Source organism: Eschrichtius robustus, chromosome 3 (genome assembly GCF_028021215.1).
Source record: "Eschrichtius robustus isolate mEscRob2 chromosome 3, mEscRob2.pri, whole genome shotgun sequence".
NCBI classification, from domain to species: domain Eukaryota; kingdom Metazoa; phylum Chordata; class Mammalia; order Artiodactyla; family Eschrichtiidae; genus Eschrichtius; species Eschrichtius robustus.
This window is the reverse complement of record NC_090826.1, coordinates 156,513,445-156,575,929: the sequence shown is the minus strand read 5'-3', so window position 1 is coordinate 156,575,929 and position 62,485 is coordinate 156,513,445. Positions and strand designations below refer to the sequence as shown.

At 53.3% G+C, this 62,485-nt stretch overlaps 1 protein-coding gene and 1 long non-coding RNA gene across 6 annotated transcripts; one reads left to right on the top strand and one right to left on the bottom strand.

Annotated features, from left to right (window-relative positions):
- Positions 1-2,248: 2,248 nt before the first annotated feature.
- CDK18 (cyclin dependent kinase 18) lies at positions 2,249-27,690 on the bottom strand. Of its 5 annotated transcripts, XM_068541581.1 has the most exons (17): positions 27,408-27,690; positions 18,146-18,261; positions 11,340-11,490; positions 10,999-11,138; positions 10,307-10,432; positions 9,418-9,474; positions 8,476-8,590; positions 8,194-8,288; positions 7,905-7,967; positions 7,306-7,429; positions 7,070-7,190; positions 5,988-6,085; positions 5,658-5,763; positions 5,486-5,528; positions 4,722-4,812; positions 4,402-4,479; positions 2,249-3,723 (listed from the first exon to the last, which is right to left on the bottom strand). In XM_068541581.1, exons 3-17 carry the CDS (start codon positions 11,461-11,463, stop codon positions 3,689-3,691), a joined length of 1,416 nt encoding a protein of 471 aa, XP_068397682.1. In that variant the 5' UTR covers positions 11,464-11,490; positions 18,146-18,261; positions 27,408-27,690; the 3' UTR covers positions 2,249-3,688. The 5 variants fall into 5 exon arrangements, with proteins under 5 accessions (XP_068397682.1, XP_068397684.1, XP_068397681.1 ...); XM_068541583.1 differs by lacking the exon at positions 18,146-18,261 and having other exon boundaries at positions 27,408-27,572; XM_068541580.1 differs by lacking the exon at positions 18,146-18,261 and having other exon boundaries at positions 10,999-11,075; positions 27,408-27,491.
- Positions 27,413-28,914, top strand: LOC137762975 (uncharacterized). The gene is made up of 3 exons (XR_011073657.1): positions 27,413-27,542; positions 28,221-28,339; positions 28,696-28,914. It is a non-coding gene; the product is annotated as an uncharacterized lncRNA (long non-coding RNA).
- The last annotated feature ends 33,571 nt before the right edge of the window (positions 28,915-62,485 follow it).

The following is a 62,485-nucleotide window of genomic DNA, read 5'->3' as shown; positions in this document are numbered from 1 at the left end:
ACTGGAAGCAGGGGTCTGAGCAAAGATGAAGGTGGAAAGGTGGCCTAAAAGGAGCTGAGCTGCTTTGAGGAGGAAGGAAAGGAGGTCTGGCAAGTGTCTCACACCTGGCTGGCCCACGTAGCCTAGCAGGGCAAAGAGAGCGGTGGCTTGTGGGGCATCAGCCCTGACCACTGGGCCCAGACCAGAGGGAGAGGGTGACTGAGAGCCCACAGGAGGGGTGGGGCAGGGGAGAGCCAGCCCCAGGTCCCACCAGGGTGGGAGAGGACTGGGGCAGAGCCCAGCATGAGAGCTGCTGTCACCCTCAAATAGGACCTTTTGTCCGGCAGCTGCAGAGCTGCGGCAAAGCACAAACGACCCCGCCGAGTGGGCATGGTAAAGAGAGAGACCGGTCGGGGGCCCCAGGCACTCCTGACCCATCCCAGGAGCCCATGGCAAAAGTGAGGCCAGAGGGGGAAATGACTGGCTGGGGGGTTTGGCCAGGGACTCCAGCATATGGGGCAGGCTGCTGTTTGTGAGAGCCAGCCATAAGGCATGTGGGAATGAAGCTGGGGGTGCCCAGGAAACAGAGGGCTCCAGGACACGTGCCCCGTGTGGCAGCAGTCTGGCCACCAGAGAGCCCAACGGCGACCCTCGAAGCCCTTCTGCCCCAGCAGCTCATAACCAATTACTCCGCCCCTCCAGCTTCCTTCTCCAGAAACATCATTTTTCCTTGAGCACTAACTACCTACAAGGGCTGGTAGGAGCCTGTCCAGCTGAACACCCCCAAGCTTTCTAGAGCAGAAGCTCAGCGTGCCTTAATGTCTCCACAGAGACCTCCAAAGTACCCCCCACCAAGTGTCTTCTCCCTGACAGAAGCTGAGCAAGATCTGCTGCCCTGCGCCCCCAGACTCTTAAAGGGGCAGAAGCCTCTGTAAACTGGTGGGTGCTGCTGTCTGTGATACAGCGGTGGTCTCTGGTGTCAAGAGGCACTCCAGCAAAGCAGTGTCTGCTCTGGGGCCTTCCCTGCTGTGTGTTTCTCTGGCTCCTGGGGCTCTGCCTGGTCTACACCTCCCCTCCTCACTCCTTCTCCTCTTTGAAGACCATGGGCTGGAGTGGCAGACAGACCTGGGATTCTAATTTGCTACGTGACCGCAGGCAAGTCCTCTAACCCCTGAGACTCTTACTGTCCTCACCTGCAAAGTGGGGAGAAACGGGGTTGTTGTGAGGATTAAATGAGAGGCATAGTGCCTGGCACACAGTAGGGAGCTTAGCAAACCTTAGGTCTTGGCTAGCCTCCTCCCAAATTCAACTAAAAGTCCGGACTCAGGTGCCCACCAATGTGTCTCCTGGCCCCTGCCCTCACTGTCCTCCAGTTTAGTGACCGGCTGCCTTTGAGAGGTGAGGAGGTCTAGGCTGGCAGAATCCATGCTGAGAATCAGGCCCTGATCCACTCTTTACTTCCATGATCTTGGGGGACATCACCCAACCTCTCAGCATAAGCTTCCTCAAGTGTGCCAGCAAACTGGAAAGTTCTTATGGCCAGACATAAGGCCACTGGTCAGGTAAGGCCAGGAGGTTTGGGGCCTGACATTCTCAGGGTGGTCTTGGGGAGAACAAACCTGGACACTGAAACGGAAAACAGAGCAGGATGCTGAGAACTCCGGGAGATGTGTGTGAAAGGAGGTATGGACAGACCCAAGGTAAGAGGCCATCTGGGCAGCGGGAAGGGGAGTCAGGTCTGTGCAGTTACTGCTGGGCCAGAATTATAGGGAGGTTTGTATTCTAGTTCTGCTGCCCTGGCCTTGACCGTCCCCCATGTCAACCCTCTCTTGAACTTTCCTCCTTGCCCCCCTAATAAGTCAGAGAGCCACTTGGTTGGGAGAGCACAAGGGTCAGCTACAGCAGCCAGAACCCCAGACCCTTCCCCAGGACTCCTGGCTGGCCCCACCCCTCAGGCACCAGCTTGGGCCACGGCTGGGACCCCGAGCACAGAGCCCCAGGCCTCCTCTGCTCCCACCCCAGGTCACCCAGAGCTGACTTCCAGCCCTGAACGCAGCAGCATCCGGAATACAGCAGGGAGGGTGCAGGGCACCATGCCCATAGCCCAGGGTGGGTTCAGGGACACACACAAACCAAACTCTCTCTCCACTTTATGTACACATACAAGCAAGCCCCACCTGCACTCAGAAGGCCCACAGAGGGCCTTCTGTCCTCCCTTTTTGGCATCAATCTGTCAAAATCAGCTTTTCAGCATGAGACTGCTCACTCCTTTCTGTACAACATGAATTAAATATATTATCTGTCTTTGCGCTGAGTCACAGGACATTCACAGTACAGCGGGGGAGGAGTGGAGGGACTTGTGGGGAGGCCAAGACCCTCCAGGGCTGCTCCTCAGGCTGAGGAGGGTGTGCAGGGGACCTGGCCTCCCCTTGGCCTCGCCATCCAAGATTCAGCCAAGTGTTGAGGAGACTTTGGGAACAGAACAGGTGTGCTCCATAGGGGTGGTGGGGGGTGCCTTCTCGCGGGGCCACGGCCCTAACACTCCCAGTCCCCTGGGGCTCGGGACTCGGGATCAAAGTCTATCCTGTCCTGTCCCACCTTCCCGCACCTCAGACTGCGGTGCTGATTCTCTCTCTGGTGACTGCCCTCTGGGGAGGCCAGGGGCACGGGGAGGCTGGTGCCCAGATAGGGTGGAGCAAGGACAGAGCCACGGGGGCTGGGAAGGAGGGGACGAGGGAGGCTGTGCCAGCCCCAGGGAGCTGGCACCAGTGTCAGGGTGACCCTGCATATCTGGGTACCGTCCTCGGGACCCTGGCCCAGGGCTGGCTTACCAGCGCTCAGGGATGATAAGCAGGAGCCACTCTCGGGAAAGGGTGGAAGGTAGGAGCTTGGGTCAGAGCTCCAAGGGCAGTGCGTGCTCTACCGCCTGCCAATTTAAGGCAATCCCATGCAGACTGGGGAGACGGGCGGGCCCGGCTGAGCTGGCAGGAGTGCAGCTGGCGGGACCAGGCCACCGCTGGACTCAACTGGGCGTCCAGCAGCATACGGGGCCTCTGGCGAGGAGTGGGGAATGGGAACAAGTGGGGGATGATGAGAAGAGGGGGTGGGGCTACGACTCTCTCTGTTGCTCTGGGGACACCCGCCCTTCAGGTGGGGGTGGGCTTTGGCACACACGTTGGCACCCAGGATTCCAGGGTCCCAGACAAGGTGCCATGTTGCTTCCTGCTCTCAGGGGGGAAGAAGGGGAAAGACGTGTGGGCTCCAAGGGGCCTGAAAGGGACTCGACCAAACCTGAGGCAGGCAGGTACCCTGGGTGGGGAGGCATGGTGGTGCCCATGTTCAAGGCATAGCGCTCTGCCCAGCCTCTAGACTCTTCTGTCCATGTGGGTTCCATGCTGGTGTCTGAGCACTTTAGAGTGGGAAAGTGTCTGAGATCGCTCCCTGTCCCCTCACCTCCTCCCAGGGAAGCAGCTCATGCCCAGCCCCAGGGAAGGTGATGGAGGGCTTGGTGTCCAGGCCAAGGCCACTGGGGAGGCATGTGGGAAGAAGGGAGAGGAAACAGCCGTGGCCAGCAGGGCTGCCGAGAGGTCTTCTGGACCGGCCGTTAGCCCTCACTCCTCAGTCCTCCGAGGCCACACGGGCCCCATCCTGCCGCAGTTGTGCTCAGTGTGACCTCTCGTCCCTTGGGCCACAGCAGGGTGGGCACAGCTCAGAAGATGCTCTGCCGCCGGCTCTTCCCTCGCCCTGGAGAATGGAAGGAAAGATGTGGGACTGCAGGGAGAAGGCTGGGCCGAAGGTCACCTGAGATCAGGAGGGACGGGCATCCTCCAGAGCTACTCTGATAGAGCCAGCAAGAGCATGTGCTTGGGAGCTGGTCAGCCCTGGGTTCAAATCCCATCTCTGCTTACTAGCTATGTGAAATTGCACCTTAGCCTCCCAGAGCCTCAGTCTCATTGCCTGTGAAATGGGGAGCATTAACTAATAGTACCAATTTCAAGGGGTATTTTAGGATTAAATGAGATACTGCATGGAAAGCACTTATCATGTCTGAGGCCATCAGCTAGTCTAGAAACAAAGTGCAGTTCTCCCAGGATGGAGGCCAGAGAGCTCAGAATTTGCAGAGAGAATGCACCAGGAAAAGCGTGCACCTTCATCAGGGCTACTGTCAGATGCAGCGTTCTGTCTAGGGTGGGGGTTGAGGAGGGAAACGCAGGAGGAGGAAGCCTGGCAAGGAGATAGGGAAACCAGCCCCTTCCCTGCTCCCCACGGGCCCCCGGAAGACAGGCCAGTGTCAGGGAGGCCACGCCGATTCCCACGGCAGGAGGGGCTGCTGGGCCCTATCTCTGCTCCTCAAGAGGGTGGAGCCGCCTGCCCTGGCCTCCTCTAATAAGAGGAGGAGGTGGGGGAGGCACGAGCCCCTACCTGGCTGCTGAAAGGCCAGGCCCCGGTAGCCTGGGTCCTTCTGGAGCTGGATCTCCTTCAGGGAGAAGATGGAAGCAGCTGGGGTGAGAGAGGGAAAAGGCCGGGAGAGAGCTGAGTGGAGCTGGCCCTGCTCCTGGAGCCTGAGGCCCCCACACCCATCGAGCACCCCCTTAGTTAGGACTGGCCCAGGAGCACCTAACTGGGCCTTTCAGGCAGCACCTTGGATCCACAGGGTTTCCTCCCCTTGTACACCAGCTGCTCCCGTTCTCTGGTTCTGGGGTGGCCCTGCCCCCTTCCCCCAACCTCCCCTACACACTCACTGTCTTCGAGCTGGTGCACACGCTCCCCCAGAGACCGGAAGTAGGGGTGCCTCAGGGCCGCCTCTGCTGACACGCGACTCTTGGATTCGTACTGAAAAGCAGAGGGTGGGGGACTGCAGGGACCCCTCTGGGCAATGCTATTCCCATGCTAAGTTATACGACCAAGAAGGGAAGGGCCAGAGTCTAACCTGAGAAGCCCCTGGGGTCAGCTGCCCGCTCAAGCCAAGGCAGTCTCAGAACTCAGGGTCTCAGGTCTCCAGCCACCAGGAGAAAACCAGAAATGGGGCTTTCGGAGAATGACCTCCTCTTGGGATGGAAATACAGATGCTGAGGCATCTAAGATCATAGCTTTAATAGTAATATTAACATGTAATGCTAACAACTACCCTTTATCGTATGCTTATTCAAGACAGGCACCATTTTAAGTGTATTACATAACCTCAGTTTATCCTCAAGACCATCTTACAAAATGTGAATGATTCATTCTACTTTGCAGTTGAGGAAACTGAGCCACAGAAAAGCTCTGTAACTTGCCCACAGCTACACAGCTAGGGTCTGAGTTGGGGTTTGAGTTGGGAGTGCACCTACTCTGAAGTCTGTGGAAGCCAGCACTCCCCTCGGGCCTGGTGGGTGGAGGGTACGTGAGGGAGCCGGTTCAGGCTCCTGAGCCCACCAGCATGCAGGTGGGACGGAGGGCTGGGCTGGGATCTTGGGGCTTCAGCTCTCTGACTGCCTGGCCCTGGTCGGCGTGGGGGCACACTCACCAGGAGGAGGCCGGTCAGGAGGTTGATGCCATCAGTGTCCAACCTGCGGGAGGAAGGAGCTGGCACAGGTCTGGTCTATGCGGGTGGGGTGGGACGGGTGGGGCTCACAGCCACCTCTGGGAGGGACGGCCAGGCCCACAGGCAGAGAGGAGGAGTGGGGAGGAGGGGCTACCTGGGAGCATGACTGATGAGCGGCTGGGGCAGGTATCGGGGGAAGTTGTAGGCTCGGAACTCGGACAGGGCCATCACACCAGGCCACGTCTCTTCCGTGGGGGTCCCTGGGGAGATGAGAAGGGGTGGGGAGGGGTGAGAGACCAGAGCCGAGGGCGACTTGGAGGGGTGCAAGGTAGGAGGTGGGGTCATAGAATGACTGAGTCCACCGGGGGCCCCGCCCTGTAGAGATCCGGTGGGAGCTGCTCTTCCCAGTCCAGATATGCGCCCGGGCTGGACAGAGTTCCGGCGCCCCCTAGCGGTGAGAGGGAGGGAGCGGCAGGAGACTGACCAAGGAGTCGGAAGATGAGGTGCAGCTCCTCCTTGACCGTGGAGCCGGGGAATAGGGGCCTCCCTGTGGCCATCTCGTAATGGATGCAGCCAACGCCCCTGCAGGGAGCAATGGGCAGGGGCGGCGTTAGGCTGGACCTCCTTGCACCAGCGCTTCCTAGCGCTGCTCCACCACGATGCCCTGCCACAGTGACTCAAATGGGTCATGGCACCGGGGTGGGTGGCCCAGGGCTGCAGAGGCTCCTAGCACAGCACAGCCACCCACTCCAGCCTCCCTCTGGGGGCTTCTCAGGGCTCTAGGATGCTTTGATCTCTCCCCTTTCACTCTATAGGATTTGGGTCTGCATAGCCAGCACCCATGAGGGAGCTCTTCAAGCAGTGTTGTCTCAAACTTTCCATCATGTGCCCCTCTGGAAGAGAGAAGTCCACAAATCCACTCTCCAAGGAAACCCCTGCTGTAGGGCACAGCAGCCATTCATCAGAAAACTGTGTTTTACCTTTAAAGTTCGGCCATCTTTTCCTTCTACACTGAATCATACGTGCATTAATTTTAAGAAAAAAAGTATCCCTTCTAAATTTTTCAGTAGAACTGATGCTTGGGTAAGATTCATCATATTTACTGTGGGGCCCCTCCTGTACCCTCTGGTAACCCCCTATGTACCCCTGGGCGAATATTTCAGAAGCACAGCCTAGGAGAGTCTATTTAGAGCCAGGGAAACCCCAATGTAGCTCTGACTTAATTCTATTTTCTTTTTTAATGCATCTTCCCCCCCCCCCCCGTAAACTTGCTTCTCTTTATTTTATTTTTTGGCCATGCAATGTAGCATGTGGGGTCTTAGTTTGCCGACCAGGGATCGAACCCACGTCCCCTGCATTGGAAGCACAGAGTCTTAACCACTGGACCACCAGGGAAGCCCTCAATTCTTTAACATCCAGTTCAACAGGATGCCACATGGCTTTTATTCAAAAGAGGTTAGACAGTCCTTCGCAGAGGCCCTTGGGGCAGCAAAAGCGAGTCGCAGGTGCAGAAGCCCCTGCCCCACCTCCCCACCCCCCCCGCCCAGTCCCACAGCGCTTGCTTACCACATATCGATGGGGGTGGAGTACTCCGTGGACCCCAGCAGCACGTCGGGGGGCCTGTACCACAGGGTCACCACCTCATTGGAGTAGGTCTTCGTGGGCACTGACTTGGCCCGGGCCAGTCCTAGGGACAGACCCGTCACTGAACCGCCCCCACCCCGGACAGTGCCCACATCCTGAGGAGACTGCGTCAGATTCCTCCACCACCCTGCCCCAGCCCTGTGGGCTCTGGCGCTCACCGAAGTCGGCCAGCTTCAGCTCCCCTCTCTCGTTGATGAGCAGGTTCTGGGGTTTCAGGTCCCGGTGCAGGATCTTGCGGCGGTGGCAGTAGGCGAGGCCCCGGAGCAGCTGGAACATGAAAATCTTGGGGAGGGAAAAGAAAGGAAGCAGTGCAAGGTGGGAGCATGGCCCACGGAGGGGAGGGGGGAAGGGAGGAACCCTGCGCCTCTTCCCCGTGGCTGGGACGGCGATGGGGACAAGACTGGGTGGAGGTGAGGTACTTGGAGAGCTACCTGGTTCTCCTGCCCGCGTGGAAGCCGCATCCCGTGCCCCATCCACCCCAGGGAATCCCATCCAGAGGGCAGGGCACCAGGTGCACAGAGGAGGCAGGAGGGTGGGGGAGGAGAGAGTACCCCAGCCGGGGAGCTGAGAGGCGCCACACTGGGCCAGGAAGCCTGCCTGTGTGGGGATGTACGCACACAGAAGAGGTCATTCATCCCTCTGAGTTTCCCCGGAAGCCTCTCTTCACCCTGGCAGGTAACTCATGCTCCCATTTGACAGATAGGGAACCTAACGCTCAGCGTTAGAGCGCGGAGGTCCATGACACGGAGGCTCTTACCTTGACGTTGTGCATGCTCATGAGGTTTCCACAGTGGTCCAGATACTGCTTCAGGTCACTGTCCTGGAACACAGGGCCTGGCTCAGCGCTCGCCCTGACCTGACGCCTGGCCAGGAGCCCTTCCCTGGGCAGGGCCCAAGCTGAGGAGTGGGACAGGTCCCTGGCTCTGAGCTGCCCCTAAGCCTGGGCCCTTGGGCCATTCCTGCACGGGAGCATCTGAGAACCTGATTCCAGAACAAGGTCTGGGCCACCCCCACCCTCTCCCCCCGTCACCCCTACCCCAACTCACCAGGTACTCAAACACCAGGGTGAGGGAGCGCTCCGTGTGGATGAGGTCATGCAGGGTCACAATATTGGCATGTTTCAGGTTCCTCAGTAAAGACACTATGGGGAGACAGGCCTGCCTGGGTCCCTTAGGCCCCATATGCCCCTCATACCCTCTCCTCCTGGGATCAGCCTCAGGAGTCCCCATTCCAGCAATGACTCTTGGCCCCCAGGCTGCCACCAGGGCTCAGGCCAAGAACCCCTCCTGCCAGGAGCCCCAAGACTACAGGACCCTAGGATGCTGTACCCTCTCGGATGGCAGTGCAGGGCGCGCCTTCCTCATGCTCCAGCCGGATCTCCTTCAGGGCCACGAGGTTCTCTGTCAGTTTGCTGCGCCCTTTGAAGACTGTGGCATAGGTTCCCTGGGAACAAGAACCCCAGCAGCCCAGCCACATTCAGGCCCCGCTCTCCTCTGTCCAATGTCCTCCTCTTTGTGCCTCTGCTTGGGCCATGACTTTGGCAGGACCGCCCTTCCCTACCCCCCCTTCACTGAAATTCTGTTTCTTCCAAAGCCCACTTCTCTGTGAAGCTGTCCCTAACCCCTTCCCGTTCAGAAGGAACTGTCCTTCCTGTAAGCCCCCAGCAGGCAAGGTGTCCCTCTATTATAACACCAGTTTTGTTCTTCCTTATGTTCTGTTGATGTTTACATATAGGTCTCCTCTGCGTTCCTGGAAGGAAAGGGCCACATCCTCCTCCTCTCTGTAAACCACTGCCCACCCCCAGCCTGGAACACAAAGCCCAGCACAGTGTTTACGGAAATAGCTAATAATTACACAGCACAAAAGCTTATAGTGACCTACTCAGTCCTCACAACACCCTATGAGGTAGAACAATTAGGGATCTCCATTTGACAGAGGAAGAAACCAAGGCACAGAGGGAGGTCACATAGCTCACACCAGGCCACGGAGCTGGTAAAAGGAGGAGTTGGGATTTGATCACAGACAAGAAATATTTGCAGGAAAAAAAAGACTGGATTCTGCCCCAGAGCCCATCAGCCACTCCATCCTCATGCCCTCCTCCAGGACCTGGGCCCACCTTAACACCTGCCAAAGGCTGGGCCAGACTGCATGGCAAGATCTGTGGGACAGGGGTAGCGTGACCGCAGATTGGGGAAGGCTGGGGAAGACCCTGTTCCTCCTCCTAGCCATCCCGCCTGGCGGCCTGGAGAACACCCAACCCAGCCTCTTACCTCCCCCAGTTTGTCCAGTTTCACGTATGTTTCCAGTTTCCCAAAGCCGATATCTGACTGAGAGGGAGAGACATAGGGTCCTGTGAGCTTGAAGGCCCCAGCAGTCCCACATAGAGTACACCTCCCCACCCCCAGCCTCCAGGTGGAAAGGGAATGAGACCCCCAGGGGGTCTGAGGCTAGCAGGGTGAGGGCAGCCCCAAATCCTCCCTCTCTGCTTCTCTCTGTCCCTGTGATACAGGAGGGAGGCCTTGGAAGTGTGAGTTTCTTTCTCCCGTGGCAGTGGCGGGTGCAGAGCCCAGGGCTGTAGTCCTGGGATTGCCACAGGCCTTTATCACCTGTCTGTCTACATCCTGCTCAGAAGTCCCTCAAGGGCAGGAACTGTGCCTTTTTCTCCACTGTACCTTGGGGGTCCAGTTCAGAACCCACCTCCCTACAGCCTCTCTCATCAGCACACTTGCTCCAGCTCAGTAGTACCCAACCCTTAACAATACAGATTCCTGGGCCCCACCACCCAGAGTTTGATTCTGTAGGTATCTGGACTGGGGACCAGAATCTGTGTTTTGTAAGATGCTCCCAGGGAAATCTGATAGGCAGCCAAGACTTGGAAACACGGGCCAGCTGGTTTATTGACCTCACCCTGGTGAAGACTCTGGAACCCAGAGGGGGCTTGGAGCTCAGCTCCAGCACTGGTGGGGCTCAACTAGGGAATGGAGGTTGACCAAGAGCACCAGCTATGGGAATCCTCTCGGCCAGCAGGTGGCGCCAGAGGCCCAGAAACCTCCTTGGAAACTGCTACAGGCCTCAGCTAGGACATGCAAAACCAGGACTGATGTCTTGCAGGGGAGAGGGTGTTCCACCCAGGCGACCTCTGACCCTCTTGGGACTCACCAGGGAGGCACGGCGGGACATTCGGGTGAGAGGTTTGGGCAGGTCTGGGCTCTCCAGCTGCAGCTTCTGGAGGAATTCCTGGGGCAGACGGATGTCCATGGGCAGAGAGAGCCTCTTACTGATGTCCTGCAGTGGCCAGGATGAGACAGGGGTGCCAGTGTTTGCTCCAGGGTAGCTAGGGCTGTGGGACCCTCGCCTCTGGCCCTGGGCCTGGCTTTCCCTGTGAACAACCCCAGCAGGACTGAACTGTGAGGCTGTGAGGCTTCAAAGATGTGCTGAGACATACATGGACATCCAGGGGTTGCTGTGTGACCTTAGGAGGTCCCTTTCCCTCTCTGGACCTCAGAGTCACCATCTGTAGAATGAGATTCCTGCAGACACTGCGATTCTGTAAGCATATTTTTCACACACTTGGGCACATGTATGTGGGTCATAAGACCAATAGTCAAATTGTCTCGCCCTTGCTATGTACCAGGAATGTCCTGAGCACGTGGCATATATTCTCATTTAATCTTCTCGATGACCATTTTAACACAAGGAGACTGTGGTACACAGAGGTTGCGTAGCCTGCTCAAGGTCACAGAGCTAATCAATGGCAGAGCCGGGATTTGAACCCATGAAGTCTGGCTCCAAGGCGACCACCTTCCTGGGCATACATTTGTGGATGTGTCGTAGAGCCTGGAGCCCCTCACCTCCATGGAGAAGCGGCGCTGGTTCTGCCGCCGGTACTGCATGCCAGGGGACAGCTGCCCGGGGTCCTCCCCTCTGTCTGCGGGGGAGAAGGTGCTGGACTCTGGCTGGGGGTCTCTGTCCAGAGGACGGAGCTGCAGGCCTGAGAGGGAGAGGCATCAGCCACCCTCCCTGCCTCTGCCCCGGCACAGGGGTGGGGAGGAGACTTCACTCTGCCCTTCCCGGACCAAGGCCAGCCCCAAGGCCAGCCGTGCTGTGTGTCATGTTGTGTCAGGGAGGGTGGGGAGGGGCGGGGGGGGATGCCGGGTGGGGAGGGGCGGGGGAAGGGCCCCAGACCCCTCACCCTCATTGCGCCGGTTGTGGAGCTGGTTGAACTGCTCTGTGAACTCGGCCAAGGACTCCTCGATGGTCTCGGTGCGGGGCACTGACAGGGAGAAGCGACGCTTAAAGTTCTTCATTTTGTTCATGATCAGCAGGCAGCAGGCCGCAGGGTCCTGGGACAGAAGTGAGAAGAGCGGTGAGAACACGGCAATGGGTCCAGTCGACACCAAATGTGAATTCTGGGTCTTCCCATCAAGCTCTGTCGCCCCGCACTCAGGGGCCAGGGTTGCATCTTCCTAACCCTCTTCCTCCTTGGGAATCTCATCCCCCCAGGATTCCCTGTCCCTGGGGAGATATTCACAGGGAATATTAAGGAAGCACAGCAAAGTACTGCTCATAATAGCAGCTTGACGTGCCAATAGGATCCTGAAGGCCTCCCCAGGGCCAGATGGTAACCTTTGAGCTGCTGGAGGTCTAGAGAGTTCTGGAAGGAGGCCAGGGGTGGCAGGGAAGACACCAGAACCGGGTGGCCCTAGGGCCAGCAGCTCTTTATCAACTTGCATGGAGGAGGCTGAATATGTCAACAGCCAGTAAGCCTTACTGATTGATGCCCATAAGCTGAACATAGCTTAGCCTACACCCTTGTAACGCAGTCTGGTCCAAACCCCATTTCATCCTAATATTGACACCTGGGAGTCCCTCTCCGGCTTGTCCTGGATCCCCAGGAGACAGGAAAAGAGAGGAAAGGGACAAGGGAGAGGATGTATGCATCTGAGCTGGCCCAGCCCCATCCCTCCTGCTGAAATATGGGAGGTCAGGAGCAGTTGAATGTCTCAAGGGAAAGACAGAAATTTACCGGAAACAGGGCCCCCAGGGAGGGGAGGCTGAGCACTGCCGGCCCCTTCCGCACCAGAACCCCAGCAGGCAGGGTGTCTACTGCAGAGAACATGATGAAGGAGAGGGGTGGGCTGCTCTGCTCACCCCAGGGCCCCTTCCCCAGCGAGAAGAGGTTCCCTCCCTGCGGCTCCTCAGCCCTCTTGCCCCCTGAGTGAGGGGACACCCGCTGGCCTCCCAATGAGACTTGTGCAACTGCTTCTTCCCATAGACCCTTCCTTCTCTGTTCTGCCCTTAAAACTCAGAGTGGGGCTGTCATGCCTTCCCTTCCCTTTCCCCCCTTCCCCTCCCCTCCCCTCCATGGTTTCATAAGCTCCCAGTGTGGCCACCCCCTCATTTCTACGCTGCCTCCTTCTCCCTCAGCTACAGTCGGGCTGGGATCAAGAGGCCTCACAAGGGCCCCCACCCACGCCTGCCATGAAGCCATCAGGGCTAGCCCTGTGATGGGAGGGGGCCACCCTGCACCCTCTCCCAGCTTTTACCCAGGCACCAAGCACAGCCCATTTCCAGAGGATGCTCTCAGCACTGTCACTGGCCAGTAACCAGTTGCCAAGGCAACCAGGCCCCGCCTGAATCCTGGTTTAAGGGATTATGGGTCAGTAACATGTTTACTTTGTTTATGGATCACATCCTTCTGTACTCAGCCAGCCTGGAAAGGGTCCTTTCCCTGGCTGCCCCCAAATGCAGCTAAGTTGTGGCCCTCCAGCTCCTCTGAGCCCAGAGACTGGGTATTGCCAGGCACTCCTTCGTCAGGCTGGCACCTCTCAAGAGTACAGGCGTTGGGTCTGCACTGCCAGCCGAGCCTATCTCTGTCAGTGGGCTATGAAGTCTCACTCAGTTCGGCTCAACAAACGAAGTGCCAAGCATTACACTAGGCACTGGGGTTAGCAGTGAGTAAAGCCTGGTCCCTCTTCTCAAGGAACCTGGGGGCTGTGAGGCCTCCTTTGATGAGAAGGTAGCTGAAAGCTCTTCTTCTTCCAGCTTCCTTGCAAAGCCCACCAGCCTGGAACTTTCTTACTTCTCCATCTCCAAGCTCATTCCTGCCAGCCAACCTCAGCCACTCCTCCTGGCTCTGTGCGGTGTCCGGGCCTGTCGTCTGCAGGATTCTCATGGACAGGAAGCTCCCAGAGGCTTCCACCCACCTCACTCCTGTGCGCAGCCAGCCAGGGATGGGGGGGCATAGGGGGGCTTCATGATGGTGGCAGCGTGTAGGCTCCAGTGACAAGAGGACCTCGACACGCCCCGCCTGTTGACTCATATTTCCCACACGACAGGAGAGTGGAGATGTCCCCATCGCACAGATCAACTGTTTACAAGTTGGCTGAACATCAGCATCAGCAGGGAGTATTGGGAAACGTTCAGATGCCTGGGCTTTGCCCTCAGATTCTGGAACTGAGGCTCTGAGGATGGTGCCTGGGAAAATTCATTTTTTAAAATCATCCCCCATCCCACAAGTTGCATGGGGTGGCCAAAAAACAAACAAACAAATGAATAAAACCCATGCCCAATGATCTGAACACTGGAGCCACGGTTGGGAAGCACCTGAGGTCTAGGTAAGGGATGGTAATCTGCCCAGGTTTCCAGATCGCACTAATGTGCTGAGATGAGGAATCCTCGAAGCTGCGGAGGCACAGGAAGGTGGAGGAATGCTGAGTGGAGCAGGAGACCCACCAGAAGGGGAGAAAATATCTGCCCTGCACAAACCGATGCCCCAAGCTCAGTCATGGTCATCCTAGGGGGTGGGGCGACTGGGCACTTGGCTCCCTGAGGTCTGGGCTCTGCCAAGAGGGGCCAGTCACGCCCTCTTCTAAAAAGAGGCCTCCCCATAAAGCCATCCAACAGTCTGGGATTTATGGGATGGCACATTGGGTTTGTGGCTCAGGAATCCACCAGTAGCTGCCATATATCTCATGCCCTTGCATTTGCCTGTAGGGGAGGGAGAGGGGAGCTCATCAAAAGCCTTCTGTGAGGGAGGCCCCCAATCTCTACAAGACAAAGGAGAAGCAGCCTGAACTGCACCTGCCCTCCTTGTTAGCAGCAAGGAGACACCAGTGGGACCAGGAAGCATGTGGACGGTGAAACTGGGGACAGCTCACTTGAGCAGGAATGTGGAGCCAAGCAATGCGGACGATGGGAACCAGCTGCTCTGCACCCGGCCTGAGAAGAGACTGAGAGGAAGTGGCTGTCACTGTAGCAGGAGCGATGGCGGTCAGATGTAGGGATGGACTTCCTGAGGGTGGCAGGGGAGCAGGCGGCAGGGGTGGTGACCATGCAGAGTGGACGCTGCCCTCGGATGGGGACAATTGGGGCCTTGAACCCGGCAGGGTCTGGGTGTGACAGGGCAGGCTGGGCAGTGAATGGTCTGTTGTTCCCTACCTCAGGACACAAGATGCCTCTGTGACTTCTTTCTTTGGAGAGTCAGTTCCTCAGATTTGAGGGTCAGGGGGGAAGGGCGACAGGAAAAAGGCCTGTTACCTTCGTGCCGTCTGCCCCTCACCCCCATCTGGGAATAGAAGGGCTCAGTGTGACCCAGCCTGAAACCAGCCCAGGGCTGGGCACAGTGTGGCCTTTGTCCCCAGGGCCAGGGAGCCATCTGGGGCTGTCCCCGGGCAACTGGTGCCAGGGGAAGAGGGAGATGGGCGTCCAAGGACGCTGGCCTGGCCGGGTGGGGTGGGGGGATGCTGAAGGAGAAGTCCCCCTCAGGAGCTGCAGGGGTGGGCAGGCGGACCCCCAACCAGGCCTTCCCTCCTGCCCAGGTGAGTCCATAAAGTTCTCGGCCTACCGCCCATCGCCTCCTCCTGGGCACATACCAGCCAACCCAGCACTTCCTGCTGGTGCCAGAGAAGCAGGTAGCACAGGAGGAAGGAGGAGCCAGGCCGAGAGGAAACTGACACTTGCCCAGAGGCCGCTATGTGCCCCGCGAGAAAGGGCTGGACTCCTGGAGTGTCAGCAGGAGCGGGCACTCACAGAGCCCCCCCATTCTAACCCTCCCTGGCTCGCCCGTGGAGGACAACGCGGCTCCCAGAGGGGAACTGACTTGCTCAAAATCATGCAGCAATTTCCTGGCTGTTGCCAAGTACACAGACTCAGTGACCACATTGCTCCTTTCTTCTCCTAACTGGAACTCCCCCACTCTGCCCCTCCCTGTGGCCTAGGCTGTAAGTGCGATTTTCTACCTTGCAGGTCTCCTCCACCGCCACCCTGAATTAAAGTCAGACAACCCCAGCTTCCAATCCCGTGCTACCACTAGCAGGCTGATGACGGCAATTCAGTGACACCACCGCTCATAGCTTTGGCTCTAGTCTTTCATTCAACAATTATTTATTGAACATCTACTACGTGTCAGGCACTGTTGTTGACCCTGAGAATCCACTTGTGAACAAAACAGACATTAATTCTGCCCTCATTAATCCTGACACTCTAATGGGGGTGGGGCGAGGCAACAAAGAAAATAAGTAAATAAAATATACGGCATGTTACATGGTGACAAGTGCAACAGAGAAAAATAAAACAGGAAAGAGGGATGGGGTGTGAGAGGTGGGATGTTGCAGTTTCAAATAGGGTGGTCAGGAAGTCTTCCCTGAGAAGGTGACATCTTCTGGGAAAAATTCTGAGTAGGCACTGGGGAGGGAGCTAGTCATACAGAATCTGGGGGAAGCAGGTCAGCAAGGGAACAGTAGGTGCAAAGGTCCTGAGGCAGAACTGAGTTTGGTACGGTCTGGGAACAGCAGTGTGACTGGAGAAGAGAGCTGATCATGTTGGGGCCCCTCGGGATTTGGGAGGGTTTGCAGGGATGAGTGATTTGATCCCATTTAGGTTTTAATAGGCTCCCTCTGGCTGCAGCAGGGAGCTTGGTCAGGGGGTGATGGCTGGGGGAAGTGTAGAGCAGTGGAGGTGGGGAGAAGTGGCTGGATTCTGGGTATATTTTGAAAGTGGAGCCAGAGGGATTTGCGGACAGATTGTATATGGCGTGTGAGAAAGGAGTCAAGCAGGACTCTGAAGGGTTTGGCCTGAGCAACTGGAAGGATGGGCGGCCATTGTGGGGATGAGGGATGGTGGGATTGGAGGTCTGGGTGGGGTTTTAGGCACGTGTTTCATGTCCAGTGGTTGTCTGAGTGGGGATGCTGAGTGAGCTGACACAAGGAAGACACCCAGAAAATGTTAGCTCTCTTTTCTCCTTTTCTTTTTCTCTCAACTTCCTGCACAGGTGTAAAAATGTACCAGAAAAGAGGCCCATATAAAGCTCATCAAACACATCCCTCACAGACGTTCTTATAGGCCATAAGGCACTTTGAAGCCTTGGGACGGAAGAGGAACAGGGAACAGGGAACATGGTTGGCCATCGGCAGGCCTGAGCCACCAGATGGAGAGGGAAAGGCCAGGTAGGAGGGGTCCCCCCAATTATTGACGCAACTTGGCAGGGCCACGTCGGGCAGGGGACCTGGGCCTCCTAGCTGACTGCTCTCATCCACGGGGCAGGCCAGGCCGGCCCACGGGCCCATCATCCAGGTAGTGCAGAGGTGGCCTGCTGCTCCCCACCCCTTGGACAACCTCTGCCAGGCCCAAGAACTAACACCTGCCTCTAGGCTGTGACCCAGACTGGGAGACCATGGAGGCAGAAAAGGAGATGGACAGAGCATCCAGGGAAGCTGGGCCACAGCCTCCCTCTCACAGAAGTTTGGCTGCAGACTGGGGCAGAGGGCGGAGGTCAGCTTCACTTCCTAACCTCCAGGAAGCCAGGCTCTGAGATTCCTCAGAGAACTCTTTGAGAAGCCCCTTTGCCCTCCTCCTGAATAAAGTCCCATTCACAATAAAGCCTGCAACCCAAGGTCCTTCAAGACCTGCCCTCCCGTTCCTCTCGGGCTCTGCTCTCCCCACTCCCCAACACAGCATGCAGTTCAGGTCCTGGGTCTTCAGAAGCTTCCCAGACCCCCTAGGACCGCAGGGTGCCCATCTGATGGTGAAAGTACATCATCCACAGGATCACAGTGAGGACTTTCCTCGTGCCTCCCTCACCAGGGGTGCTTTGATTCCTGTGCCTAGTGCTGGTCACATACAGCAGGCCTGGCTGGCTGTTGCACCAGCACATGGAGCACCTACTGCATTCCAGGCACGTTAGATACTTTTTCAAGTCCCTCTTTTTGCTTTGTTTTCTTTTCTTTAAGCGCTCAGTCTCTGTGAGTTCAGGGACAGGGGAGGAAGGATGTAACTTCCAACTGCCCACTTTCTGAAGCCCAGAGGGTCTGACCCTTGGTCCCAAAGGCTGACCACCAGCTAGGATCCTTATGACATTCTCTGCTGCCCACTTCCTGCCCCCACCTCAGCCACTCAGCCACTCTGGGCCTTTGGGCAGGTTTCAAAACAACTAGAGGCCACGGCTGACCAAGTCTGCAGACGTCATGAACTGAGACTTCAGAGACACTCCCTCCTTCCAGTAGAACTGTGCCTGCAGGGAGCCAGCAGATACCATCTCTTCCTTCATCCTCTAACTGACCCTGCCTTGCACAGCTTGAGGCTTTAGTTTCCCTAGTTTGCGACAAACCTCAGGAGAAGCCAGTCACCGCATGACTGCCTGGAGCTGAGAGGCAGTGGCAGAAGCAGAAGCAGAAGCCCTGGAGCCCTCATCACTCACCTCATTCCGCGAGCTCCGGCCTGGATGAGAGCGGCTGTCAGCCTGGGGCCTTCTGAGTGGCCAGAATCAAGGGGACAGATAGGCCTGCGGCCACTCTGCCAGTGAACAGATGCTCTGGACACAGGGACAGAGCTCAGAGAAGATTCTCACAGCCCCTGTTGGAATGCAGGAAGCAGGCAGGGAAGGCCTTCCAGGAGCAAGCAGGACTAACCTGCAAGAAGCCGGTCAGGAGGCGAAGCGTCTGGGGCTCAGGGTGGCCCCTGCCCTGGACAAATGCACCGCTAGACTCCACGGCATCCTACCTGATGCAAAAGTCCCGCAGTGAGGGCCACGTGCTGCCCAGGCCTGCTCTCCAAAATCCTCTGCAGTTTGGAGTCATGGAAGATGTCCCAGCTCTCCCACGTACTAGCACTATGACCTGGGAAGACACCCATGCCTCAGTTTCCTTGTCTGCTAAATGGGGATAATGCCTAACCTCCTATCCAACTGCCACTGGCTGCGAGACCTAACTTTCCCAGTTGCTTTCTGATGATGTCACTTCCCTATTTTGAATCCTTCAATATTAACACCACCCTCAGGAAAAACTCCAAACTCCAGTGGCCAGAAGATTAGGCCTCCTGTGTTTTGACCCCTGTCTCCTCCTTATCTCAGCTCTCACCCCTCCCTGGGGGGTCCAGCTTTATGAAATGTACTTGGCATTCTCAGGGTAAACCACACTCACGGCCCACATGAACCTCCACTTGGCCTGGGATGCCCTTCCTCATTTTTCCCTAGGTAAAACCGCTGCCAAACTCAACTCAAGTGTTGCTTCCCCTGGGAAGCCGCACGTGGCCACCGCTCCTCCCTCAAGGTAAAATGAGATGCTTCCAGAGCAGCCTGTGCACATTCGTGACTAGATGGTGATGTCTTCATGGCAAGAGCGTGGTCTCAGGCAGCTCTGCTTCCCCAGTGCCTCATGGTGGAAGGAACCTACCAGGTGCTCAGCCAGTGTTTGTGGAATGAATGAACACACGGCTGAATTAGACCATAGCCAGTGCACCATAATGACTTGTTCAAGCCTCTTTCCTCTGTAGACATTTAAACCTTAGGGTCATTGAAGACAAAGACCTTTTGGCACCTTGAACCCCCAGAACACTCTGTCTGTGTGCAGACCCTTCCACTCTCAGGCAGGCCAGGGACCTGTTTCTACGTTTATCTTCTCCTTGTCAGGCCAGTCCCACTCTTAGCAGGTGGGACTTGAGCCCACGGGGATGGCCTGACCCTGCCCTCTTTCTGGGCACACTAGAGCAAGCCCGGGGGTCCGTCAACCAGCCCTGGACTCCCTAGGACATCTTTCCTCCTCGGTTCTCCTGGCTCTCAGTGGGAACTGGAACCCAGGGACCTGTGGGCCAGGGACAAGGGGAAAGCCAGCAAAGTGTTCCCATCTTCAAGGCTCAAGTCAGGCATGACCTCTTCCTGGATGCCTTCTACGATGCCCCTCATGTCCTCTCTAGCCTGAAACCCTGCTGGCCCAGCCAGGTGGGGGCCCCTTGTCTGTGCTCCCACGGCATTCTGGATGTCCCCAAGTAGCACCCTTGGCTCCCTGTACTGTAACTGCTTGCTTGTCTGTTTCCCTAGTTTGCCTGCGGGCTTGTTAAGGGCAAAAACTGGGTCTGACTCATCATTACACCCCCATGTGCCTGACATGGGGCCTGGCACCAAGCAAACCCTCAAATGATCAGTGAGCAAATCTATGAAAGCTGAAAATTCCTGGTTCTGGGAGCTATTTGGAGGTAAGAGGGCTGCCAGGAGACTGTCAGTTGCCCACTGGACTCCAAGCCTCATCTGTAACCTAGCCCTCCTTCTCCAGCCAACTCTTCCCCATGGCAGTGGGGGGAGCGTGGGCTGGGGCAGAGGGGGCAGCTTCCTGCCCAGCAGCTACTCCCCCAGTGAGGTCTGTGGAGGCCTCAGGGTTGGCAGGTGCCACAGCACAGTGAGGGATGGACAGGGGATGGAAACAATCCTAAAGAGAGGTACCAACTGAACATGCACCGAGTTGGGGCCTCCAGGGCTTGTGGAGAGGGGGCTTGGCAGACCTTGGGGCCCTCCTCATGGGCTCCCATCCCCTAGGGGCAGACTTCCAGGGCCTCACAGGTCAGGTGCACTACCCAGGCTCAGACCTTGGCCTCAACCCCTACAGATGACCCCTCCTGACCAACCCCCCCCCCCCCCGCCCCATTGGTGTGGGCCCCACATCAGCCCTGCTGATACTCTGCTCTTTTTGGCTTCCTGAGGCTCAAGGAATGAAGTCACGTATATCATCTTCTGGTATTTTCTTTTCAGCCTTTTCTGGAGACCCAGCTAAGGCTGGCCTGTAATCTTTGTGGAGGCTCTGGATTTCTAAGTGATAAGATGGGACAAGGTGCCCTTCTGTCAACTCTGGTCCTGGCCGTGCATAACATCCCAGACCAGAGGCTGGAGCAAGGAGCCAGCACAGGCAAGATCTCTGTCTCCCATGTCTGCTTCCAGACCAGGCCTGCCTCACCTCCCAGACAGAGAAGACCCTTTTCCACTCCTCTTAGCAGCATCCATTAAAGACCCTCAAGGAAGGTCCCTCACCTAGTACCCAGTGTTTTTAAAATTCCAGAGTCTGGAACCTCTTCTTAGGTCTTTCTTCCTAAATCCTAATGGAAATAGCTCACAACTGTTTCCTCTCTGTTTCCTTAAGGACAGATGCTGATGCCCACCATCCTCTATTCCATCAATAGGAGGAGAAATAAAGGCATCCAGGTCACCTCTCCTTCAGCCTTCCCTTGTCCAGATTGAAGAACCTGTCATGGGATCTTTGTTAACATCTCTTTGGTTTTCTCGCCATGTCCAACTTTAGCAACAGAACGGCAGGGGCCTTCAAGCTCTGGCATCCCGGGGGACTGCTCAGTCTCATGAGCAGGGAGGGCAGGAGGGGAGGGTTTCCCAGCACCTCCAGACCACATTTCTATTTATACTCCACTCCCAGCCCTCCACCGCCACTAGTTTGGCCCAACAACGCCAGGCCCACATTCTGAAGGACCCTGGCCAACATTCTCCATCCTTTAGGGCAAGCTGGATTCCTCACACTCAGCATGGCCTCCCTCTCACCAAGCTGGGCCCAGGCGGCCGCCTCGGCCTGGACCACCTCCCTGCCCCTCTCTGTCTCCAAGGCCCCCTCTGGGATGCCTCTGAACATCCTGCAGTTGTTCACCTGTTCTTTAAACGTCCCATCAGCGGCACCCACCACCCAGAGCTCAGGGGTGGCGCTGGTTTCTCCTAGACCCTCTCTCACTTCACAAGTACCCACTCAGCACCAGGCACTGTCCCAGGCTCTTGGCTTGTCTTCCCCTCCCCCAGCCTTCTGGTTCTCCTGCTTCTTTCTCCCTCCCTTGTCTGGTGGACTTACTTCCTCTACCTGTCCCTGAATGTCGGCGCTCCTGAGAGTTCCCTCTTTGGCCCTTTGTTCCTCCCCATCTACACTCATCCTGGTGACCTCATGCTCTCCTGTGGTGGAAACCACCACCCATGTGCTGATGACTCCCAGATCCACAGCTCTGGCCCCAGCAAGCCCCTGAGCCTCACACACACAGGCCCAACTGCCTGCTGGGCATTTCGGTCTAGATGTTCCCCTGGGGTCTGAGATCCTAGAATTACCCACTGGGCCTAGGACAGTCCCCGAGACAGCAAATAGTTTGAGATGTGTATTTAAATGAAAAGGGCATTTGTGTACAACTTGTAAAAGCTGTACATGTGCTAGATATACATGTGTCATACCTGTACACTATATAAATACATGTAAATACACTGTATATAATCCAGAAGGATATAAATATATATATATGTGTGTGTGTGTGTGTGTGTATATATATACCCACACAGACAAACATATATATATTCCAGAAGGATGTAAGTTAAAATGCTAACAGTAGTTATATAACAGGGTAGCAGAATTATGGGTGATTTTAATACCTTCTTTTTGCTTATTTGCATCTTCTAATATTTCCATAATGAACATTCACTGCTAATGTTAAAAGAAGAAGTAACGCTTCTTTTTAAATGAAAAAAAAAGTATTTTTAGGTAGATTCCAGAACGATTTAGTGCAAACTTTGGGAGAACTATGGTTTTCTTGAGAAGGGTCGGCAAACTTTCCTGTAAAAGGCCAGACTGTCAGTATTTTAGGCTTTGTGGCCATATGGTCTCTGCCATTATACAGCTCTATCCCCATAAAGGACCCACAGACAAGATGTAAATGAATGTGTGGCTATGTTCCAGTAAACCTTCACTGTGGACACGAAAATTCGCATTTTATGTAATTTTCAAGTGTCACAAAATATTACTTTCAACTTTTGAATTTTTCCCAACTACTTAAAACTATAAAAATCATTCTTAGCTCATGGGTCAGAGTAATATAGGCTGGATTTGGCCAAGAGCCATGGTTCGCCAAGCCTTGCCCTTGGGCATCAGTGCCTGCATGGCGTTAGAATCTGGCACCCACTCCTTTGGGAAGTACTTATTTTCCTCCTATCTAACAAGGAGGAGGTTTTCCAGGCCTTTCTCGCCCGCTGAAGCTGTGGCAAGGACCAGCGGCCCTGGCCTCAGCTGGGGGAAGGCCCTGTGCTGCAGAGTTTGGGGGATCAGAGGCACAGTCCCTCCTGGGGTCTCTGAGCACAGCTCACCTTGCCAGCAGGATTGGCAAAAGCTGGAACCACAAACCAGCCGTCCTGGAGAGAGCTCTAGAAATCCCCTAGTCTGTGTCCTCGTTTTTCGGGTGAAGAACGGAAGACTCAGAAAGGGGAGCGAGCTGCCCAAGGCCACTGGGTTGACGGGGCAGAGCCGAGACTAGAACTGAGGGCTTGTGACTTTGAGTTCCATGCCCTTTCTGCTCCCCCAGGGTTGGAAGGGATGGCAGGGACCTGGCCGGAGACGGCATTCCCCACACCGGGCACCATTATCAGGGAAATCAGCAGCCCACTGGAGGGCTGCCTTGCACAGGGAAGGAGTCAGGCAGGTCTGGCGTCAGCCCAGAATGTGGCACCCAGCCCAGCCGTGGCAAGGGGTGCTGCCAGCTGGGCTCCGTGCCAGGAACAGGGAGGGGCTCAGGGCCCCCTTTCCTGGCCTCAGCCTATGCCCTGCTGGCAGAGGGGGTCTAGAGACCCAGCACCGCTGATGTCATGAGTGTGATGCCCTCCAGTGCAGGACCTACCACCTACCTGCTTCCAGGCAGTGGATCCTGCCAGGATGTGGGGAAGGATAGCCACGTCCCCTCCTGGGCCTGGTCACCCAGCAAGAATCTCCTTTGCTGGGTGGCTAGGGCCAGAGGAGAGAAGGAGCCCCAGTTCCTGAGGGGATCCCCAAAGGCAGGAAAGGGGAGGCTCCTTTAGGGAAGCAAGGTGTGAGGACAAAAATCATTCTGGAGATTTGCCAGAGCTTCCTACAATAATGATAAAATGGAGAGGGCGCTCAGGGTAAGGGAGGGTAGAAATGCTTTAAGAACAGAGTTTCCTGCCCGACTGGGGGCCTGAACCCTGGTTTCTACAGGGATCAAGGAGCGGCCAGGGTCCTGAGAACTGCCAAATGTGGCCACTAACTCCGTCTGCCACCACCCTCGATAATGACACCAGGCAGGGCAAAATTCAAGGAATACTGTGGACATTATCTCACTGGAATTCTCACAACCACATGAGGTAATACTATTACTCTCTCCATTTTCTAAATGAGGAAACTGAAACTTGGGTGAGCAAGTTCCTTCACCTAAGGCAACCACTTACTGAGCGACAGCGGCAGGATTTGCACTGACCCTGGAGTCCATACACTGCCCCCACCCACGGTGAGCAGGAGACACTCCACACACAAAAATGATGAACGCACCAGCTGGCCATTGTCGGGTCATGCTGTCTACACTGACCCCTCTATTTCCAGGGAAGACTTTATTTAATGTTGGAAGGGTGGGGTGGGAGCACAGGGTGAAACCATTATCCAGAGTTCCAAGGAAGAGGGTCTCACCACTGTCCCTGCAAAAGTTCAGGCCAATGTCTCCAAGACCAGGGTGTCCTGTCTCACCAGGGTCATTCATGCTGTCCGGAAGCCTCAAGACCCTTTTCAGTTCAAAGGCAATTCTCACACCCGCCTCCTCATTGCTCCTCCTCTGCAGACAGAACCGTGGAGATTTCAGGAGCAGATGCGCTCTCCTTCAGACAGGAGGTCTGGCTGAGATGCGCCTACAGATTTCCCTCTTCCTGGTCTGCTGCTGCGCCACTGGCCAGCTCCTGCCAGGCCCAGCCACTGGCTCTGTCATGATCCTGGGTCCCAGACCCTCTGCCTGAGCTGCTGGGAGTCCAGCCTCAGAGCTGGGTTCCGTGTGTGCACACACATGCGCTGTGGGGACCAGGACAAGACCTTGGTTTGCTCCCACCCCCTGGAGATGGGAAAATGCCTACTCAGCAGCTAATGCCAGGAGGGCAAAGGGTCCAGGGTGGATGGGGGAAGAGAAATGTGACTCACACCCAACGGGGTGAAGCTAATCAGGTGAGTCTAGATCCAGGCCAGCCACTCCCTCCCGGACAACAGAGCAGAACAGGGACTGCAATTAATTAAGTACTGGAGGAGGGTCTTCTTACCCCAGGGAAAGGAGGCCCTGCCAGAGGCCCTCAGAGAAGGGAGCTGTTGGGTTTCCAGGTCCCAGTGCCTACCTCACTCATCCTAGAAACTGGGATAGAGGGGAAGGTACAGTCCCACAGCACAGGCTCCTGGTCCCCTCCAGGCAGGTTCTCATCCAATTGGTACCCCACCCCACCCGCCATTCTCTTACACAGAGCCCTCCTCCCCAACCTGGAGGAACAGGAAAGATACTGTCTAAGGGCCCGGCCTGATGGCATTAGGAAAGCCTGCCTCCGTCTCTACTGAAAGGCAGGCACAGTGCGATAACTAGGAATTCCCTTCCAAATAACAAACACAGCTACCGGTTATTTAGCGTTTGCCGTGTGCCAATGCATTAATTCATTTAATTCATGCAACAACCCTCCTTATTATGATCCCCATCTCACAGATGAGGAAACTGAGGCTGGGAGAAGCTCAAGAGTTTGCTGGGGAGAGAGAAGTCACACAGCTGGTGTTGATACTTGCAGGAGCTGGGCTGGCCCTCTCCTTTAGGCCTCAAACTCAGGGAAGGAAAGAAGAAATCTGCAGAGGGATGGATGGAGATGCTGGACAAAAGTCCAAAACAGGGTGACCCCAGAAAGTAGAGGCACAGTTGGAGTAGGAGCTGGGAGAAGCCAAGCCAGGCTCTGCCCTATAGTATGGGGCTTGTTTGCCTGGGCACAGGAAGGCCAACTTGGCAGAGGACAGTCTGGGTCTGTCGAGAAAACAAATGCAGCCATAAAGGCAGCTTATCTCCTCAAGGCCCGGTGGGGAGGCTTCCAAGGCAGGCAGCTCGATCAGTCCCATGAGATCTTAGACCAAAAACCTACTTGTTCCTCAGACCGGGTACCCTCTCTCCTGCAATCCATGGAGAAGCTTGGTCCTGCCTGGCACAGGATAAGAGGGAGCCTCCTTACTGACAGCACCAGCCCCATCCTTCCTTCTCCAAGGACGGCTACAGAACCAGACAACTCCAGAGTAGGCTGGCATCTCCCTTGACGGGGCAGGAACTAAGAGACAGGGGCCTTGAGGTCAGATGAAGTGGGCTGGGTCCCACCTTTGTGGATTTGGGGAAGGTTGGTATCTCAGAGTCTTTGTTTCCTCACCATAAAATGAAGATAATAATACCTACTTCATAAAGCTGTCTGACACACTACTTGGCACCCAATCAATAATAAATACCCAGGCAAAAATAAAATCAATAAACGGCAGACACTGAGGCATTCAGAAATCGGATGTAACTTACTGAAGTCTACTCTGGCTCTGGAAACCCCAGTAACTCTGGGAAGAATGAAGGCTCCTGGTGGGCGTGCGCGGCCAGCGGGGAGAGTCCCAGTGGGCAGTGAGGTTGCAGGGCTGGGGGAGGTCAGCCTCACAGGCTCCTCAGGGGCACAGGAGGTTGACTGGGGCAGGGTAACCTGAGACAGTAGCTCTGCTGTGGCAAGGTGACCCTCTCTCCAGAACACCTTCAAGATGCAGACCCAAACCCAGGAGCCAGTGTTGCCTGGGGCCATCTTCGCCTTCCCCCAACCCTAAGCAAGCTGGTCCCAGCCCCCTGCCCAAGGCAGAGGAAAGGTAGGGGATCTCTGAGGACACGTCTGTCAGCCAGACATTCCAGGCATCCTCGTCCTCGAGGATTCTACTCCCTCAGGCCAGTGTCGGGGGGAATGTGCTGTGTGCCCATGCCCAGTGGAAAACGCCACACGAACATGCCGAATCTCACAGGGCGCTGACACAGGAGGGGCAGGCTGGTGGTGTCAGTGAGTCACAGGGCCCAGGACACAGTTGGGGAACTGCTGAGGGCCGGGCTGGTGGTGGGACTGAGGTTCTGGGAAGCTGACCCCCACTCCTCACAGCCCCAACTCTCCCACCCTTGCTGTTGGGAAGGGGTTCAGAGAGAATCAGAAAGACGTCACTGGTGCCTAGCAGGGCGTTGACCCCAAGCACAGAAGATCAGTTACTGTCTCAACAACCGGCCTCCCACCACAAGGCCTGCAGACAGCTCCAGAAACCCCCGCCCCTAACAGGGAGAGAACAGAGGCTTCCAGCCAGAGCGGACCTCAGATTTCTGATTCCTGATTGTCTCCCCCGAGACAGGAGAATCCTCAAGCCACATCTCCCAACAGGCCACCCACCCTTTCCCACCGCTGCGTTAACCCTTTGCCCGCTGCTGCTGGGTGGGGAGGTGGCACTGCCCCTTTGGGCTCCCGGGTGGGCAGGGAGAGAAGAGGCGCAGTAACCCCCAGAGGCCCCCACTCAGCCCCCCCCCACACACACCCCTCAGCGCTGGAACCTGCAGGGCTTCACGTGTCCTGTCCTTCCACCTTCACCCCAGGGCCCTGGGCTCCCACCCAGCCCCAGCCTGCCTCTCTGGAAAGTTCACCGGAGCCCAGAAAGCCCTTCAAGGCGGGATCTGGTCCCACACTGGCGGATTCTCCCGTTACCGGAGACTCCTGACCCTTGCCCTTCCCAGAAGGAAGGGAAGTGAGAAAGCGCCTGGTGCCCGATGGGGTGGAAAACTTTGCTTCCTAGGAGCCCGGGGGCCAAAGTGAGTACCGGTGGAGACTCCCGGGAGTGGGGGGGGGGGGGGTGGGGGGGTGGGCGGAGGATCTGAGAAGGCAAAACAGTCCTCCCTCCTAAGCACCTGGAACCTGGGACTGGCCTTCGCAGGGCATCGCCCACCCCCCAACACTCTTGTCCACTCGCCTCGTGATCTCGGACCTCCCCATGTCGCTCCGGTATTTCCCTCCAACCTCTCGCCCCAGGGCAAAAGCAGAACGGCGCCTTTAAGAGCCGCTCCGCTTACCTTTGCTCCGTTCACCCGGCGCCGCGGTGCCCCCTCCTCCGACCTCCCCTTCCTCCCCCGGCGCGCCGCCCGCCCAGCCGTCCGGACACAGCGCGCCGTCCGCGGGACTCACCGCGGGTGTCCTGGGGTCCGCGGCGCGCCGGCTCCAGCCCGCGACGGCCGGGGTGCCGCGGGTCTGGGCGCCGTACCCTGAGCCCTGCTGGGGGTCCCTGCCCGGGCTCGGGGCGTCTTCCCCAGCTCCGGAAAGGTGAGCGGCTCCCCAGAGAAGCTGCAACCTGAGCTAGAAGAGGAGGAGGAGGAGGGAGAAGGGGAGGGGAAGGGAAGGGGTGGAGGAAGGTGGGGAAGAGCAGGGAGGGGGAGGAGGAGGAGGAAGGGAAGAGCCCGGCCCCCGCCAGAGTTTTTCACACGTATAAGTTGACTCCTCCCCCGTCCCTTCCGCCCTGCCCACAGCCGCTGCCAATCCCCAGGGCTCCCTCTGCCCGGGTGCCCACCCCTTTCTCCCACTCTGGGAACCAGGGTCCAAGTGCCTCTTCCGGTTTCGTTCTTAGGCCTGGCTTCTACCAGCCCTCTGGGACTGGCCCTGAGAGCCTTCACTAGGGGATGAGGCCCTCCGGATTCACCCAGGACTGGGGCCAGGTCACGGGGTGATTTGCTGAGTGTCCACCCCTAGGTGTAGCCCTTCCAACCTTCTGAGTCTGAACCTGGATCCCAGCACCTGGCACCCCAGGAGCTAATGTGCATGGCCAGGTCCTGTTGGTCATTTTCGCCCTTAGAGTTCTTGACAACAGTATTCCTGGCAGGGCTGTCCCTCTGTCCTGTCCAGTGGAACTTGTCACTTACCTTTAGGTAAGTAAAGGTATTCATCACTCCCACTTCCTACCCTGATGAGTAATGCAGTTTGTCCTTTTGGAATTAAACCCCGCAGGCCAACTGAGAATCATCCAAGAAGCCTTACAGAATAGCTAGTGCTAGTCCAGCTTTCATTTTAGAGAAGGAGAAACTGAGACCCAGAAAGGATGTTGGATTGGCCCAAAGTCTCACAAGGTTAGTGGCAAGCCATGATTAGGATCCAGGCCAGTGGCCTCTCCTCCTCCCCCTCCACCATCGGACTTAAGGGATCAAAGGAAAACTGGGATGGAATGAAGTGGCCCCATCTAGGCCCCTCCCAGCCCTGCTTCCTCCTGAAGAAGAGACGGGCACCAAATCAGGGAGGTCTGTGGCCTCTGCCCTGCCAGTGGACATGGCCTCTGCAGTCTGGGGGCCCTGTCAGGGGTCTCTTGAGGAACGGTAGTCTACAGTGGGGATGTGTTTCTGTTGAACCCTTTCTGACGATTGATCAAAAGTGAATGCTGGGGGCTTCCCTGGTGGCGCAGTGGTTGAGAATCTGCCTGCTAATGCAGGGGACACGGCTTCGAGCCCTGGTCTGGGAAGATCCCACATGCCGCGGAGCAACTAGGCCCATGAGCCACAACTACTGAGCCTGCGCGTCTGGAGCCTGTGCTCCGCAACAAGAGAGGCCACGATAGTGAGAGGCCTGTGCACTGCGATGAAGAGTGGCCCCCGCTTGCTGCAACTAGAGAAAGCCCTCGCACAGAAAACAAAGACCCAACACAGCCAAAAATAAATAAATAAATAAATAAATTAAAAAAAAAAAAGTGAATGCCACTTCTTAAGTCCTAGGCTTGGAGCCTGAGGCCTTTCCCTAGAGAGAGAGACTGAGTTGTTGAGAATAGGAAAATTTTCTTTCTGGAAGACATGGGCCTGAGGTTTGCCCTTCAACATCAGCCTGCATCCAACCTGTAGCACAAGATCTCTCGCAACTCCACAGGGCTTGGACTTGGGAGGGAGAAGGAAGACACTGGGCCCATCAGGAGAGTGACTTGTGGGTAGTCTGCAGGGCCACCTGGCAAAGGGCCTCCCAACTCTTTGCTACCTATGTTTTCCCTGCCAGGGCATGCAGATTTCCTAGGCACATGCACTTTAAGAATAAAACTGCTGAGTGTTGAAGGGTTGCAGAGAGCGGATGGATCCAGAGCCTCCAGGCTTTCAGGAAAGGAAGCAACCTTCTTGGCTCCATAATCCACATGTGTGATAAGAATACTAGGGGTGCAGGGAGGAGTCCATGTAGAGGCAGGGAAGGAGCTATGCTAAGCAACTGTATTTTAGAGGATTAGAGAGAATGAAGCCAAAGGAACCAGGGGGATGGATGAGGTCAAGAGGTTTCAACAAAAGTTTTCTGAACATCTCTTATATGCCAAACAACGGCCAATTTATTGGGCACGAGGGAAGAATGAAATACAGTCCTCCCCCTCAGAAAGCTCTTTGTCTCATGGGGCAGTAAGTGACCAGTTCCGGGGCTGGAGGGCCAAGGTTAGAGCTGTGGCTGCCTGGAGGTGTGGTTCTGCTGCTTGAACTGAGGGTTACAGGATGAGAGGACAATGGAGGGGAGGAAGGGCTTTTCTGTTTTTCCAGCAAGGATAACATGTACGCAGTGCAGGGGTGAGAAAATATGGCTACACAGCTCTGTGAGGTCAGAGCTTAGAGTTGGTGGGGCTGGAGGTGACTTCGTAAAGGGAGGCAGGTGCTGGATTTTGAAGACCCTTCTACGTACACCATGGCTAACGAGCCAGGACCCTCTCCTGACAATACAAGGCAACCTGGAGCATTTCAGAGGAAAGCGGTATCACCAGGTCTGTGATTTAGGACAATCCTTCTGGCAGTCAAGTGGAGGATTGATGGTGGGGTCAAATCTAGACATGCGAACCCCAATTTCTAGGCTGAATCTGGTGAAACATCATGCAAGCTTAGACTAGTGCAGTGGCAGCAGGGAGGAGAGGAGGAGAGATAGTTAGGAGACAGGGTCACGGAACTTCGCACCTAGAAGTTAAGGGAGTGGAGAGTGTCAAGGTTGGAACCACTGGTGTGATAGGCCAAGCTGGGAGCTCCTTAGGGATGCCTTGATTCCCAGAACTTCCTTGTATTGGCTGTGTGCTCTTGGGCAAGTGACTTAAACTTTCTGAGCCAAGTTTTGCAATCTGTAAACAAAGGTACTAAAATTGATGTGTGTGCTTGTTGTGCATATTAAAGATAATGTATGCCAAGGCACAGGGCTTGGCTTGTAACAGGAACTCAATAAATAGTAGATGTAATTACTGTTGTTTATCCATTCAACAAACATTTATTGAGCACCTGCTATGTGCCAGGGTCTGTACCGGATGGATCCTTGGGATTTCAATCAGTCCCCATTCTTATGCAGGTCAGCATCCCAGGGAGAGAGATGTGTAGAGGAAGAGCTACCTAGCAAGGCAAAGGTAACTCCAAGAGGAATCCCTTAACTGTGCCCAAGAGAATCAGGGACAACTTCACAGAGGAGAGGTGACAGCTTAAATGATGTAGGGTCAGCTACCTGCTCAGAGACTATCACATCAGCCCCCCACCCCCTGACATGGGATTGCATTTCAGAGTCTTTGACATCTTCAGTTTTGAAGGCAATGCCTTGCTCCTTGGGATTGGGGGAGGGAGATGGGCTGCAGATGGGTGTCTGTATGGAGTCTGTATGGCAAATGGAGCCTTGGGAGCCCCAGGGAAGGGCATGAGCAAATGGACAGGTAGAAGGGGGAGCCAGGTAAGAGTGACCATAGGCATGTGGGTGGAGCTTGCTAGCAGGATAAAGAGCCTACGTGTGTGTGTGTGTGTGTGTGTGTGTGTTTGGCTCATCCTAATTTTTCTGCTCCCTTTCTCTGCCCTTCGGAAAATTGCCTCCAAATCCTTTGGTGACCCCACCCTTCTTCCATGCCAATTTTCTTTCCATACATCTCTCAACAAGCCCAGCTTAGTAGAAGCAGCACTACCTGTGTCCTCCACTAAGGAGGGACGCCCACGCTGCTGCCCCACCAACCAAAACCTCAGGCTTTAAAGTCACGTAGATGGTATGACCTTGGGCAGTTACTCACATCTCTGGTTTGCCCGTCTGTAACATGGAGATGGTAATAGTCTCTCTCTCTTGGGGCTGTTGTGAGGTTTTCATGAGATGTAAACCTAGTGCCTATCAATGCTTGTTTCCCTTCCCTGCAGCCCAATAACTGCCTCCTTGCAGAGGGTCAGACAAGACTCTCTCAGCTGGGGGTCTCCCCTGGTGCCCCAGCTCCTGGGGCCTCTCCCCTGCAGGCCCCTCCCCTCTGCTAGCCTAAAGGGTCTGCGGCATTCCTGGGAGGCTCTGGTGGCCCTAGCACAACAGGCTGGCAGGCCTGAGCAGCATGACAATGGGGGCCCCAGGGGCAGCCCAACCCACTCTTCCTTCTGATCCTGTCCCTCCTCCCCACTGCCAGTGACATGCTGCTGCTCTGCAGATAGGACAGGCATCCCTGGGTGCCTGAGGGCTGAGTGGGGAAGCTGGAAGCGGGCAGCACATTTGAATAGCTTCTGAAAAACCAAAGTTCAAGCCCGCCCCACTTTCTCCTGGGAGGCGCAGCATCCAGACAGGGAGAGTTCAGCCAACAGAGAATCTCCTTCCTGCAACACTGCTGCAGGCTCTCCTCCTTTCTGGCCCCTCCTGCACCCAGGCAGGCATAGTCTCCAGAAGCACTGCAGGAACCCTTGGAAGGCCCAGAGACCTGACTCTGCCCCTAAGGTGCAGGAGTCATTTCCTTATCTGGGCCTCAGTTTTACTCCTCTGCAAAATGGGAATAATGTGAATGCCTGCCTCTCAGGAGGATTCCATGAGAGTGTGAATGTCAAAGTGCTTTGTAAACTATAAAAAGATCTGCATGTGTGTGAGATCATTAGTGTTTGACCAAAGAGCCCTTCTTAGGGTTCTAGGAGACAAGTGAAGACAAGAGAAATGAGAAACTAAGTAAGAACAGAGAGAAACTCTCCCCAAGGGCATGTATGTCCTTGGCAGGGAGGAGGGAAAGTGGCAGCAGAGACCTGAGCCCATGGATCAATCAATCCCCTATGGCCTAGCTCCTTAGGCTGTACTAGTCAGCTGGAAAAGCAGGATGTGGCTGGACTCAGCCAGTTCTTACTCCTCCACTGAAGAAACCCAGGCCATTGTTTTCCAGTGATATGTGGAGAGTGGGGATGAGTAGGAGAAAAATATCATTTACCTGATTCCATTGTAATTCCAGTAGAGAGCCTGGAAGTTTCCACTTTATCACTGCACCAAGCATCCTCTCCTCACTGTTTGTGTGTACACATGTACACACACACACTGCCCCCCATGCACGACCACTCCAGACCTCAGATCGGGCAACAGCTGCATCCCTAGAGGGTTCTAGGACAGGGTGGACACATAAACAGAGTCAGCCAATCACAGCCCTGTTGACCCTAGCAACCATCAGACCAATTAGAACCCCACCCCTGTATCCAGCAGTGCCTCCCAAACATACCACACACACACACACACACACACACACACACACAAACACACACACACACACACACACACAGCCTTCAGGTCGCTGCATTACCACGACAACGAAACCACCACCCAGAGCTGAGAAAATGGGAAAGTGGCCCTCCTCAGCAATGAGACTGACAGTCACTGGGGTGAGAATGCAGGCAACACTGGCTGGGGTTAGGTCACTGAGTAGGGTTCCCCTGCAGGATGAGGGAGAAGAGAGGCAGCTGGTCCACCTAGGCTTTCTAAATAGCTTTTTTTTAGACATGGGCCTCAGTTTGCTCATCTATAGATGGGGTCAGAGGCTCCTGCTTGTATTATAGTATGTGCTCAGAGCATGTAATTACTTTTCAACTAATAAATAAGGATGGGAACTACAGATTTTCTTTTCAGAAAACCTGAAGAATTTTGAATCTTCTGAGAAAAAGAAAGTTGATTGGTCCCCAGAAAGACCTAAAATAAAACCCTAAAATTCCGCTCATGGGTAGATTATAGAGTTGGAACTCAGTTCAACTTGAAAACACTTAGTTGGTATCTACCGTTTGCCAGGCACAGATGCTGACTTTGGCTATGGCCAGGTGGACTTCGAGAGGCCTGCAGAGCGTGTTGGTGGAGAAGTCTGGAAGGCCAGGAGACCCGCTGGGTGGGCCTGGAGGCAGGTGCTGGTAGGGATGGCAGACCGCCTTAGGGAGACTCTGCTCAGGGCCAACGAGAAAGCTGAGGCTTGGACACTGTGTGCCCCACTGCTAAACTGGCTTCTCGCTTCCATACCCCAGAATCCTCCTTTCAGCTACCGGAGCGTTTATCTTAGTTAAAAACGGAAAGCTGACAATGGGCTCCTCTACCCAGCTGCATCTGATAGTGCCCCAACAGTGAGCCTTTGGGCCCCTAAGACCTCCTTCAGAATCTGACGAACGCCGAGGAACTTCCTTCCTAGAATCAAAAACACATATGCACACTATTTTTCATTCATTTTTGGGAGCTCTGGGCCTCTTCAATCTCATTCATGGAGTTGCTTGTGGAGGCATGGCCTATGAGGCCCCTGTGACCCGGCCTCTGCCTGCCTCGTCAGCTTATCTTGACCTCCCCCACTGATTTATGCCCGGCCACATCGAGCTGCATGTGCTTCCCTTGCACACCTACTGTGTTTCACTGCTTCATAACTTGCATATGTTGTTCTCACCAACTACAGGGGCTTCCTCCTGGTATCTAGTTAACTCCTATTCATTCTTCAAAGCCCAGCTCAGGAGTCACCACCGCCTTGACAGGGTCCTCAATGCTGTCCAGACAGGCTTAATCACTCAGCAGTCTGAAGCGCTTCTGTTCTGTCTACACACTTCTCTCGCTGAGTGCCCCCCAATACATGGGGACTCTGCATCTGTCTTCTTTACTGTGGTATGAGCTTCCTGAGGCCAAGGATCACATCTTTAGCCTTTGTATTCCCAGTACCTAGTGTATAATACGCCTGGAGAACCAAAACGGTGGAACTGAATTGGCAGAGGAAACAGAGCTGACAAAGGAGGTGGAGAACGAGCCAGGAGTCAGGAGCAGAGAGGGTGTCAAGAAGGAAAGAGGCGTCAGGAGGAGCCTGGAGGTCAAGGTAGTTAAGGACTGAAAGGCATCATTGAATTTGGCAACTAGGAAGCGAACAGTCCCAGTTTTCCTGGGACTCGTCTAGTTCTAGGATGAAAAGTCCTGGGCAAATGGAGGTAGTTGGTCACCCAACATTGGTGACCTTGACGAGGGCAGTTCTGGAGGATGGGGTGGGCAGAAGCCTGATGTGGAGGGCCGAGGGGTGACTGGAAGGTAGGGAAGGGAGATTGGGGGTACTGGCGACTGCTGAGCTGTTAGGCTGTGCAGGAGTGGGGAGCAGGAGGAGCCTGGGGGGCTCTCCTGGTGCCGCCACTCTGGAGAGAAAGCAAACAAAGCTGGTGTCAGGAGCACTGTGGGCATCTGGAGACTTCTTCCTGAGCGGCTCCGAGCCTGCCACCTCTGTCACCCAGCTGTTCCTCCACCACCCTGAGATCCCTGCAGCACCAGCAGCTTCCCATTCTCTGTGTCTGTGTATTTTGTCCAGTGAGCACAATGGGTCCTGCATGGATGGGTCGGGGCTGCTCTCTTCTTCTGAGTTGTTATTTAAAAGTCTTCTTTGAGTTTGGGTATCTTGTCCAACTAATTAGATCCTGAACTTCTCGAAGGCAGGGATCACGTCCTCCCTCCCTGCCTCCCTTGCCTCCCCCTTTCCTTCCTTCAGTAAACGCTAATTAAGTGCTGCCTCTCCAGCAGTCATGATGATGGGTACAGTTGCTGCTCTCAGGTGTCTCACAGTCTGGGTTCAGGGCTCCTGAATGTGGGGAATTTTATACCCTGGAGCAGCGGAGAGCTTCAGAGAGTCTGAAAATCCATACTGTTATAGGCTGATATTGACTCGTGTGTGTGTGTGTGTGTGTGTGTGTGTGTGTGTGTGTTTGTCAGAGACAGAGACTGCACGGTTTTAAAGAGAGAAACTCTACAAATGAACGTATTCAAGTGGAGTCAATCTGCTGCATTCAAGTCTTATCTGTGTGATATGGCAAATTATCCTCCACTCTGTGCCTCAATTCCCTAATCTATGAGGTGGTGATCAGAGAGTACCTTTCTCATAGGGTCATACTGAGGGCTTAATGGGAAATGTATGTAAATAACTTAGCACGGTGCATGGAACAGAATAAGAGGACAATCAGTGTTAGCTATTATTCTTCTTGAAAGAGAGCAAGAGAAGCATTTGTGAGACTCTCAAAGGGTTCTATGATCCAGAAAAGACCGAGAGCGAGTGGTCCAGTGGGTGAGGCTGACCTCTGTGCTGACAGTGGGGCATGCTGCGACAGGTGCTAAAGGGGCATTAGTCTGAGGGGCAGTCAGGGTACCTTGAACTTCCTCTCTGCCTCTCCCAAGCACCAAGCGGCTCAGGACCCTGCTCTAAACAATGGCTCAGGAGTAAAGACTTTGAATGGACCCCCTGTGGCCACTGAGTAGCATGTTCAGGTTGGAACAACATGTGAGGAGAGACCGGAACTCCTTTCTCCCAGTTGGATGGATTAAAAGGGGGAAAAAAAAGAAGGCCTTTGCTCCTGATCACATTAAAAAGCAATAGCCTCGGGGCTTAAAAAAAAAAAAAAAAAGCAATAGCCTCCACAGCAATTAGGCCCCGGTAAATTACAGAGCGTTCCTCTGTCAGCTGGCTCGGCACTATCTCATTAGCCAGGGTGCCAGAGACGCTGCACGCCCTGCCGGGAGCCGCCTCATTGCCAAGTGCCTGCTCCATAATTAAACACAAAATCCCAGTCTCTTCAAGGCACCCGCCCGCCCCTCCTGGGGGATAGGGAGGCAGTGGACAGGGCAGGGCAAGGGCAAGGGCAAGGCCTGGCTATGGGCCCTGCTCAGGGGAAGGGAAACTAGAGGGGCATGAGTTGTGAGTGGGGAGTCCCAGGCCCTCCCATGACCTTGGGAGGAGATCTGAGAAGTCCTCAGGGAAAGGAAGTGAAAGGGCATGGAACAAGGGAAGGGACCCCACCTTCTACCTGGACACCCAGGATCGAGAGCAAATGGGCCAAACTGGCTTCCCAGGAGATTCTGAGTTGGACTTCTGGAAGGGAAGTCTGGGAAAGGTGGGGAGTGGGGGGTGGCCGTGAAGTCTTTGCTCCAGGTTTGTCTGAAAACATCTAAGGACCCCACCCCCCAACACACACACACACACCCCCACACACACCCACACACACACACCACACACAAACCACACACACACACCACACACACGCACACCACACACACGCACACCACACACACACCCCCACACACACAACACACACACACACAACACACACAAACCACACACACACACACCACACACACCACACACACACACACACCACACACGCACCCCCACACACACCCACACACACACACCACACACACACACCACACACACGCACACCACACACACACCCCCACACACACAACACACACAAACCACACACGCACCCCCACACACGCACCCCACACACGCACCACACACACCACACACGCACCACACACCCACACACACCACACACATACACACACACCACACACACACACACACACACACATCATTGGTTCTCAGTCATCCAGGGACTGATGGGGATGGTAGCTGGGGCAGGGGAGGACTCAGGGGGTGGGACAATATGGCCCCCAGAGGCCCTTGTAGCCAGAACTGGAGTAACGGCTGGGCCAGCAGACAGGTGCACAAGATGGAAATATAACAAGATATGTGTAGGAGAAATCATTTGACAAGCCACTTAGGGCACAGGTGAGCACCCTTCACTGTCAAGAAGGCTCTAGTGACAAGAGAGTGGGGTGGGCTAAACAGCAGAGCTTTTGCTTTGCTGAGTGGGGAGCACAGACCAACTGGGAAGGCAAGAGGGGCCAAGCGTGGTCCCAGCAGTTCTTCTCTGCCCACCCCCACAGAGCCCCTGGCCTCTCTTCTAAATCCACTTTGAACAAGTGAAGAGATATCCTCATGAAGGGGTGCCAGTTGACCGACCTGCCCTGGATGCCCACACGTCTCCAGCCAACCACGACCGCCAGCTGAAGGATGGAGAAGACGCCCCAAGGTGCCTGTAGCACTTCTTCCCACGCTGCTGCGCAGGGCCCAGAGTGAGGATGGGGCAGGAGAGAGGAGACTGGAGAGGAGGCAGCTGCCTGGGGCCTGGGGAGGGGAGCACCGCACCCCCTAGAGTTCTCTCCCCTCTCCCCCTGCCTGAGCGGCTTGGGCCTGGATGGTGTGATGTTCCAAGCTCCAGCTCTGGCAGCTGGATCCTGATGGGGAAGGACAGCGCCATAGAGAAAACATTCAGCACAGGCAAGATGGCCAGTTCACTGGGGCCAGAGACAGGGAGACCCAGAGGCCAGAGCTGCTGAAACTGGGGCATGAATAGAGGTAGATGCCACTTGGCATACATCTGCAAGGCATTTCATGTTAAACTGGGCAGCTGGATTGGTGGCCAGTGCCCAGCTAGAGCCCAGGGAACTAACTCTGCTGAGAGTCAGAAGAGTGCACAGAAGCCCCGGGCCGGCCCCTCCCCCGTGGTGGTTCTCCTGGCTCTGACTGGCCCCAGACCAAGGCTGCTGCCCCTCTAGCCCTCCCCAGTCTGGGGACGGCAGGAGGGTGAGGACAGTCTTGCAGTGGTGACTCACAGTGCTGGCCTCTGAGGCTGGCACAGCCCAGAGAAATGCCAAGGTGGGCCGTGCTCCTCTCACCCTCTCTCAGAATCCCAGCACATCAGCAGCCCTGGGCCAGGCTTGGGGCAGGTGCCCAGGGCAGAGGGAAAGCAGCTGCCCCATTCCCACCTCAGCCTGGAGGAACCACGTTTCCCAACCCAGCCTATCCTGCCGGGACCAGCTGGGAGCCCTTTGCCACCACACCTTGTGAACCCAGCCCGGTGACCATTGTTCCCTGGAGCCACAGCTCATTTTCCTGGGGGCTCCTCCCAGGCCAGCTTCCCCTTTTCCTGCAGCCTGGGAGGGGCTGGGGCTCCAGAGCAGCCAGGTGTGGCCTGAGGGGTGGGAGGGGAGCCAGGCAGACAGGAAGGGTCAGCATGGGTCAGGAACCAGAAGCAATCTGGACAGGCCCCGGGTTGGGGGGCATGCCTAGAGGAGTGAGGAAGAAGTAGGGAGTTATACTCACAATCCCTTTTTCTCTGGGGTGAGCCCATGACCAGAATGGTGTGGATTAGCAGGGCCTCCCAGGAACACACGCTGTCTGAGTGATGGAGCAGATACTAGGCCTGCTCAGCTCAGGTATACCTGAATGATCAGCTGGGTCCAGGGCCCCTACATCTGAATGAACAGGAATGTCTGATCAAAATACATCTGACTGTGCCAGGTACTACCAGGTGAAAATGCACCTGAGTGCCCAGGCAGTGGTGGTAAGTCTCTCCTTGTGAACAGGTGTGACTGGGTACAATACCCGAATATACCAGGCTGCCCCAAATCAGACCTGAGTGCCAAATGACCTGGCAAGAAAGACCTATTCCAGGGAACCAGCTACTCCAGGTGACAGCCCAGACTCATAGGTTGGTATCTGGCAGTGTCTGGTGCAGCCAGGGGAAGGAAGGGATTGTGAACAGTCTGGACCCCCAGGCCTACTGTTTGCCCCAGTGAGTTTGCCCCTGGTCCCTCTGAGACATTAATACCACTCAGCATTTCTTCCTCAGGATCCCAGCCATTTATGAACCCATGGCTCCACTCTTAGTTAAACAGCTGGTGACTGAACCTGATCCAATATTTATTCCTGGAGAGAGGGCAAAAGGGCAGGTGTCACCTTAGGCAGCTGAAGCTGCAGTTGGCTGGGTTCTGGGGGAGGGAAGTGGAGAGGAAGGGAGGATGTGCTCTCTTTTCTTGGGTACCAGAGGGTTTCTCAGACCTCAGGTGTGCCCCCAGGCAACCATCTCCCTCCTCTTCCTGGCATGGGCTGGGAGGGACTGGAAGGGGACTTTGTCCCCAGGGAAATGTCCCTAAGAGGGTGAAAGTTGAGTAGATGAGGGACCTCAGCCAGGAGCTGTCAGAAACCCAAACCTCTCCCTTGAGACAAGAAGGCCCCCAGGTCCTGCCCAGGACCCAGCGGGAGGCTTCCATGGAAGGAGGCCTCCCTGCGGGAAATGGTCAGCCTGCTTTTCCCTGAAAGGGGACGGGGAGGAGGAAAGCAGGGGACTGGGGTGAGGCCCCTCTGAGGAATGGAAGTAGGTGGTGCCCGAGCAACAGGGCTGGGCTGCCGCCCCAGAAAGGAGTCAGACCCATCGAGACACTGTAAGAATCCAGAAACCTGGTAATTTCCCCACATTAGGCATTGTAATTCTCCCTGGCATGATTAGCAATAAACCTCGAAACCTGATGTAAACCGCCAACTTCTTTAAGAAAGAGGAGCTGAGAGATCTCCCTCACTGGCCAGGCCTGGAGGAGAAGCCCTAGAGATAAGAGTGAATTTAGGCTGCTTCAAAGAGGGCGAGGAGGGGGGCGAGGTTGGGGGGCTTGCTGAAGAAAGAAAAGGTGGGGTAGGGGTGGCAGCCAGTGTGTTTTCCTGATGGGAACTGATTTTACTGGGTGCCTGTTGTGTGTCAGGCACTTTATGTAGATCATAGTTAATCCTCATGATAACATTAAGTAGATATTGTTATCCCGTTTTACAGATGAGGAAACTGAAGCTTACGAGAGTTCGAGTGACCTTCCTAGTCACCTAGTGAGAGGCATAGCTGAATACAAATCCAGGTCTGACTGAGTCCAGAGCATGTGTGCTTTCTGCAATGCCTTGATGCTCAAGCCAGGCTCCAGGCGCCCTCCAGATAACACAGTCCAGAACAGGGCATGTCAAACCAGGGGAGGGAGTCTCTGCCACACCTCAGAGCGCCCACACTCAGATGTCGTGACCCCGGCAGCCCCCAGAGACTGTACATCAGAGGCAGCACCACTCAAGAGAAGAACACAGGTTCTGGCCTCAGAAAAATCTTGATTCAGATACCACTCATTAGCCTCTGTGCCCTTGGGCAAGTGGTTTAACTTCTCTGAGCCTAAATTTTCTCATCCATGAAGAGGACCTAATCATGGCTACCTCATAGGGCTATTTGAGAATTAAATGAGATACTGGATATAAAGAGTCTAGCACACAGTAGGTGCTTAATAAATGATAGTTTCTGGCAGGGCTGACTTCTCGGGCATGTAATCATGCATCTCACGGGGCCCTGTGCTCAGAATGGCACCACACTTAGGAGGCTCATGCTTGGTTTAATGCTTTATTGTTGCCTTCTTGAAATTTTTAATACTTTTTGAATAAAGGACCCAGCATTTTCATGTTGTATTGGGTCCCCCAATCCTGCTTATTGGTCTGGGTTCAGTTTCCTGGATCCCACACTCTGGAACAAGATTCCGTTTCATCATTTCATGGTTTTCTAGGTCCCGGGAAGTATTTCTCTGCCTACCCTTTCTGCCCGTGCTGTTGCTTACTAGAAATTCAGAGAGAGCTGACAGAACCGTGTCTCCCTTTGGTTTCCAGCACCGTTAAGGTGGTGGGAGAAGGTCACCCCCTCCTCGTTCTGAGGAGAGCCGTGAGCCTGGGCTCCTGGGAGTCAGCATCGTCTCCCTGATGCCAGCAGCCCTGTTAGGATTAAAGCTCCGCAAGGTTGGGAGCTTTAATCCCCTACCCAGCTCCTGGGGCGTGGGCCGCTGGTCCGGGCAGAAGCAGAGCTCTGAGCAATATCAGGAAATGATGGGCAGGGCAGGCCTCCAGACACGGCAGTTCCCAGGACTGGAACCCGAGGTGGAGCCAGAGGCCACCCTCCTTCGGTGCAGACTGCTCCGAGGCTTCTGACCTCCAAGGCTCTGCCCCTTAGCTGTTTTTAGACTCCAGTTCCCAGGGGCCCAGCTGTTTGCTACATTGGCAGCCTGGGCCCACCTTCTGAACTCTGAGAAGCATCCTGCAGGGGAAATAGAAACTGATCGGCTGCAAGGCTGTCTGTCTTCTCTCATTCGCTCTCAAAAGACTTACCCCATTTCTAGGTCTAGGAGCCTTTTACAAGAACGCTGGAGCAGGGTGAGGGAAGATGAGGGAGAAGATAGTGGAAGAGGAGTCTGGGGTGCAGCTGCACAACCAGGGAGAGGAATCATAAGCCCACCCAAAGACCGTGAAATATCAGAGTCAGAAGGGACCTTTGAGAAACTGAGTTCAGAGAGGGAAAGTAAGTCACCCAAAGTCACACAGTGAGGACTGGAACCTGGGTCTCCTAATGCCCAGCCTGGGATCTTTCCATCACATCATTTGTCTTCAGATTCAGAAACAAATTGGGGTAGTGAGAGAAAAAAATAGACAGCTCCCCTCATCTTCTGTACACACACACACATATTCACAAACAAACACTAATTCCTCCTGGAGACTGGTAAAGGGAGGTGCTAGACCCTGGTCAGGTAAAAAGGGCATCAGGGTAGGGAGGTACGTGCCCTCTGACCGTACCATTGGCATGGCATCTTGAATCTGAGGCTTTGGGGTGGCATGATGTGCTATGCTTCTGCCAGGACCCTTCTCCCAGTGGCTGATCTGACAAGGCTGCTACCTTTCTGAGTCCCCAGGCTGAGATCTTGGGGCCTCTTCATGGGAAGGAAGGACCTGGAAAGTTTCCCATTTAGTGTGGGTTTTAAAGATAATAACATTAATTGCTAATATATACTAAGCACTTAGTATATGCCAGCACCATTCTAAGAGCTTTTCATGTATCAATTCATCTAATACCTACACAACCCTATGGAGATAGATACTCTCATTGTCCCTTTTTATTTTTTTAATTTATTTATTTTATTTATTAATTTTTGGCTGCGTTGGGTCTTCATTGCTGCGCACTGGCTTTCTCTAGTTGCGGCGAGAGGGGACTACTCTTCGTTGTGGTGCGCAGGCTTCTCATTGCAGTGGCTTCTCTTGTGGTGGAGCGTGGGCTCTAGGCATGTGGGCTCAGTAGTTGTGGCGCACGGGCTTAGTTGCTCCGTGGCATGTGGGATCTTCCCGGACCAGGGTTCGAACCCGTGTCCCCTGCATTGTCAGGTGGATGCTCAACCACTGTGCCACCAGGGAAGTTCCATTGTCCCTATTTTAAAGTTGAAGAAACTGAAACACAGAGAGGTTAAGTAACTTGCCCAAGGTCACAAAGCTAGTAAACAGTAAAGCTGGGATTTGAACCTAGGCAGCCTGGGAGTGGGTAGCCTGTGCTCCTCCATCACTCCCCAGATGAGTGCTACCTTTGGTTTCCTAGTTCAGTGCTCTTGGCAGTGTAACACCTGCTTGATCCCCATCCAGTAGGGTTTTAGTTAGAAAAAGCTATGTATATTTCTATTTACATATACATTTACCCTCTGATTCAGCTCCCCTTTCCTCCCACACCTGGGTGCCAGGCACTGTTGTCCAACCAGGAGGTAAATCTACAGTTGGGGGAGCTACTTCTCTCTTCGAGCCCCTCTTTCCTGCCCCTCAGAACACCCCTTAGTGGCCTATGCTGCCACCTTCTGGCCACAGAGTGTTAAGACAGCCCCTGTGGGTGTTTTTCAGCTGTTGATTCCCAAATATATATATATTTTGTTATTCCAGATTTTTTCCAGCTTTATTGAGATGTAACTGACATATAACATTGTGTAAGTTTTTTTTTTAAAGATTGGATTATGTTTACTGACTCATAACGTAGCTTGAAACACAATCTAGAAATCCTTGTCAACACCAGCTTTTTTCCCCCATTTTTAACTGAAGTATAGTTGATTTATAATGTTTCAGGTGTATAGCAAAGTGATTCAGATATATATATATATATATATATATATCACTATTGTGTAAGTTTAAGGCATACATGGGTGATGATTTGATACACATACATATTGTGAAATGGTTACCACAATACCTTTAGTTAACACTTCCCATAGTTAACTTTTTTTTGGTGGTGAGAACTCTCTGCCCAAATCTATATCTCTTTTGAGACCCAGGTCTGTGTGTTCTGATGTGTATGGCTCTCGTACCCCAACACCCTGTAACTCCCCTAAGTTCAGAGCTGGCACTAGAACCCAGGGCTCCTGGCTCCTGACTCAGTTCTTACATCACAGCACCACACTGTTTCTTCAACAAGGCAGCAGAAAACACAGACAAAACGAGGGTCTGGAGAAGGACAAGACAAAGATCACGTGCTGGCTGGTGCCAGAGTCAGGATTCAGACCCACGCCAGGGCGGCAGCAATACCCAGGAGGGCGGGGGGGCTTTCTGGAGCATTCCATGTCACTGCTGGGGGTTTGGAGAAGGGATAAGCCTTCTAAAACATACAGGTAAGGAAGTGTGAAGCTGAAGGGGGTTGAGCAATCCGGGGCGGCTAGACAAAGGCTTTGTGGCTGAGGAGAAGGGGGAAAGGGGTGGATGCTGGGACTCCCTGCCCCGGACTCGGGAGATAGAGACACAAGAGGCAAGAATGAGGGTCCATGGGGAGGGGTGGGAGAGGAGAACAGAGAGAACAGGAGGAGGGGTGGGCTCCTGGGCCCTGGCCTCACTGAGGGATCAGAAGGGGAAACGGAACAATGGACAAAGAAGGAGCAATCATATGGAAGAGTTGAAGCCCAAATGCTTTAGAGACAGACTTTCAACTTAGAGCAGGGGCAGGGTCGTTAAGACCCCGCTGCCTGTTTTTGTGCTGCCTGCAAGCTAAGAATGTTTTTTTACATTTTTAAATAGTTGAAAAACTTCAAAAGAAGAATAATATTTCATGACACCTGAAAATTACATGAAATTCAAACCTCAGTGCCTACAGATAAAGTTTTATTGGGACACAGCCACGCACTCATTCACTATGTATCGTCTATGACTGCTTCCTGCTACAGCAGCAGAGTGGGTCAAGACAGAGAGCATGCGGCCCACAAAGCTTAAAATATTTACTCTTTGGCCCTTAACAGAAAGTCTGTGGACCCCTACCTTAGAGAAAAAGGGCCCTGGGTCACAGGATCTGCCCCCCTATTGGAGGGGAAGCTGCCTGGGGGAAGCTGAGGCTGCAGACAGAAGGGCAAGCAAGGAGCAGAAGGGATGGAGGGAGCTCTCAGGAGGCCTCTGCAGAGCCAGCTGCCCTGATTTTCCCATGACAAAACTCCTCGACAATAAACCTGTATCTTCCAGCCGCTAGCCAGCTCTCCCCAGGGTGGGTCTTAGAGGGTCCCAGACCCCTCCACATACCTTCTGGCCTGGGAATCCCTGCTCCACCATTATGAACCATGTGGACTTGTGCAATTCCATAACCTCTATGCCTTAGGATCTCCGTCTGTAAGATGGGGATGATAAGGCAGACCTTGAAGGACTGTTGAGAATTCTATAAGATGACAAAGTTTATAGCTCAGTACACAGTGGCTTTCTGAAGACTTGTTGCTCTTAAGAGTAGGCAACTCTGCCGGCAGCTCGGCTTCATAAGTGTGTGCACCTCCTAACTGTGTCCACTAGAGGGCAGGAAGGCCCTCCTGGCGGCCAGGAGGGTGTCAGATGGAGTTGGTCCGCAGGTTTCCTGCCTGGGGAGAGGTGCCTGCCCTGCTGTTTACAACCCTGGCCTTTGATCTGCTCCTGTTCTCCCCACAGCCTGCTGAGGGCCAGACTGTTGCAGAGCTTCCCGCTGGGGGAGGGGGGCCCAGGCTTCCTTCTTGCCCTTTCTTTGTCCCTCAGAGGCAGGCCAGGCTGAGACCAGGTCACTCACTGGATAAACACTCCTCCAGTCTATCGTACATCACCTCACATCATCCTCCCAACGACCCTGGATGCAGGCAGAGCCGTGGAATAATGCCCCTCATTCTGGTGAGGGAACTGAAGCTCAGAGAGGTTAAGTGAGTTGCCCAAAATCCCACAGCTAGTTAGCAGGCCAGCTGGGATTGTAGCTCATGTCACATCTTCTGGTGCTGGGTGTGGCTCTCGCCGGATTGGCAGGCTGTCCTTAACGACCACGCTGTCCCTGAGGCTCCACCTTCTGCAGCTTCTTCCAGTGTCACTGCCGCTGCCCTCCAGGCTGGTGAAACACCAAAGCACACCTCTACCCAACAGAACTCGGAATGTTCCAAGTGCTTCCACACACGTGAGCTCATTTCTATTGAGAACAGGCTCTCCCAGGGGATTCGAGGGCAGCAGCAACTGTTCTGTCCAGGGGCTTTGATGCATTTAGGAACGCAAGGGCAGATGGGCACATACACACCCAGATGTGTGCTGGCAGGGGACAGTGAGAGAGAGGTTGCTGGGCGGAAGTAGTCAGGGAAGGCTGCTGGGAGGATGGCCTTTGGGAAGCTGCAGGAAGGCGAGTGAAGAGGCAGGAGTGCTCACCGTCTTTCAGCTTAAGCAGTGAGGAGAAGACTTCAAAATGGAAGGAGAAGTGAATAGTATCACATGCTGAGTGTCAGGTCAGAGATGTCTTACTGACCAAAAACTGTGTGACAGAAGAGGAAAACAGTGGGTTTCCTCTTGTGGAAACTCGGGATTCACAATTCATTACCTCAAGAGGGAAAGGGGAGCTATGTCTTGGAGAGCTATTCCAGGGGATCTTCCCCACCCATGGCTTTGGTGTAGTCCCCCCCAGCTCCCACTCCTTTCCAGAAAGTTCTGGAGATTTAATGGCCATTTCCCTGCCCTCATGCCAAACCTCTACTCATCTAACTTTGACCTCAGACAAGAAAATATCTCATATTTTTTAAACTCTCTTTAGACAAAGAAAGACCACATGGCTCCTAACTCAACCACGCCAACACTGGGACAGTTCTTCCTAGTGTCTAACTCAATTCCTTTCCGTTGAGAAGGACCCGTCAGCCCTCCCACTGACCAGGGCTTGTTGGTGGATCTGTAGGGCATCTGAAGGTGACACACAGGGCTCGGGGAGAGAGGAGGCAGGCAGGCAGGAGTGGCTGCAGGGGAAGGAGGGCACCCTGCCCCAAACACCCACCGGCCGCTGTGGCAGGGCCAGGCTCTTCCTGAGCGGATTACCGTTGCGGTCTAAGTGACTGAAGCTGCTGAGAATGCTACTGTAACGAGGGGCTTACCGAAATGTAGACACCCAGCGCTGGCGTGTCCTGACACACAGACGGGAAAATAAGCAGAATAAGCTCCCAGCGCTAAGCCGCTCCATTGTCCTGCTTGTTGCTAAAACATCTTGCAGAGTTTTCTGCCGGTGCCCCTCCCGCTCCAGAATTCTGGGGCCAAGGGCTTTCTCCTCCTAAAGGTGGGAGAGGCGGCCCTTCAGGAGGGTGAGAGCTGAAGTGCACAGCTGAAAGCTTTTGTCCTTCAGCCTAAATAGTATGGAGGAGCCCCATGCAAGTGAGTCAGTGGCCCGCGGTCTCACGGCAGGTCTGTAGCAGGGTCAGGATTAGCACTAGGTCTCCTGACCCCCAGTGAGTGCTCACTCCTGTGTGCCTTGGGGTCCTTCCACCCCAAGCATTGCCCCTCACACTCAGTTCTCCTCCATCTCCCACCGCAGACCCAGGGGCTGCTCTCTGGGAACCCTGATGGGTGACTGGCAGCTCCCAGGTGTAGAGTGGCACAGGGCCTTTCTCAGTTTGGCGCTGGTTCACTTATAGGGGTGGAGTCACAGACCATGGTCATGTCACATGGAGGCAGGTAACGTTTGCAACTGCCAGGGGAAACCAGAGTGGAAAAGTCCCATCCCAATCTCTGAGGGCCCCCGGAAATGGGGGAGTGTCTGTGCCGCAGGGAGGGGGCCCTGGGAACCCAGAGTAAACACTGGGGCTTTCCAGCAAGCCGGTGGCTCTGGGTGGTTGAGGAAGGCAGCGCTGAGCGGTGGGCGGCAGGGGGAGAGGGCAGGGTGGATGGGAGAAGTGGCACCTGAGAGGCAGGCAGAGGGCTATGGGGCTCCTACGTAACTGCTGTGCATCTCCACCTGGGTGTCCCACAGTCACCTCAAAGGTAACTTGTCCCAGCCCACTCATCACCCTGACAACCTTCCTCCTGGGCTCTGTATCCTGGCCAGTGAAGCACCACCCCAGGCATCTAGCCAGAAATCAGGTCCACCTTCATGCCTCCCTCTTCCCAATTCTTCTCTTCCTGCCAGTCACCACGTTTTTGCCAAGTTTACCTTCTCAGTTTTTCTCAAAACCACCCCCTGCTCTCCAACCAGCCCCCTCTGCTCTCTTCTCACCTGAGCAAAGTAACAGTCTCCTAACAGCTCTCTCTGCCTTGCCCCTAAAATCCATCCTTCGGGCTTCCCTGGTGGCGCAGTGGTTGAGAATCTGCCTGCCAATGCAGGGGACATGGGTTCGAGCCCTGGTCTGGGAAGATCCCACATGCCGCAGAGCAACTGGGCCCGTGAGCCACAATTACTGAGCCTGCACGTCTGGAGCCTGTACTCCGCAACAAGAGAGGCCGCAATAGTGAGAGGCCCACGCACCGCGATGAAGAGTGGCCCCCGCTTGCCACAACTAGAGAAAGCCCTCACACAGAAATGGAGACCCAACACAGCCATAAAAAAATAAATAAAAAATAAATAAATTAAAAAAAAAAAAATCCATCCTCCATGTGGCCTCCATGCCCCGCCCTGGCCAGGCTGAGCAGTTTTTCCATTTAAATCTCCAGGGTCTCCCCATCCCAAGGGATCATCTTGGGCTCTTTAGCATGACTAAAAGGACGGAGGTGGTTGGACTCCATCTTGCCAAAGCAGTGCAGAAACACAGCTGCTAGAGTCTGACTTCCTGGGTTCAAATCCTGCCTGCTACTTTCTAGCTGTGTGATCAAGGGCAAGTTACTAAACTTCTCTGTGCCACCATTTCCTTATCTATGAAATCAGAATGTGAAGAGTACCCGCCTCATAGACTTGTGAGGATGAAGTGCGTTTCTCTGTGCAAAGCAGTTAGAGCTGGGATTGTTACCACCTCCTCCTCCACCTTCCTCTCTGCCCTTCCCTGCCTCACGCATTCGCTTCGGCAGCTGGGCTCTTGTAGAATTAGTTACAAGAATTCTGCCGGCAAATCGTGCTATTTCTCATCTCAGCGTCTGGGCCCTTCAAAGAGGTAACTTCCTCTTCCCCACCTCAGTGCGCCTACCGTGCTTGTTGCTTGTCTCGCTGGCTTGTTTGCCTGATTTCCTGTCTGTCTCCCCAGCTGCACTGAGAGCCCCTTGAGGGCAGGCCTGGGTCCCTGGTGCCTAGAACTCTGCATGGCACCCAGCATGCCCCCAAGGAATGTGTGCTGACTGAATGAATGAATGAAACGTTTGCCCCGAGAGTGCTGGGTTTGGGTATTCATCATAGTGAGGGGTGCTCAGGTAAGGGGATATTGCGACGTCACCATGGTCCCAGAGATACACCTCAATATTTGTGTCCCTCCCCCAGGCACGTCTACTATACGGTAATGGGCATCAAAAACACAACGATGGTCCAAGCCCGGGGAAGGGCCTGGAACCTTCTGGGGTCTACAGATGTGCTGCTGGAGGGGACCAACAGAGGGAAGAGGCAAAGAAAAAGGATAACAGGACATGAGGTGGCGAGAAGTCTGTTGTCCCCCAACTTTCCTTGGGTCTTCAGGGATTCTTGTGACCCTGGGGACCTGTCCCTAGTGTGACCCAACAAAGTTCCCTTTCCTGGAGTCAGATCAAGGAGATGGTCCCATAGCTCTGCCATGCCACTGCCCTGAACCCCATAAAACTGGGATAATAATAGCTACTCCACCTTCCCAGAGTATCTATCGAATGGCTCAGATTCATCCACTCACCTATTATTCAGCCAGCCAGCCAGCCAGCCAGCCATTCAATAACTTTAATAAATATTTTCCATGCCAGGCATGGCACTGGTTGTGGGGGACACAACCTTGCTTAAGACACGCGCAGTTCCTGCTCCCGGGGAACTTGGAGAGTTATGAAACAGACGATGAAACCACGAAGTTGAAGTGTGGCGAGTTATGACTGAGAAATAGAGTATAACAGGAAGGAATGAAATAAATGGGGGCAGCCCTCGTTAGGGGCCCCCGGACTGCTCTGCTCACCTGGTGGTAACCGGTGCCAGAGACATGGGGCCTTGTGGTCTCTTGTGGTCACAGGCTTCTGGCACGATGATCCTACTGCCTCCCTGCCCTCCGATGCCAAGGACTGACATTGCTGCCCTTCAGTGCATGAAACAGCTTTGACCTTTTAGGACTTAATATTGTGAAGCTCAAAGTCTCCTTCCAGTCCCCTGTGTTTAGACCCAAGTTTAAGGTAGTTCAAGATGGCTGGAAGAGAAGGTAGACCATCCACGATCCTTCACTACCCCTCCAGGCAGCTGGGACACCCCGGCCCCTGAGCTTCTTCCTTCTGGACTCGTCCAGAAGCAATCTAGCATTGTTCAAAAGCTCCACTCTGGAGCTGGATTGCCTGGGTTTGAATCCCTCCTCACCCCATTTACTACTAGCTGTGTGACCTTGGATAAGTTACCTAACCTCTCTGAGCCTCAGCTTTTGTATTTGTAATATCCACACATGTAAGATTACATGACACTATATGTAAAGTGCTTAAAACTGTAATCACAGAAAAACAAACAAACAGTGATTGCACATGATAAGCTCTCCGTGTTTTATGAACATTATCTTTGCTTTTACCATGATGTACTGTGTGCTATTTGTCTGCCTCTTCCGAAGCCTTTGAGGGCAGGGAGCCTCTGACTTCCTCATTCATCCTGGTATCCCCAGGACCTGGCACAGAGCCTGGCTCAGAGCAGACAGGCCAAAAATATTTGTAGAGTCACGACTGACTAAAAGGTCAGTAGGAGTGCTGGGACGGGCTGGGTAGAGAGACTAAGCTGCCAGGAAGGGGCGGGGCTCTCTGTCTGGGAGGGGCCTGAGGGAAGTTGCCAGAGTCGCAGGAGGCAACGTCAGGGAACGCCTGGTCCGGGTGCTATGCTTCTTCTTTTCCTGCTCGCTGCTCCCAAGGGCTCTGTGACCATCTGCTGGGGGCAGGAAGGGCAGGTGCCCAGGGAGGTAGAGTCTGGAGCCAGCCTAGAGGATTTACGCTTCTGCCACTGAGCTCCTGGACCGAGGATGTTTAGAGGGAGTCCACATGGCCCTGCAGAATGGATGGGGCACCCCTGAAGTGGCCAAGGGTGTGAAGAAAGAGGGGGTGGTCCTGGTGACCACCAAGATGGAAGGGAGAGCTGTCCCGTGTCGGACAGGAATGGTCAACAGATGCCCAGCCCTATGCCCTGACCACACTGTAGGGAAACTGGGGCCTGCTCCGTGCCTCCCAGGGCTCAGTGCAGGGCCAGGGCTCACACTCCGGTCACTGGTGTGCTCCAACCCATCGCACAGCCTTGCAGAATGCACACGGGCCTCTTGGACCTCAGCCCTTGCAGCTCAGCAGAGCCCTGGACAGGTGGAGCAGGGGACCCTGACAGCCTCACTCAGCTGAGTGGGATGATGAGTCACAGATAATCGGAAGCACATCCTAATGGAGATTATGTTCTTAATCGACTAAGAACTAGTTTTATTGCTAGTGGACAAGAAAAGGCCTGAAGTGTTGGGTTATGGGTGGAGGGGGGTGTCCCTCTGCTCTCTAAACCTGCTCAAAGTTGGGCTCCTTTTTCTCCTCTTAGTCCTCGACCCCTATAGATGGGACCAGCCAAGCAATGAACAGCTGGGAATGTTGGCCAAGCCCCTGTTTGGCTGGGAACATCCTGCAGAAGTGACAGTGACATGCTGCAAACACCCCCGTGGGCAGGGACTCCAATAGGACGCAATTCATGGGTCAGAGGGAGACAAGAAAGGGGCTTGGAGGGCGCTGGCTGACTTTAAGGTATCAGGAAGTGGTCTCCTGCTGCTCAGAGATTTCCTTCACCACCATCCATGGTTCTGTTGGCAACTCCTACGCTAGGATGGCTACTCCTGCATCACCACACACATGCACGTACACACAGATGCACACATAAACACCCCACACACTGTAACGCAAACACACACACTCTCACACACACACACTTACACAGTCACATATGCACATACATGCGCACATCTCCACTCACATACACAAACACCTGCACACACACCCCTTTCGCACCCTCACCATCTCATTGACACACATACACACACCACTCTGCCCCCTTCACATGCTGAGACAATTCCAGACATGCCTGTGAGATTTGAGCTTGTTTCCAGTGGGGAATGAAGGGATAGCCGAGGACAAGCTTGAGGGAATGGTGGCTGTAGTTCTGTTTGAAGTTGTTTGTGTGACTATCATCCAGCCTGTGTTTGCAATTGTTTTCCATTCATTTAATCATTCAATATGTATTTCCCTATTGACTGAATGCCTACTATGTACTAGGCACAATTCTAGGTTCTGGGGATCTCAGCTGGTTTTCCCAAGAGGTAGATATTGAGACAAGGGCTTTAAAAAAATAAAAATGCTTTATTGAGATATCATTAACATACCATACAATTCATCCATTTAAAGGGAATAATTTGGTGATTTTTAGTGTATTCACAGAGTTGTGCAACTATCACCACAATCAATTTTTGAACATTTTCATCACCCCATAAAGAAACCCTATACCCATCAGCAATCATTCCCTGTTTTCCTCTTTCCCTGCTCCATGGCAGCCATGAATCTACTTTTTGTCTATAGATTTACCTATTCTGGATATTTCATATAAATGGAATCATACAGTATGTGGTCTTTTGAGACTGGCTTTTTAAAAAAAAATTTACTTATTTTCCTTTTTTTTTTGGCTGAGTTTTGTCTTAGCTGCAGCACACAGGACCTTCGTTGAGGCATGCGGGATCTTTTCATTACAGCGCGGTCCACTCGGGCTCCTCTCTAGTTGTGGCATGCAGGTTTTCTCTCTCTCTAGTTATGGCGCATGGGCTTAGTTATCCCGTGGCATGTGGGATCATAGTTCCCCGACCAGGGATCGAACCCGCGTCCCCTGCATTGGAAGGCAGATTTTTTACCGCTGAACCACCAGGGAAGTCCCAAGACTGGTTTCTTTCACTTAGCATAATGTTTTCAAGGTTCACCCATGTTGTAGTATATGTCAGCATTTCATTCCTTTTTATGGCTGAATACCATTCTTTTGTATGGATAGACCACATTTTCCTTGTCCATTCGTCAGTTGATGGTCATTTAAGTTGTTTCCACTTTTTGGCTATTACATATTATGCTGCTATGAACATTTGTGTACAAGTTTTTGTGTGGACATATGTTTTCAGTTCCTTTAGGTATCTACCTAGGAGTGGAATTTCTGGGTCATATGGTAACTCCATGTTCAACATTTTGAGAAACTGCTAAACTGTTTTCTAAAGCAGCTGTACCATTTTACATCCCCAGCATCAATGCATGAGCATTCCAACCTGAGACAAGATTTTATTTGGAAAGTGGTCCCAGGGAACACCAGTAGGAAAAAAGGGAAGGGAGAAAAAAGAAAGGAAGGCAGCCAATAAAGGATCATTATCAAGCAAATTACCACTGAGAGTAATTGAAGCTTAAGGCCATTTCAAGTAAGTCTGGGAGTCAGTACAGAACTAGCACTTTAGAGTCATCCCACCTGAGGAGCAAGGGGGAAGGGGTATGTATACACCACTTCCCAGCAGCCTTGGTTGAGTGTGTGTGTGTTTGTGTGTGTCTGTGAATTTCCTGTCAATTCCCTTTTGCTTGATGCAGAAGCAAGCAAAGCAAGTGCAGCAGGAGAAAGCAAAGAAATGCAGATGCTGGCAGCTGGAGTCAAGCCTGCTGGCCAATGACGGTGGTAGGGAAGAAAGGGCATCGACAGCACCTGCTCCCTTGGGTGAACCAAAGTTCCAGCCCTCACGGAGCTTACCCTTCAATGAGAGAGATATTAACAAATATATGTAGTACATAGGTAGCACCATAAGGGGAATAAAGCAGGGTAAGGGGATGGAGGGGGATGAGGAAAGCTGTGTCAGCTCAGGTGGTCAGGACAGGCATCTCAGAGGAGAAGAGATTTCAGCTGACACCTGAATGAAGCGAGGGACAGGCTATCTGAAGGCCAGTTAAATGTCTGATGGAAAGAGCATTGGAATCTGGACCGTGGGATCAGCCAGTGCTCAGCCCCTGAGCGGGGAATAACCTTGGCGTGCTGGAGGAACAGCAAGAGATTCGGCGTGAACGAGGCAGACAGAGAGCAGTAGGAAGAAACAGAGATACAGCCGGGGGCCAAGCTGGGAAACAATTTTGGATTTTGTCCTAAGGGTAAACAGAGGCCACTGAATGGGTGAGAGCAGGAGAATTTTGACCTAATTTACACTTGTTTCTTTCTATCAAAGCCATTGGGTTCCAGAAGTATTGTAACTGTGTAACCCAACATTTAGTGAGCCTGTTAGGCTCCCAAAGGTGTTAACACCTACTGCTGGGCATCCAAACCCAGGCCCCAAACATTCATTCATTCACTTATTAGTTCCTGGCATTGGTCTAGGCTCTGAGTGTGCAGCAGTGAACATCTGACCTAAGCTCTGCCTTCACGAAGCATACATTCTAATAGAAGGAGACAAGTAAACAATGTAAATATGTACTATAAGTTGTAAACATATAACATTAGAAAATGATCAAGGTTTTAGACTACAGGGAAAAGTGGACACAAGGAATACAGAGTGCTGGGGGGCTTAGATATTTCAAGTAGAAGGGTCAGTATGGCTTCTGAAGGGGCTGATAACACTGAGACAGCACTCTCAGCCTGGCTCCCGGAACCCCCCTCCCCGCCTCCAGAGAATGTATCCAGGGACCTCGCAGCTGGAGGGAGGGCACAGCTGGATCTCCGAGGAGGCAGAGGGACCCCAGAGTGGAAGACTGGGTTGTGCTCCTCAGCTGCTCCAGACACACAGCCTGGGAGGGGGAGGAGGAGCCAGAGTCGGGGCAGGGGAGGAGGGGCCTGAGTCTGCCAAGCCACAGGGGAATATTGATGAGCTTTCTGGCAAGAAGTGACGGAGCTGGTGGGGATGGTGTAATGAAGACAGATGATCCCAGGCCAGCTCAGCTCATCTTCCTGCTGGAGGAGGGAGAGTTACAACCAGATGGGGGGAGGGGGGGGAGGGCTTGCCAAGTGCCCTGGGGAGAGCGGTGGAGGCCCTCTGCTCTGGCGCTGTGGCTAGCCCGTAGCACCCCATCCTCTCTCCTTCTCTGCCACGCCCCCCCCGCCCTTGCCCTCCTCTCACTTTAGTCCTCCTCCTCTCCTTCCTGGCCCCTCCTTACTCTTGGGACGAGTCCCTTTCCCCTTTCTCCACTTTTCCTTCCTCTCTCTTCCCCTTTTCTCCCTTTGCCCACCTCTCTGCAGCTCTCCCTTCTCCTTTCTCTCTTTCTTTGCCCCCTCCATCCCCAGCCTCCCTGACTGTGGCCTCCAGAACAGCGTGCAGTTCTCTCTCTGGGGTTTCCTGTCCCCTGGCAACTCTCTATAAATAGAAGCCACCCCCTCTCCCCATTCTATCACAATTTACTGAGTGCCCACTATGTGCTAGGCACTGGCCATGCCAGCCTATAGACTGTGGCTACAGCAGTTCCAGGGAAGAAAGGGAAAGGATTTTTTTTTTTTTTTTTTGCCTGATTGTACCTCTTTCTTCCTCCCTCCCTCCCTCTCTCTCTCTTTCTTTCTTAATGGGGTAAAATACATATAACATAAAAATTTATCATTAGAGACCTTTAGTACATTCACAAGATTGTGCACCATCACCACTAGTTACGGAACATTTCATTACCCCAGAAGGAAACCCCATACTCATTAACAGTCTCTCTGCCCTCCCCCCAGCCCCTGGCAACGATTAATCTGCTTTCTGTGTCTATAGATTTGCTATTCTGGACATTTCATATGAATAAAATAGTACAATATGTGCCTTTTTGTATCTGACTTCTTTCACTTAGCATATTTTCAAGGTTCATCCATGTTGAGCATGTAGCAGTACATCATTCTTTTTTCTGGCTAAATAATACTCCACCATACGGTTATACCACATTTTGTTTATCAGCTGATGGACATGGGTTGTTTAGGCACTGAATTTTGAAACAGAAGCCCTTGCACTGAGTCCCACACCACTCCTACCTGTGTGGCCTTAAGCAGCCATGGAATGTCTTTGAGCCTTAACAATTTCACCTGTAAAATGGAACAGTAAATATTTAAATCTCTCATGTCCTTTCAGAGGATAAGAAAAATGAGCTGGTCCTTTAGCTTGAAAAATTGGAAACTGCCTCTCATTTCTTTTTTTAAAAAAATTAATTAATTAATTAATTTTTGGCTGTGTGGGGTCTTCGTTGCGGTGTGCGGGCTTCTCGTTGCGGTGGCTTCTCTTGTTGCATAGCACGGGCTCTAGGCGTGCAGGCTTCAGTAGTTGTGGCACGTGGGCTCAGTAGTTGTGGCTTGTGGGCTCTAGAGGTCAGGCTTAGTAGTTGTGGCGCACTGGCTCAGTTGCTCCGCGGCATGTGGGATCTTCCCGGGCCAGGGCTCGAACCCGTGTCCCTTGCACTGGCAGGCAGATTCTGAACCACTGTGCCACCAGGGAAGCACCGCCTCTCATTTCCCTCTTCCTGTACCCACTACCCATTTGCTATTGAATTTGGGATACATGGTCAATAAAAAAATCTATATGCCAAGGCTGGATGGACTGATGTATATTGTTGTGTTCTCTGTCATTCATTCCATTTCACTGGTTTTAACATGCATTATTTTTCAGATTTTAGTATCTTTGAGATCAACACGCATCATACAACCAGTAGTTGTGTAGTAATTGGCAGTGCTATTTATTTTCTTAGTGGTTTGTAAAATAATTGTGTTCATTACAATCAATGGTCCAAGGTTTGCATAGTATGCTAGGCAGAGGTTGGTGAATATCACTATAAACAATAAGAGAAGTAAAAACAGACTTCCTAATGACTTATTTTATTTTATTTTTAATTTATTTTATTTGTTTATTTATTTTTGGCTGAGTTGGATCTTCGTTGCTGCATGTGGTCTTTCTCTAGTTGCGGTGAGCGGGGGCTACTCTCTGTTGTGGTGCACAAGCCTCTCACTGCAGTGGCTTCTCTTGTTGCAAAGCACGGGCTCTAGGCATGCAGGCTTCAGTAGTTGTGGTGCGTGGGCTCAGTAGTTGTGGCTCGTGGGCTCTAGAGCGCAGACTCAGTAGTTGTGGCGCACAGGCTTAGTTGCTCTGCAGCATGTGTGATCTTCCCGGACCAGGGATCGAACCCGTGTCCCCTGCATTGGCAGGCGGATTCTAAACCACGGCGCCACCAGGGAAGCCCCCTTAATGATTTATTTTTGATGATGGGGTCATGTGAGTTAACCCATGTCCTGGTATGTGAACTCCCAGCTAAAAAAGTTAATTGAGATGGAAATACTGATTTACTTCAAATGACATAACTTCAACATCATTGTAAAAACCACGTGGGCACATGTTGCTGGCACAAATGGCTCTAAAATGCTTGGCCACAGTGATAGGGTGGGGGAGTGGATGAGAAGATATATGTGAATCAGCTGTATGTATACATAGCTGATTCACATATATCCATAACTGATTCACTTTGTCATACAGCAGAAACTAACACAACACTGTAAAGCAATTATACTCCAATAAAGATGTTAAAAAAAAAAAAAAGAGGGCTTTCCTGGTGGCGCAGTGGTTGAGAATCTGCCTGCCAATGCAGGGCACACGGGTTCGAGCCCTGGTCTGGGAAGATCCCACATGCCGCGGAGCAACTAGGCCCGTGAGCCACAATTACTGAGCCTGCGCGTCTGGAGCCTGTGCTCCGCAACAAGAGAGGCTGCGATAATGAGAGGCCCGCGCACCGCGATGAAGAGTGGACCCCGCTTGCCGCAACTAGAGAAAGCCCTCGCACAGAAACGAAGACCCAACACAGCCATAAATAAATAAATAAATAAATAAAAAGACATTAGGGGCTCTTTTAAAAAAAAAAAAAGAAAGAAAGAAAACAGCGGGACATTTCACAAAGTAACTTGTTATTTTTCAAAAGTATCAAGATCATGAAAAACAAGAAAAGATTGAGGAAATGTCACAGATGGAGGAGACTAAGGAGATACGGTTACTAAATGCAATGTGGGATGCTAGATTGAATCCCAAGACAGGAAGACACTTGTGGGAAAACTAGTAAAATTCTCCATAAGTCTGTAGTTTTTTAGTTATTGCACCAATGTTAAATTCTGGGTTGTTTTTTTTTTTTAAAGGAATTCCTTTATTTTTATTTTTTATTTATTTATTTATTTATTTTTGGCTGTGTTGGGTCTTCGTTTCTGTGCGAGGGCTTTCTCTAGTTGCGGCGAGTGGGGGCCACTCTTCATCGCGGCGCGGGCCTCTCAGTATCGCGGCCTCTCGTGTTGCGGAGCACAGGCTCCAGACGCGCAGGCTCAGTAGTTGTGGCTCACGGGCCTAGTTGCTCCGCGGCATGTGGGATCTTCCCAGACCAGGGCTCGAACCCGTGTGCCCTGCATTGGCAGGCAGATTCTCAACCACTGCGCCACCAGGGAAGCCCGTCTGGGTTTTGATAATTATACTGTAGTGATGTAATTTGTTAGCAGTAGGGGAAGCTGAGTGAAGATTATGCAGGAACTCTCTGTACTATTTTTACAACTTTTCTTTAATCCATGATTATTTCAAAGTGAAAAGTTAAAAAAAAAAAAAAAGAAGAAGATATATGTGAATGGGGCTCGTGAACTGAGATGCTTGATGGAAGGGTCAGGTGGGGTTATCAGTCTCTCGTTCTCCCAAAGAACTGCCTGCCCCGCCCCCTCCAACCCTCTCCAACACAGGAGAAGCCACATACAGATACTGAATATGTTTGCTTTCATTAAAACAGGCCAGATAGGGAATTCCCTGGCAGTCCAGTGGTTAAGACTCTGCGCTTCCAAGGCAGGGGGCTCGGGTTCCATCCCTGGTCAGGGGGAACTAAGATCCCACATGCCCTGAGGTGCGGCCTAAAAAAAAACCAAAAGACCTGAAGAAAACAGGCCGGATGTTGTAATTATGTCCCAAGGAGCAGAGGGCCCCGTCTGAAGGGAGGAGGGGGAGCCGATGGAAGTCAGGCTAGATATACGGAATTCATGAGTGTGGCTAGCTGAGCACCTCCACGGTGGAACACATCTTAGCTGCTCGGGGAAGGAAACTGTACCTGGTTGTCCTTGCCCCACTCAAACTCTGCCTCCTCTAAACTCTCACAGCAGTTGCCATCAGTCAGGACCTTAGCACTGCTTGCTCCTGTGGCTGTCTTCTTTATCCAACTGGACTGTGAACCATTTGGGGATGGTGCCTTTTGTAGCTGCTATGGTTTCCCCATGGGTCCAGGTATGTAGTAGAAATACAGAGAGGAGTCATGAATCAGAGCAGTGATTCTCATAGTATCCACCCAGACCAGCTGCATGGACTACCTCCTGCTGGAGATGGTTACAAATGACCTTCCCAGGTAGCCATCCAAGAGATTGTATTTCAATAGAGGAGGCAGGTGGGGGCCATGCATCTGCATTTTAACAATATTTTCAAATAATCCTATGCTCTGTAAAGTTAGAAAACCATCCAGACTAAGGATGAAACTAGGTGATCCCATAGGTGTTTCCAATGTGACAGCTTGTAACATACATCTCCATCTCCTAAGCATTCAGTCTCCATCTTCCTAGTCATTATGAGCCTACTGTGTGCCTCGCTCTTGCCAGTGTAGGAGACTGAAGCTCAGCCAGGGCTCAGGGGACTAGCCAAAGAGTAGACTAGCAACATTGTCCTTGCTCCCAGCAGGAAAGTGGGGAGGGCGGGGGTGAGGGTGAGATGGGGCAGTGGGCTGGGGATGGGGAGAGACCAGGGTGGGAAGGGCTGAGTGGGCAAACAGGAGGTGCACTCAGACCCTGGAAGTAACTGGCTGCCTGCTGGTCCCATGCCCTCCCACTGCCCTGCCCACCCAAACAGCCTGCCTGGAAAGAGGGAACACTGCTACCTAGACACCTCTCTGCTTTAATCACCACGAGGGCTCGCCAGGCCATAAAGAAGAATGGGCTGTTGAGGTTTAACAGGACTAATGTCAGAGGATGAGAAACAAGACCCCAGGCCTTTGGATAGCCTCATCTACTCCACAAAGCTAGTGTCTCTGAACACACTGATGACATGGAGACCCCTGTCCTTGACCCTCCAGCCTGTCTCTGATGGTTCCCCTTGTCTGAGATGAGCATGCCCAGTGTTTAATAACAGCTCCTGCAGCTAACATTTATTGTGTCAGGCCCTGAGCTAAGCACTTTACATGTATTACCTCACTTATTCTTTATGCCACTCCTACTGTTAAACCCCTTTACAGATAAGAAAACTGGGACTGGGCTTCCCTGGTGGTGCAGTGGTTAAGAATCCACCTGCCAATGCAGGGGACACGGGTTCAAGCCCTGGTCCAGGAAGATCCCACATGCCACGGAGCAACTAAGCCCGTGTGCCATAACTACTGAAGACTGCGCACCTAGAGCCCATGCTCCACAACAAGAGAAGCCACCGCAATGAGAAGCCCGCGCACTGCAACAAAGAGTAGGCCCCACTGCCCGTAACTAGAGAAAGCCCGCGCGCAGCAACGAAGACCCAACGCAGCCAAAAATAAATATAAGTAAAATAAATTAATTAAAAAAAAAAGAAAACTGGGACTGTCATATATTGCATAACTTGCACAAGGTCACTTAGTTCTTTCAACTGGTGGGTGTTTTACCACTTCCTTAGGCATCCATCTTGGTCCCAGTTCTTTTCTGCATCCTCCACAGCCCATCCCCGCCCTTCTTACAGCAAGGGGTCTGGGACTCAACCCAGCACAGGTGCTCCCGGGGGCTCTCACCTCTCTGGTTCAAGACACTGTCCTTCTGTTGATGCAGCCCTATGGTGGGCTTTTCTGGAAGCCTTACCACACTGGTGACTCAGTTTGAGATCACTGTCAGGTGAAACCCCTAACTTGATGTTTTTTGGTCCTAACGTCCCCATCCTATTCTTATAGAATAGGGATGCTGTGCCCAGGGACAGAAGTTTACATTCATCCCTATTGAATATTTTCACCTGTATCATTTGGGTTCTGTCTGCCATATCCCTCATAGACAGACAGACAGACACACACACGCTCACACTCCTGTCCTCTAGAAGACAAGCACACATTTTGGACAGCCCACTCCTTGGTGGCTGTCTGTTTTCCATTCCTCTTTTGCAGAGTGGAGAAGCAGGGGTTATAACATGCTTCTTCCAGTGTTCTCCTGGTCACACCACATACTCGGGCAAGACAGCTCCATGCCCAGGAGGGGAGGCTCTGGGTCAGACTGGCTGGGCTATAATCCCAGCCAGAGCACTTGGCAATGTGACCCTGGAAAATTAATTTAGCCTCTGTGCCTCAGGGTTCTTCCCTGTAAAGTGGGGATAACTGTATCTAACTGCCTTGTTATCTGGGGGATTAAAAGTGATAGTAATTGGTTAACAATGTCTCCTCTTCCTCCTTGCCTCCTTCTGGCCTCTCTGGGTCCCCCAATCCTGCTTTCCTGCCCTGACCTCTCCTACATCTGCTTGATCACACTTGACCTTGGTTACAAAGTGGAACCTAGAATTTCTGTGATGAAAGTGCCTTAGATGCAGTCTAATGCAGCCCCTTTGTTGTGCAGATGAAAAAACCACAGTCCCCCCTGCCATCCCTCTGTTGCTTCATTTTGTTCCAAAGGGGTTGTTTTTCCAGCACTCCAGTTACCACCTTTTCTCTCTCCAGCTCACGTAGCAATCAGATAGGGCTGCTTTTTCCCCAGTGCAATCAGTGAGCTCCCAGCCTCCAGCTTGCTGGATTTATGGCTCTCTGCCCTCTTGTGGGGTCCTCAGGGGTCTGTGCGGCTCAGGAGTTATGGGCTCACAGAGACCGGGCTTTCTGTGCACTTTGCCCAACTTGTCAGTCACCTCCGGCGGTCGGTTGCTTGGAATAAAGAAAATAAAATACCAGGGCCAATATGCTGACTACATTTTTATGCTCCTCATCCAAATCCAAAATTTTCCCCATGGGGCAGGCTGGAAAATATTCAGAGGAAAAAGGAAGAGACCATTCCAGGACCAGCCAGGGAAGGAGGAGTGCAGGGAGGGTGCAGCATGTCCAAGCAGCTTGGCGCTCCTCCTCAGAAGGGTCTGTGCCTGTGTAAGCGTGACACCGCAGTCACAGGGGGTGGCTGGGGTGGGACTCTAACTTCTTGAAATCTCCGTTAATCTTTCCAAACCAAAGGTAATAGCAACGAGCTTCGACTCAATTCCTAAACCCCCTCCCTCCAACCAAACTATCCCCTTCAGCCCCATCGAACGCCTCTGCCAGAGGGGAGTGAGGGGCCGCCTACGTGGCATATTTGAGGCAGTTTTGTAATTAGTGGCATTGGGTGGTGTGTAGCTGGCTTCTTTTCAAGTGAGAAAAAAAAAATACAACAATAATTTCTTAAGATGAAGGACATTCTAACACTAAAGGAGAGAAGAAGAGAGTGGACAAAATGTCAGACTGAAGGACGATCCTTTAGATTGAATTAATTTGGCTTTATTAAAAAGTCACAAGATTGTCTTTATGTTTGCTTCTTGCAGCAGAGCAAGAAGCCCTGGGCCCAGATTCGGAGATCTGGGATTTCACTTGGGGTCTGCCACTTAGCAGGGTGTGACTGTGGGTAAATTAAACAGCATGCTTGAACATCAGTAGACTTGCCTTCAGTTCCTCCATCCGTCAAACAGGAACGATAACACTTACCTCATAGGGTGTCGGGGAGAGGGGCCGGGAAGGAAATGAAACATTTAATGAGCATCTGTGAATAGACAGCCATGTGACATAGGATGTCGTTTAGTTCTCAGGATAAGCTAATGAGGCTGGTGTCATTATGACCATTTTACGGATGAGGAAACTGAGACTCGTGGGTTACGTGATCTGTCCCCAGTTCTCACAGACCCAGGGCTGGCACCCACATCCTGCTTAAACGCAAAGCCACACTCTTTCTAGAAGGGTAGGCAGGAAAGGGAAGGTAAAGGCAGGAGTTCCTGGTCTAGGCCTCAATTTTCTCTGTGAAATAGAAAACAAAGTCATCCACTGCAATGAGGAGGCAGTGAATCTCAAGAGTGGTGTAGGTTTGTAGAAGCTTCTTTGGCTGGGGAGAGGGTGCATACCCATCCTTATAGATTGTGTTGCTAAGAGGTTGGTCAGGAGCTGGTTGTCTCTGTGATATGCTTCTCGGAGGGATGGTCACTGTCCAATACATGGAAGAGGAACAGATTTTGTTTTTCATTCATCACTGAATACCTAGACCCTAGTACAGTGCCTG

What these genes read in the sequence shown, in the direction of transcription:
- CDK18 (XM_068541581.1), bottom strand. Translation starts at nt 11,463, where the DNA reads ATGAACAAAATGAAGAACTTTAAGCGTCGCTTCTCCCTGTCAGTGCCC. An exon ending in AACTGGACAAACTGGGGGAG is followed by an intron (nt 8,591 to 9,417) that starts GTAAGAGGCTGG and finishes TCTTGTTCCCAG; the next exon opens with GGAACCTATGCCACAGTCTT. An exon ending in TGAGCATGCACAACGTCAAG is followed by an intron (nt 7,430 to 7,904) that starts GTAAGAGCCTCC and finishes TCCCTCCCCAAG; the next exon opens with ATTTTCATGTTCCAGCTGCT.